Source organism: Rana temporaria, chromosome 2 (genome assembly GCF_905171775.1).
Source record: "Rana temporaria chromosome 2, aRanTem1.1, whole genome shotgun sequence".
NCBI classification, from domain to species: Eukaryota; Metazoa; Chordata; class Amphibia; order Anura; family Ranidae; genus Rana; species Rana temporaria.
The window spans coordinates 518,330,495-518,394,577 of record NC_053490.1 but is presented as its reverse complement, the minus strand read 5'-3'; the positions used below and the strand labels follow the sequence as shown (position 1 = coordinate 518,394,577).

At 47.4% G+C, this 64,083-nt stretch overlaps 1 protein-coding gene across 1 annotated transcript; it reads left to right on the top strand.

The window, feature by feature from the left end:
• Positions 1 to 4,103: 4,103 nt before the first annotated feature.
• ACP6 (acid phosphatase 6, lysophosphatidic) lies at positions 4,104 to 59,060 on the top strand. The gene is made up of 11 exons (XM_040339050.1): positions 4,104 to 4,313; positions 9,802 to 10,008; positions 16,966 to 17,094; positions 18,900 to 19,030; positions 21,786 to 21,865; positions 28,325 to 28,412; positions 35,637 to 35,769; positions 40,733 to 40,833; positions 46,661 to 46,756; positions 49,509 to 49,674; positions 58,590 to 59,060. Exons 2-11 carry the CDS (start codon positions 9,811 to 9,813, stop codon positions 58,737 to 58,739), a joined length of 1,272 nt encoding a protein of 423 aa, XP_040194984.1. The 5' UTR covers positions 4,104 to 4,313; positions 9,802 to 9,810; the 3' UTR covers positions 58,740 to 59,060.
• The last annotated feature ends 5,023 nt before the right edge of the window (positions 59,061 to 64,083 follow it).

Genomic DNA, 64,083 nt, shown 5'->3' with positions numbered 1-64,083 from the left:
CTGCTTGTAAGCAGGTTAAAATAGCCAGTTAGGTACTGCTCTGGCAGGGAAGGTAAGAGTTAATGCCTTTACCGCTAACTTGGTCTTTTGGTGGGTTCTTCTCTGGGTCCGGTCCATTAATCCTGAGATTTATAATAATGGGACAGTGGTCCGGTGCAGGAGGTTCTCCCCAAGAAGCAGCCCTTGGAGGAGAGGTTCCCCCTTCCTGAGAGGTCCCCCCCACCCGAAAAGCAGCCTTTGGAGGAGAGGTTCCCCCTTCCTGAGAGGTTTACCCCCCCCCCCCGATAAGCAGCCCTTGGAGGAGAGGTTCCTCCTTCCTGAGAGATTTCCCCCCCGAGAAGCTTCCCCCGGAGAAGATGTACGCCCCTGAGATCGACTGAAGAGGCTACAAGAAGTCCTGAGTAAAGAGCAGAGAGATTCAGGGCCCACATCAGGTCTGATGCCCATAAGGGGATGAGATGGAGAACAAAACCCGCAGGATGCGACTGGTGCTCAAATTTTTGGGGGGGGCGCAAACAAGCTTAAAAAAAACATCAATTGCAGCCACTGTGCCCATCAAACGCAGCTACTGTGCCCATCAATCACAGCCCCTGTGCCCATCAAACGCAGCCACTGTGCCATCAATTGCTGCCACTGTGCCCATCAAACGCAGCCACTGTACCCATAAATTGCCACCATTGTGCCATCAAACGCAACTACTGTACCCATCAATTTCCTGCCAGTGTGCCCATCAATTGCCGCTACTGTGCCTATCCATTGCTGCTAGTGTGCCCATATATTGCTGCCACTGTGCCCATCAATTGCGGCCAGTGTGCCCATCAATTGCCGCTACTGTTCCCATCAATTGATGCCAGTTTTCCCATCAATTTCTGCGTGTGCCCATCAATTGCCATTACTGTTCCCATCAAATTCTGCCAGTGTGCATCCCCCGCCTGCCCGGCACTTACCTGTGTCAGTGGGGCAGCAGGTTACGGTGGCGGTGTCCTCCACGCTCCCCAATGTCTTCTCCCGTCCTCTCTTCCAGTCCTCTGCTTTGATTGGATGCCTAATAGGTGTTCAATTTACAGCGCCTGTTGTTTCAGCCAATCAGATGACAGGTAACAGACCCGAGCACCTGATTGGCGGAGAGGTGGTTCAGTGTTAGGAAAGCGAATATTCCTTCGCTTTCCTAACACACAGCTGAATGAACTGCGAGTGCCCAGCATGGTGCTCGCTATTTAAAATTTGTAACGTCTATTAGAGCCTACGGCTTTAATCAGGAGCTTCAAAAAATTACCCTGCCGCTGTAAATCAGGCTCCCGGCGCCCCGAAAGGGGGCCGGGCGCCTGAATTTATGCAATGCATAAATCTATCTATTGGTGATAGAGCGGTGGCAGGAGAGAGAGGGGGTGGCGCCCGTGCGCCCCTTATGGACGCACCGCCAGTGCTCACTACTTTACATTGTAGCAAAGTGTAATTTCTCCAGTGTTGTTACATGAAAAGATAGAATAAAATATTTTAAAAATGTGAGGGGTGTACTAATTTCTGTGAGATACTGTAATATATATATATATACACACATCAGAAATTCTCTTTTAATTGTTGATGCAATGTAGCGTCTGAGTGAGTTTCAGGAAAGTTCTAGAGAAGTCCCGGCTCCATCCTGACATGTGGCTGTCTATTTCTGTGCATTGTGCAATAATCCCTTGCAGATAAGAATGGCCTACACACCCACAGATAAGTCCTGACTTAGCGGGACATGATCTTTACATCTGCTGCATTTTACAGGGTCTTGACCCCCTAGGACATCACCCCAGACTCTGCAAATATGAATGTAATGCCTCTTCCTGCCCTGTGCAGGCCTCCTGCATCTCTGTAAATAACACGCATACAACAGCTGCAGCAATAAAGCCATAGCTCCCAACTGTCCCTGATATCGAGGGACTGTCCCTGATTTGGAGCAATGCCCCCCTGTCCCTCATAACTCCTCATTTGTCCCTCATTTTGGTCTGATCTATATTGTTGTATATAAAATGCACTTTTTATCTTTCAAAAAGTGTTTCCCAGTGCTAAACCTTTCATCCATGGGCGTCCGCTCCATAGAGCAAGGGGGGTTGTTTGCCCCCCCCCCCCTGGAATCACCAGGGAGAGCCAGGAGCAGGGCCAAACTGGCCCTGGGGCCGATTTAAGCGGTGACTGCAGCGCTCCCCTCCCCTCTAGTTGTCCCTTATTTACAGTGCCTGTCCCTCTTCTGGAATCAAATCAATTTGTCCCTCATTCCAAAAGGTTCCTTTTTTAGACCTGAAATAAATATACTCTCAATATAGTGTAGTGTAAAGAGGTCCAGTGATGCAGGGTACTGTGTAATGTAAAGGGGTCCAGTGGTGCAGGGGGCTGTGTAATGTAAAGGGGTCCAGTGATGCAGGGTGCTGTGTACTGTAAAGGGGGCCAGTGATGCAGGGTGCTGTGTAATGTAAAGGGGTCCAGTGGTGCAGGGTGCTGTGTAATGTAAAGGGGTCCAGTGGTGCAGGGTGCTGTGTACTGTAAAGGGGGCCAGTGGTGCAGGGGGCTGTGTAATGTAAAGGGGGCCAGTGATGCAGGGTGCTGTGTAATGTAAAGGGGTCCAGTGGTGCAGGGTGCTGTGTACTGTAAAGGGGGCCAGTGGTGCAGGGGGCTGTGTAATGTAAAGGGGGCCAGTGATGCAGGGTGCTGTGTAATGTAAAGGGGTCCAGTGGTGCAGGGTGCTGTGTAATGTAAAGGGGTCCAGTGGTGCAGGGTGCTGTGTACTGTAAAGGGGGGCAGTGGTGCAGGGGCTGTGTAATGTAAAGGGGGCCAGTGATGCAGGGTGCTGTGTAATGTAAAGGGGTCCAGTGGTGCAGGGTGCTGTGTAATGTAAAGGGGTCCAGAGGTGCAGGGGGCTGTGTAATATAAAAGGGTCCAGTGATGCAGGGTGCTGTGTAATGTAAAGGGGTCCAGAGCGGTGGGGTGCTGTGTAATGTAAAGGGGTCCAGAGGTGCAGTTGTGGAGAGGGGTACACAGTAGTGACAAAGAGATATTGAAAGATGCACAGGTATGCAGGGGGCACAGTGGGGTGTTTTTACATTTTAACGTGGGGGGGGGGCGCTTTTAACCCCCGCTAGGGTAAAATGCAACTGTGTATCGCCGCTGCCGAAGCGCCCCCCTCTGAAAAAAATTCAGCGGACGCCCATGCTTTCATCCAATTTCTAAATTGCTGCATTTGTAAATTTTAAAAGGCAAAATAAAGGAATAGTAGTGGTAAAAAAAAAGTCCTTGTGGATTTAAAGCGGAGTTCCACCCAAAAATTGAACTTCTGCTTTTTGGAACCCCCCCCCCTCTGATGTCCCATTTGGCACCTTTCAGGGGGGAGCAGATATCTGTGTAATACAGGTATTTGCTCCCACTTCCGGGCATAGATACCTGAGCTACCTGTGGGTATCTACACCACTTCCTTCGAGAAGTAGAACCACCCTGCGGCCGTATATAGTCGCACGGCCGCCGGGAAGTGGTTAAAAGACGAGGACGTCATATGACGTCCTGTCAGAACAACTGAGCTACTATGCCGCCGTCAATTGATGGCAGCTGGTAGATAAGTGGTTAATTAACCTTTTTTGGGGGTTAATTCTCCTTTAAGAGGAGAATAAAACTCATGTGCTTAAATACCACCAAAATAATTCTCTTTGTGTCTCAGAAAAATGATTAAAGTTTCGTTTGGGTACAGTTTTGCATGACCGCGCAATTGTCATTCAAAGTGCGACAGCGCTGAAAACGGGCCTGGGCAGGAAGGGGCTAAAAGTGCCCAGTAATGAAGTGGCTAAACCAGCATCCCTGAGGAAATTTAACGTTTATTGTTTTGGTAATCATGGAGATTTCCAGGCTCAACCAACTCCTGCAAGAATCCTCCCTGGGCCGAGTATCCTGTGTAACCAGGACCTGCATACACTGTATGTAAAATCTCCATAGTGATATGCAGTGTCACCCATCAAAGTTGGCTCACAGAAAATGGCAGCGCCGTAGACCGCTCTGGGCCAAAAAACAAAAACGAGTCGCAGGCTCTAGCGACCAGACCGCGGCGCACGCGCCGTAGGAGAGCGAGTGTACGCGGTGCATTGTGGGGGATACAGTGCGCCTGGTAGAAACGAGTCCCTTCAGAGGCGCTGTGCTGAGCCGCTCGCGGGACTACACTACCCACAATGCCCCGAGAGTCGCCTCCAGCTGTCAGAGTCCACCGATTGGTACAGTGTGGTGGTGTTTGTGCAGTGTGAGGATTCGGAGATCACCCGGCGGAAGCTCCCTACGCAGGCTGGACTCCGGATGTAGGTTTGGGAGAGGATTCCTTCTATTCATTCCCTTCCTGTGTTATGGCAGCACCGTGCTCCGCTTGTCCCTTCCCTTCTCTCTGTCCTGCTGTCTGGATTGAGGTTTTCAGAGTGTTTGTCACTTCCCTTCTTACTATTTTAGCTGGCCTGTGTCCCACTGGGGAGATTCCTCTTCACTTCCTGTTCTGGAGACACAACAGGAAGTCGGTCATGGTGACATGTCCCCGAATCTTCTGTCTTGGTGACACAGCATTTTAGATGGTCCACGATCCCTTTGGCCCCACGCTCCCTTTGGCCCCACGCTCCCTTTGGTCCTCCCGATCCCTTTGGCCCCGATCCCTTTGGCCCACGCTTCCCTTTGCGTCCCGATCCCTTTGGCCCACGCTTCCCTTTGCGTCCCGATCCCTTTGGCCCACGCTTCCCTTTGCGTCCCGATCCCTTTGGCCCACGCTTCCCTTTGCGTCCCGATCCCTTTGGCCCACGCTCCCTTTGCGTCCCGATCCCTTTGGCCCACGCTCCCTTTGCGTCCCGATCCCTTTGGCCCACGTTCCCTTTGCGTCCCGATCCCTTTGGCCCACGCTCCCTTTGCGTCCCGATCCCTTTGGCCCACGCTCCCTTTGCGTCCCGATCCCTTTGGCCCACGTTCCCTTTGTGTCCCGATCCCTTTGGCCCACGCTCCCTTTGCGTCCCGATCCCTTTGGCCCACGCTCCCTTTGCGTCCCGATCCCTTTGGCCCACGCTCCCTTTGCGTCCCGATCCCTTTGGCCCACGCTCCCTTTGCGTCCCGATCCCTTTGGCCCACGCTCCCTTTGCGTCCCACGTTCCCTTTGCGTCCCGATCCCTTTGGCCCACGTTCCCTTTGCGTCCCGATCCCTTTGGCCCACGTTCCCTTTGCGTCCCGATCCCTTTGGCCCACGTTCCCTTTGGCCCCGATCCCTTTGGCCCACGCTCCCTTTGGTCCTCCCGATCCCTTTGGCCCCGATCCCTTTGGCCCACGCTCCCTTTGCGTCCCGATCCCTTTGGCCCCGATCCCTTTGGCCCACGCTCCCTTTGCGTCCCGATCCCTTTGGCCCACGCTCCCTTTGCGTCCCACGTTCCCTTTGCGTCCCGATCCCTTTGGCCCACGTTCCCTTTGCGTCCCGATCCCTTTGGCCCACGTTCCCTTTGCGTCCCGATCCCTTTGGCCCACGTTCCCTTTGCGTCCCGATCCCTTTGGCCCACGTTCCCTTTGCGTCCCGATCCCTTTGGCCCGCGCTCCCTTTGCGTCCCGATCCCTTTGGTCCCGCTCCCTTTGGTCCCAATTGACCAGTCATCAAATACCGGGAGCCTTCCTAGTGGGGACATCAGTAAACACCCATTGGGGAGATTTATCGCTCTCTATTTGCCCTGTTAGTTGTTATCACTGAGAGTGAACGGAGAAAAAATCCCAAATTGTGGGTTGTCACCATAACAGGAAGAGAGGGGGAAATCTTCCAATGGGGACACCAGTCCAGACCTTCCCTCGCTTTTGGCGTTATTTCCTCTCACTTCCTGTTTTTGGCTAGGGGACAGGAAGTGAAGGGAAATCTCTGCAGCAGGACACGGATGTAAAAAGAAAAAACCTACAGGAGTTGTAACCGTCCCCTAATCTATCTAAAATGGGGATGTAGCCTATGGGCCGGATTCAGATACCTGAGCGTATCTGTCCGGCCGGCGTAACGTATCTCCGATACGTTACGCCGCTCTAACTTTGGGCGCAAGTTCTTTATTCAGAAAGAACTTGCGCCCTTAGTTACGGCGGCTTAACGTATGTGTTGCGGCGTAAGGCTGCGTAATTCAAATGGGGATGTAGGGGGCGTGTTTTATTTAAATTATGCTTGACCCCGCGTATTTGACTTTTTTTTTGGAACGGCGCATGCGCAGTTCGTGAAAACATCCCAGTGCGCATGCTCGAAAATCCGCTGCAAAACGTCATTGCTTTCGACGTGAACGTAAATTACGTCCAGCCGTATTCGCGAACGACTTACGCAAACGACGTAAAATTTCAAAACTACGCCTCATATAGCAGGGGTAACTATACGCCGGAAAAAGCCGAACGCAAACGACGTAAAAAAAAAAGTGTCGGACGGTCGTTCGTTTCTGAATCGGCGTAAATCCGAATTTGCATATTCCTCGCGTAAAACATACGGAAGCGCCACCTAGCGGCCAGCCAGAAAATGCAGCCTAAGATCCGACAGTGTAAGTCACTTACACCTGTCGGATCTTAGGGATATCTATGCGTAACTGATTCTCTGAATCAGCCGCATAGATACGACCGAGCGCACTCAGAGATACCACGGCGTATCAGGAGATACGCCGTCGTATCTTCTTTCTGAATCCGGCCCTATAGTTCTACTTTAAAGGAGTTGATGTATTCCCGGAGCGGCACCTCGCCCCCGATGTTTGCCGGTCGGTCCGGCACTTGCCCCATCTAGGCGGGTGGCAGCTCTGTGTCCTCTCCTCCATCTACGGCTTCCAGTGTGCGGCTCCTCCTCCTAGGCCTCCAATAGGATCGCCCTGTCCTTTCAGCCAATTGGGTGACGGGTCTCAAATCCCGCTTTCTGATTGGCCCGGGAGGAGGATCAGTGTTACAATAGTGCATATTCGTTCGCTGTTGTAACACACGTGGGTGAACTTCATTCGCATTCTCTGCGCCCGAGCCCACCCTAATTTGAAGCTTATTAGAGCCCCCCGCCCCATTGAAATTCCTGCATCCAGCATCCTGCAAGGGGTCGGGTTCATGGCTTTGGGGGGGAGGGGGGCGGAGCCTGTGTGCCCTTAAAGGGTTTGTAAACCCTCATTTTTGTTATTTAAAAAAAAAAAAAAAAAAAAAATTATACTTGCCTCCGCTGTGCAGTACGTTTTGCACAGTGTGGCCCCGATCCTCCTCTTCTGCGGTCCCCTGGCAGTGCTCGCGGCTCCTCACATTGGTAAACCCCCTAGGACAGTGATGGCATACCTTGACACCCCAGATGTTTTGGAACTACATATCCCATGATGCTTAGCTACACTGCATGAGCATCATGGGAAATGTAGTTCCAAAACATCTGGGGTGCCAAGGTTCGCCATCACTGCCCTAGGAGAAGAGCTCTCCCTGGGGGAGGGGGTTACCTTTGCGGCGCACTCCCAGAGTCCAGCATTTGCATCTATAGACACAGAATGCCGCACTCGACCCCGCCCCCTGGTGCCGCGTCATTGGATTTGGTTGACAGCAGCGGGAGCCAATGGCTTCGCTGCTATCAATCTATACAATCAAGAGCAGAGAACCCCCGGGCAGAGAGGAAGAGCGCGTCTCCGATAAGTTAAAGGTATGGACTCAGGTGAGTAAAACGGGGTGGGCTGGGGGGCTGGTCAGTGTCAGAAGTTTTTTTTCACCTTAATGCATAGGAAGCATTAGGGGGGAGGACACAAATGTTTACAACCCCTTTCATGGACGGGCCGCCCCCCTTTCATGGACGGGCCGCCCCCCTTTCATGGACGGGCCGCCCCCCTTTCATGGACGGGCCGCCTCCCTTTCATGGACGGGCCGCCTCTGGGATATAGAGAAAGTGATGTCATATGAACACATGGAAATTGTTTATCACACAGTATCTCACAAAAGTAAGTACATCCCTCACATTTTTGTAAATATTTTCTTCTATCTTTTCATGTGACAACACTGAAGAAATGACACTTTGCTACAATGTTGTGTAGTGAGTGTACAGCTTGTATAACAGTGTAAATTTGCTGTCCCCTCAAAATAACTCAACACACAGCCATTAATGTCTAAACCGCTGGCAACAAAAGGGAGTACATCCCCTAAGTGAAAATGTCCAAATTGGGACCACTTAGCCATTTTCCCTCCCTGGTGTCATGTGACTCGTTGGTGTTACAAGGTCTCAGGTGTGAATGGGGAGCAGGTGTGTTAAATTTGGTGTTATCGCTCTCACTCTCTCATACTGGTCACTGGAAGTTCAACATGGCAAACTCTCTGAGGATCTGAAAAAAGATTTGTTGCTCTACATAAAGATGGTCTAGGGCAGGGATATGCAATTAGCGGACCTCCAGCTGTTGCAAAACTACAAGTCCCATCATGCCTCTGCGTCTGGGTGTCATGCTTGTGGCTGTCAGAGTTTTGCAATGCCTCATGGGACTTGTAGTCCTGCAACAGCTGAAGGTCCGCTAATTGCATATCCCTGGTCTAGGCTATAAGAAGATTGCAGCGCGGTGGCCAAGACCATACAGCGATATAACAGGACAGGTTCCCCTCAGAACAGGCCTCACCATGGTCCACCAAAGAAGTTGAGGTCACGTGCTCAGCGTCATATCCAGAGGTTGTCTTTGGGAAACGGACATACGAGTGCTGCCAGCATTGCTGCAGAGGTTGAAGGGGTGGGGGGGGGGGTCAGCCTGTTAGTGCTCAGACCATACGCCGCACACTGCATCAAATTGGTCCCAGAAGGAAGCCTCTTCTAAAGATGAAGCACAAGAAAGACCGCAAACAGTTTGCTGAAGACAAGCAGACCAAGGACATGGATTACTGGAACCATGTCCTGTGGTCTGATGAGACCAAGATAAACTTATTTGGTGTCAGATGGTGTCAGGCGTGTGTGGCGGCAACCAAGTGAGGAGCACAAAGACAAGTGTGTCTTGCCTTTGGTGGTGGGAGTGTCGTGGTCTGGGGCTGCATGAGTGCTGCCGGCACTGGGGAGCTACAGATCATTGAGGGAACCATGAATGCCAACATGTACTGTGACATAGTGAAGCAGAGCATGATCCCCTCCCTTCAGAGACTGGGCCGCAGGGCAGTATTCCAACATGATAATGACCCCAAACACACCTCCAAGATGACCACTGCCTTGCTAAAGAAGCTGAGGGTAAAGCTGGACTGGCCAAGTATGTCTCCAGACCTAAACCCTATTGATCATCTGTGGGACATCCTCAAACGGAAGGTGGAGGAGCGCAAGATCTCTAACACCCACCAGCTCTGTGATGTCATCATGGAGGAGGGGACGAGGACTCCAGTGGCAACCTGTGAAGCTCTGGTGACCTCCATGCCCAAGAGGGTTAAGGCAGTGCTGGAAAATAATGGTGGCCACACAACATAATGACGCTTTGGGCCCAATTTGGACATTTTCACTTAGGGGTGTACTCACTTTTGTTGCCAGTGGTTTAGACATTAATGGCTGTGTGTTGAGTTATTTTGAGGGGACAGCAAATTTACACTGTTATACAAGCTGTACACTCACTACACAACATTGTAGCAAAGTGTCATTTCTTCAGTGTTGTCACATGAAAAGATAGAAGAAAATATTTACAGAAATGTGAGAGGTGTACTTACTTTTGCTAGATACTGTACCTAAATAAATGTCATCCAGTATATACAGACATTGGGTATTGGGCCCCCCCCCCCCCCCAGGGTCTCTGTGATTGGTGAAGATTTGTGTTTTGCTGCTAACAGTCTTTTCTTTCCTTTGCTGCCCCCTAGAGGCACAGGATGAGTGTGTGGGTTCGTGCTGGACTCCTGGGATCCACCATGTATTGTATGCACAGGAAGCGGAGCGCGTTAGCCGAGGTGACGAAGGATGTCGCACAGCTGAGCGGAGTGAGCTCGGATTATGAGCTGAAACTGGTGCAAGTGGTGTTTCGGCACGGGGCCCGGACCCCTCTCAAGCCCATTCCTCACATTCAGCAGGTAAGGAGTGGAGCCTCAGGATATAAATACAGAACCCGCCCTGGCTGAGGTCAGAGTGATGTCATCCTAACTGTTTTGTTCTTATTGCTGAAGCATTAACCACCGGAAGGTTTTACTCCCCCCTCCATGACCAGGCCATTGTTTGCGATTCATCACTGCGTTACTTTAACTGGTAATTGCACAGTCATGCAGCTCTGTACCCAAATGACATTTACAGTATATACTCGAGTATAAGCCGAGTTTTTCAGCTGAAAATGTCCCCCTCGGCTTATACTCACCTTTTTGCGCCTGATCTCCCGGACTTTGGGGACCAAATCTTCCTCTACAAGTGTGCAAAATTTGCTGTCCGGGGACCTACGGCCGGGGAGCACCGATTTTTCAAATTTGGGCACCCCTTCCATAGACTCCCATGGAAAAGAGGAGTTCCACCTAAAAATGGAACTTCCTCTTAACCCACTCCTCGCCCCCTTAAATACCATTTTTTGGGGGGGGGGAGTGGGGGCTTCAGGAGAAGGGGACTTCCTGTCCCACTTCCTCCTTCCGCCGAGGGGCTGGAAAGGCGATTAGCTTAATCGCCTTTTCACAGCCCCTCCCTGTAGGCGAGCGCCTGTCCAATCGGATGGCGCCGCTCGCGCATGCGCACTGCCGCTCGCGCATGCGCAGTGGGTGCCCGGCCGTGAAGCCGAAAGCTGTCACTGCCGGGTGCCCACACTAAGAATGAAGACGCCGGCCAGCGAGGGGGGGGGGGGAGGAGCGGAGCCCCGGCCAGCGTGTCGCTGGAGCCGTGGAGCAGGTAAGTGTCAGTTTATTAAAAGCCAGCAGCTACACTTTTTGTAGCTGCTGACTTTTAATAAACTTAAAAAAAAAGGTGGAAAACCCCTTTAAACTGCAATTTTGGGTACTGGCCGGCCGCATGTGCCCTGGACCCAAAACTTGGAACACATTTAGCCCCACGCTTCCTCTACAAGTGTGCAAAGTTTGCTGTCTGGGGGACACCGATTTTTCAAAGCCGGACACCCCTTCCATAGACTCCCATGTTAAATGTAAGTCTAGTCATGGGCACAGTGAGGCATACAGATGGACACCCTAGGCTTATACTTGAGTCAATAAGTCCCCCCTCCCCCCTTCTTTTTTTTTTTTTTTTTTTTTTTTTTTAATATTTGGTAAAATGAGGTGCCTCGACTTATACTCAAGTATATACCGTACATCATTCTTTTCATACAAATAGAGCTTTATTTTGGGCGTACCGTATTTATCGGCGTATACTGTGCACTTTTTCCCCCGCTGTCTCTGTGTCTCTGAGCCTAGAGCCGAGCCGAGTGTACTGCGCACTCGGCTAGGCTCGGCCATGCCCGCAGCCGAACACACAGGAAATCTGGCTCCTCTCGGCGCCAAATCCAAAAAAAAACACAGCTCTCAACTTATAACAAGTGAAAGATTTAACACCAACATGTCAGAAAAAGATTCAAAAACAGAATCGCTGAGTTGGAAAAAGGATCCCCCCCCCCTCCTTATGTCGGTATTTTGTGGAAGGGAGCATGTTATACGAGTAGTTAGGCTTTGCCTGAAATTCGACTGTCCTACATTTCCACGGCCATGTGGATAGCTTGCTGCAATCAGAGGCCTTTACAGGTGGGAAAATAATTATTTGATCCCCTGCAGATGTTGTAAGTTTGTCCACTTACAAAGAAATGCAATCATAGGTGTATTTTAAATGATAGAGACAGAATATCAACCAAAAATCCAGAAAAACACACACATGATACAAATGTTATAAATTGAGTTGCAGCTCAGTGAGTAAAATAAGTATTTGATCCCCAAGAAAAACATGACTTAGTACTTGGTGGGGAAACCCTTGTTGGGAATCACAGAGGAAAGATGTTTCTTGTAGGTGGTGATCAGGTTTCCACATCTCAGGAGGGATTTTGGTCCACTCTTCTTTACAGATCTTCTCTAAATACTTAAGGTTTCTTGGCTGTCACTTCAAAGTTTCATCTCCCTCCATACATTGTCTATAGGATTAAGGTCTGGAGACTGGCTAGGCCACTCCATAATTTTATTGTGCTTCTTCTTGAGCCACTCCTCAAGGCATTACCTCAATTACCCCACTCCTCCTGAAGCCCCCCAGCCCCCCCTCCAAAAAAATGACATGCCAGACGTGGCATGTAAGGGGGCAAGGAGTGGATTAAGCGAAAGTTCCACTTTTGGGTGGAACTCCGCTTTAATGTCCATTTAATGAGCACAGCTGTGGTTTTATAGCACCATCTAGTGGTTTATAGAGGAGATATTTATTTATTTATTTTTCAGCAAAAAGTCTGAGCCCCAGTTCACACTGCCGTGACTTGTCATGCGACTTGAGAGGTCAAAGTTGCATGACCAGTCGCACCCTATTAACTGCAATGAAACTCTTTTAATCAGTTCAGCTCAAGTTGCTCCGACTTAGAAATGGGTTCCTGCACTAATTTAGGTGCCACTTTCATACGACTTGCAGTGACTTCTGTTAAAGATGTTGTATGCAAACCACAAAGAAGTCGCACAGGGATCTCTGAGATGTCAAAGTCACGGCAATGTGAACCCAGGCTGAAAAAATGATAGAAGGTAGTAGGATTTTCTTGTAACAGACCTAAGGCCCCATTTACACTAGGCATAGCGGGAACGCATGTTTCCACCCACATGGGGTTTTATTTTTTTATCTTTTTTTTTTATGTACAACACATTAGGGCCGAAACAACTAATCGATTATGAAATTAATCGATTACAATTTTCATAATCGATTAATCGGCCAGTAACCTAATGGGGTTAAAAAAAGCTAAAATTGGCCCTTTTATAGTACAAAAAAGCTACTGTAAATATTACTTTCACTGTCCCACAGTACAAAAATGAACCCCTTACAGTAGCGAATATATATATATATATATATATATATATATATAGATAGATAGATAGATAGATAGATAGATAGATAGATAGATAGATAGATAGATAGATAGATAAATAAGTACAAAAAAAAAATTATATATATATATATATATATATATATATATATATATATATATATATTTTTTTTTTTGTACTTATTTATTTATCTATATATATATAAAAAAATGTTGGTTCAATATATTTCAATGGAGAAGCTGCAGAAAAGCATGTAATGTGTTTTTGCGGCAATTTGTGTTTTGTAATCTGCCCAACAACAAATTGGGGCAGAAATTTAAATTATCATTTTTTTTTTTTTTTTTTAAGACTATTATCCGATTAATCAAAACGATAATCGGCCAACTAATCGATTATGAAAATAATCTTTGGTTGCAGCCCTACAACACACATAGGGCAGCCCATTCACCTTTTTTTGGGGGGTGAGCTTTACATGTTCTTTTCACTGCGCGTTTTGATGTTTTTGTCACTGGCCGCTTTTGGGATGCCATTAAAAGAGGAGTATGTCTCTTTGTTTTTTGTTTTTTTAAGAACCATACTTGCCTTGGGGGATGCAGCTGAGAACTGAGCGATCAAACACCGCCGATCACTCGGTTCCTAGGGCTCCCTGAGCAGAGAGTTGGTGACTGTCAGTCACTGCTGTCTGCTCCCAAACCCCCCCCCCCCACGTGGAGGGGGCGGGAACAGCCGGCTCAGGCTCTCAGTGGCTTGCTGACAAAGGCTTAGCCGGTCCAGTCATGTGGGCAGATCCCAACTTCATTGTTGCGATCTTTGCTGAACCTGGACCAGCTCTGTGACGGCAGCTGACAGTGGGCTTTAGCCCACTTATGCCTCTGTCTGATGACCAGCATCATCCAACCCACTTCCCCTGAGCCCAGCTCATTGTAGACCTGCCCAGCCTGTGACTAGACAGTGAAAAGAGAAGCAGCACAGTGATGAACGCTGTCACCCTGCTCTCTTCTTTTATCAGCATGCTCCTCGTATGCACCTGAACTGATTGGCTCCTCCTGCTGCTTCTTCCTCTCTCACTCCAGCTCGGCTGTACAGGGTCTACAAGAGGCTGATACCGAGTCAGAATCAATCATACTGCTTACATTAGAGTTGTAAAGGAAAAAAATTTTTTGCCTAAAATTAATGTCTGCAAGGTAGACAGACAGAATAGTGTAATGATTCTGTTAAAAAACAAGTAAATATCTATTAAATTCCTTCATCTATATCACCTCCGGCGTTCTAGTTTCTGTTCTCTCATTCACTTCCTGGTTTGCATCGCTCGTTCATGTAAGAACTACATTTCCCAGTATGCATTGCGGCACGCCCAGTAATTCACACCTCCTTGAGGTCTCTAACACGTAGAGAGCGTCCTGCCGCACAGATGTAGTTCCCAGGAGGGCGTGAGCACGTCACTGACCACCGCAGTAAACCCTCCCATCACGGTGGTCAGTAAAATCAGACAAGCAGGAAGTGAACAGAGAAGAAATAGAGCAACTTCTGAGCAAATGAGGAAGTGAAAAGAGGAATGTCTGCAGGTAAAGGATGCTTATTATGAGAAAAAAAAATTTCCTTTACAACCCCTTTAAGTTAAAAAAGGGAATGGAGGAGTATGGGATTATTGCGGTGCCAACAAATGGGAACCAAACACAGCAGATATATAAAAAAGGTTTATTAAGTTACACAAGAATAAAAAATCAGTTCAAACATATGGGCAATACATTAGTAGTGTGGGAGCAGAACATTAAGATACAGGCCAGTGGTCAGGTCTTCCCGACTAGTTTCGCCAATCCTTTGGCTTCATCAGGGGATTTATGACACGACCATCACAATGAGTTGCTCTGAAGAGATGAAACAAAAGTTGTTTATCAATTTCTTCATTAAATACATCAATATAACATTTTTCATGGTTTTTAATATAAAGAGTTTGGCTAGGAAATATGGGGGAGCAATGAAAGCCAAGGTACCAAAATACAGTCCACAGTGAATCCCGAACCCTCGTAAAAAAACCCACATAGTGCAATCAAGCACTAAAAACCCCTTTTAACCACTTCCTTACTGGGCACTTAAACCCCTTCCTGACCAGAGGACTTTTTGCGATTCGGCACTGCGTCGCTTTAACTGACAATTGCGCGGTCGTGCGACGTGGCTCGAAAACAAAATTAACGTCCTTTTTTCCCCACAAATAGAGCTTTCTTTTGGTGGTATTTGATCACCTCTGCGGTTTTTATTTTTTGCGCTATAAACAAAAATAGAGCGACAATTTTGAAAAAAAAAAAAATATTTTTACTTGTTGCTATAATAAATAGCTCAATTTTTTTTTTTTTTACGTTTTTTTTTTATCCTCAGTCTAGGCCGATACGTATTTTACATATTTTTAGTAAAAAAAAAAAAAAAAATCGCAATAAGCGACTGGTTTGCGCAAAAGTTATAGCGCCTACAAAATAAGGGACAGAATTATTATTATTATTTTTTTTTTTTACTAGAAATGGCGGCGATCTGCGATTTTTATTGGGACTGCGACGTTATGGCGGACACATCGGACACTTTTGACACGTTTGTGGCGCCATTCACATTTATACTGCAATCAGTGCTATAAATATGCACTAATTACTGTATAAAATTTTTTTTTACTAGAAATGGCGGCGATCTGCGATTTTTATTGGGACTGCAACGTTATGGCGGACACATCGGACACTTTTGACACATTTTTGGCGCCATTCACATTTATACTGCAATCAGTGCTATAAATATGCACTAATTACTGTATAAAATTATTTTTTTACTAGAAATGGCGGCGATCTGCGATTTTTTTATTGGGACTGCGACGTTATGGCGGACACATCGGACACTTTTGACACATTTTTGGCGCCATTCACATTTATACTGCAATCAGTGCTATAAATATGCACTAATTACTGTATAAATGTGACTGGCAGGGAAGGGGTTAACACTAGGGGGTGAGGAAGGGGTTAAATGTGTATCCTAATTAGTGTTCTAACTGTGGGGGAAGGGGGGTGACTGGGGGGGTGACCGATCTGTGTCTCTATGTACAAGAGACACAGATCCGTCTCCTCTCTCCCTGACAGCACCGCTGTCTGCGAGAGCCGGGAATGAGAGATGATCTCATATGTAAACATATGAGATCACCTCTCATTGGCCGCACAGATCGCCTAGCAAACGGCCGCTCCGATTGGCCGTTCACGGCGATCTGTGACTGGCTGTGTCCAAGGGACACGGCCAGCACAGCAGTTCCCCGCTGCGCGCTCGGGAGCGCGCGCGGGGAACGCGAAAAGGGGCGGCCGTAAAAACACGGCCTCCCAGAGAAGTAGAGCCACCCGGCGGCCGTATATAGTCGTACGGCCGTCGGGAAGTGGTTAAGTAAAAATTTATAGTTACAGAACTGCAATAATAATAATAATAATAATAATAATAATAATATTATTATTATGTGTATTTTCTACCTGTTTGGAGTTCAACTTTCGTCTTTATCAACAAACACCCGACATCTCTTACTAAAACGATGAATTTCTGTGGCCGGTGCCAAAGCCGGCATTTGACTGAAAGAGGCTTTTCTTAAAGAGGAACTGCATTCAGCTCACGTGATTTGTATTAAAAACATCTTTGCCATTCTGAAGCTTCCCTCCAACCAGTTTGCATATTATTTTATATATACTGTGATTCTGTACTTGCCAAATATGCTGCAGAAATCTCCCCCCACTGAGTCTGGCTGCAGCCATTTTAACTGTGGGCACCTGTTCACTTCCTGAATTTGCACAGAGGCACACCTCCAGATCTCATTGGCCCTCTTATGACTCACCACCCCTCCTGGCAAACTCTCACTAGAGTGAGAGAGATAGCTGTGTATGATGTCATAAGCCTAGACTAATGACCAGACGAGAATCAGGAAGTGGGTTGTATAAGATATTTACGGGCAGAAAAAAATGTTTTGCTATCCAAAGTTAAAACAAGAAGAAGATTTAATAGATGGAAAGATGAAAAAATGACTGAAATGCTTTAATGTTCTCTTCCCAGGTGGAGTGGTCTCCGACTCTTCTCGAGGCTCCCGAACACACGCAGTTTAATTACACAGTCACAGATCTGGAAGGGGGACCCAGACCTCCTTCACCGTTCGAAGAGCGATACCGATCGCACAAGCTCAAGGTAAAGCAATGCTGGGATTTGTAGTTCAAAGACCGCTTCAACTTTTTAAAGCCTTAGAATAGAGTAGGACGAGCCCCCAGACACCCCAAAAAGTGAGAGGACATCTCTCCCAAGGGATGGAATGTCACTGCGACAAGTGTCTCTATTAATAGATTCCCCTCTATATTTAGACATTCGATCTCCAGACGATTTACCCCCCCCCCTTCATGATCAGGCCATTTTTTGCGATACTGCACTGCGTTACTTTCTTTCAATAGATTTTTATTTTTCAAATGCAAGACAGAACACTGCGTTACTTTAACTGACAATTGCGCGGTCGTGCGACGCTGTACCCAAATAAAATTTGTACCCTTTTTTTCCCCCCCACAAATGGTTTTCTTTTGGTGGTATTTGATCACTTCTGCGATTTAATTTATTATTTATTTTTATTGGGCTATAAACAAAAAAAGATCGACAATTTAAAAAAAAAAATAATAATAATTTTGTTTTTACTTTCTGCTATAAAACACATCCAAATTTCTTCATTAATTTAGGCCAATATTGTATTCCACTACATATTTTTGGTAAAAAAAAAAAAAAAATCCCAATAAGCGCATATTGATTTGGTTTGTGCAAAAGTTATAGGCCCAGATTCACAAAGAGCCAAGGCGCACATTACGCTGCTGTAGAGTAACCACCGTACGCTACGCCAGCACAGCGCAGAGAGGCAAGCATTGCATTCAGCAAGCCAGTGCTCCCAACGCTGCGCCAGCGTAGCGTGGATTTTGAGGGCGCACGTCGGCGTAGGTGGAAGTGGGGGTGAACCCATGCAAATGAGGCGTGACCCCATGCAAATGATGGGCCGAGTACCAGACAGGTACGTATCGCGAACTGTGCATGTGCCGTGGCGTGGACGCAAGCCTCACAACCACGCCGGCACAACTGCCTAAGCTACGCCGGATAACTGCGTACGCCGTGAACGCAACGTACGCCCAGCCACACACACACGTCCAACGCACAATACGCCGGCTTGTGTTCCCTGGTGCAGACCTGTGCATGTCTGTTGCCGGGTTGCACCCCCTTTATGGGGAATAACTTTACGCTGGACATACAACTTGCGCGCAGCATGCGCCGGGCACACGCACGTTCGTGAATCGCCGTATTTCTCTCATTTGCATGTTTGAATGGCTAATCAATGGGAGCGGCACCATGCACCCAGCCTAAATGTGCGCCCACTCTACGCCGGTGTGAGCAAGCTACGTTGGCGGGGTGTAGCCTGGTTTTAGGCGCATCTGTTTGTGGGTCTGGCGCACAGATACGACGGTGCACATTTGCACTTAGGTTGGCGTAACTTGTTATAGCGTCTACAAGCTATGGGATATTTTTATTTATTTACTAGTAATTGTGGCGATCAGCGACTTATAGCGGGACTGTGATATTGCGGCGAACATTCTAAAACTTTATGGGAACCAGTGACGGTGATCAGTGCTAAAAATATGCACGGTCACTGTACTAATGACACTGGCTGGGATGGGGTTAACATCAGTGGCAATCAAAGGGGTTAACTGTGTGCCTAACCAGTGTGTTACTATACTGTGGGAGGTGCTTTTACTAGGGGAAGAGGTAGAATTTATTCAAAAATGTGAGGGGTGTACTCACTTTTGTGAGATACTGTGTGTGTGTGTTAGCAGGGTAAAGTGGTGCATGAAGGAGCAGAGGTTAGTCGTTATTATTCTGGGATTGATATCGGCGATCAATGTCCCCCCCCCCCCCCCAACAACCAATAATTATTGATGTTACACATCTGTATCTTGTCTCCATCACAGGGTGGCACATTCCCAGGACAGCTCACCACAATAGGGATGCAGCAGATGTTCAGCCTTGGCGTCCGGCTCCGTAAAACCTACATGGAAGAGCAAAGTTTCCTGTCACCAGTGTTTAATCCATCAGAGGTCTAGTGAGTGCTTAAAGTGATTGTAAAGTTTTTTATCATTTTTATAGGACATTTTTTTTATTTATTTTTATTTACTTGCCTCCTCTGTTGCAGTGGATCTGCACAGAGCAGGCCCGGATCCTCCTCTTCTTGGGTCCCTCTTCTGTGATCCTGGCCCCTCCCTCCTGTTCAGTATCCCCACAGCAAGCAGCTTGCTATGGGGGCACCTGAGCTGAGTCACAGCTCCCTGTGTCCATTCAGACACAGAGCCCTGCCCCCTTTCTCTCCTGATTGGCTAGCTGACTTTGACAGCAGTGGGTGCCACTGCTGTGTCTCAGCCAATCAGGAAGAAGAATCTCACAGAATTTTTGCTTGCACATGATTGGATGCGTTTCGCCCCACCCATTGGTAGAACCTCTATGGGGTGACGCACGCCAGGGGTGTGATTTGAGAAGAAGCGTAGGCTGAGGCCACTCCTCCGTCTTCTTTTTTTTTTTTTTTTTTTTTCTATGCTACATTGTTTAAATGTGTGTCACTTTTTTCAGATGAGCACATTAAGATGCCGGCAGCCCGTCTCCTGAGTGATAAGGAAGAGTCTCCTCTTCAGTTTAGTGCGGTGCTTATGCTGAATGTTCCCCACTGCTGTCAGTCAAGAGGCTGCGAAATTTCTACTCAACTATGCTTTCTAACCATAAATGTCACTACTTGTAATACTATATAGCATGGGTGGTATAGCTGGAGGGTCACAGGTGGAGCACTCATGCTATATAGTGTAGTAATGTGTGTTGTATTAAACCCTGTGTAAAATGATCTACTTGGGCACCGATAGGGGGTACCACTGGGCCTCCTGTAGAGGGCTCGGGCCCACAGGAGGGACCAGACAGCAGGGGAATCAGTAGGGCGGGGATGAATACAGAACACTGTACTTTGCCTGTGTGTCTCTCTAGCAGCTAATAGCCGGTTCCCCCCCCCCCCCCCCCCTCTCTTAGCTGCTGAAGGGATAGACACAGTGCATTGTCCTGTATTTGTCCCCCTCAGTGTACTGCCCACATGTGATTACTCCCAATGTGCCCGGGCACCCCTTGTCCGCCCCACAGTGCTGCCGGTGACTTGTCGTTAAGGTTCCCCTATCGAGATGGTTCCTGTAAGGAACCTTGCCGACGGAATTCTCCGAACCTCAGACGGCATCCAGGCTCATTCCTTAACATCCCCGTGGATTGGAGGATGTTAAAGAGCCAGGAGGCCGAGCGAAGCCACTGATGTTAACCTCATTCCAGCCACTTAGGTCAAATTCCACGTCGCCCTGGATGCCGGCCGAGGTTCGGAGATTCCCGTCGGCAAGGATTTCGTCTGCGCAGTCCTTACAGGAACCATCTCGATAGCCGGAACCATATAGTCGGATCACCGGCTTCCCCCTCCCACCGACAGCTGTGGGTACACGGGATTAAAGAGTGGGGGTAGGGCCCCTTCCCATTGTGAATTGGACACAGTGAGCGATTGGTACCATTCGCTCCTGTGTCCGTTCAAAACTGAAGCAATAAACTGTGTTAAAACCTGCTTCAGTTTATAATTGGACAGGAGCCTCTGTCTCCTGTTCATTAATTTTTAATGCTGAGGCTACAGATAAGGGAATTCCTCTCTCTGTGTCTCAAAGGTGCGATGTCAGGGGTGTTTATATGCCGCGGCCGCAATGCTTCGCATACACAGCGAACTGATACCTGACTTGTAGCAATTGATGGGTGGAAAGCCCACCAAACACTACACATACAAGTTAATGGAGAAGCTCCACAAACGGCCCGCAACCACAGGCAATGCACATAATTGTGACGTGTCTGTAGGCAAAAATGCACATCTAAATCTCGCCTTATACTTCGATCAGTGACTTTGATTATGCTGGGATAATGTCATCGGTCTGCTGCAGGCAGGAGAAAGCTTTTCCTCAGTCTCAATCCTGTGCTGAGTAGGGTAGGGTAGGAGAGGGGCCGCCGCCGCGTTGTTCAAACCGCGGGGAACATTACAGCTTTCAGATCAATAGCTCCCGCCGCCGCCGCCGCGAGCGTCATATACAACCCCTCCCCCTTGCCCGGGAAACGTTGATAGACAGATCACCCATCCAATCCTGGGATGGGTGATCTGTCTATGGAAAAAAGTGCCCGGAAAAGGGGGAGGCGCTGTATATGACACGGGCAGCGGGGAACACAGCTATTTAATTGAAAGCTGTAATGTTCCCTGCGCTATTAACAAACAGGCGGCGACAGCAGCAGCGGCGACGCGACTCTCCTCTCCTTGCTCGCCCCCCCTGCTCCCAGGCAGCCCACACTCGCCAGCCCTCAAAATTGACTCGCAAAATGCGAGCAGGCGAGTGAAATTTTGAGGGCTGCATTACATGCAGGGTGGCCATCAGAAATTTTGGGGCCCCTCACACAGCTTCAGGCATGGGCCCTCTGGAGCAGAGAAAGGGAGGGGGTGCTGCAAATTGAGAACGGGGGGGCACTCGCTCACCTCTTCATCCAGCTGCAAACTGAGAGGGTGAGGGGGGGACTACAGAAATGAAAGTTTTCTCTTCTCCTCTCAGCCGCGAGCTGAGAAGGGGGGTGACCGGGCCCCTGGGAACATTCGGGCCCCTTATAGGTGTAATGCCTGTACCCACCTGATGGCAGCCCTAATTACATGTAATAAATAATATATGCAGCCCTTTGGAGACTTTGGGGGCTGCATTTGAGGCCCCCTTTCCCTTGCAAGTTGTTGACCACAAAACTATTTTCTCCTTCTGTTTCAGTGTCCGGTCCACCAATATAGTGCGGAATCTGGAGTCCACGCGGTGTTTACTAGCCGGCCTCTACCAGCAAAAGCAGGAAGGTCAGTACTTTATCGCTAGTAGTAGTTATTTGCATTCAGCTGGAATTTTTTCTGTAGAGTTCAAAATATTTCACAGCTTCTTCAAATCTACTTATTCAGTTCTAAAGAATGTCAGGAAGATGTACCAACATAGGTAGCAGCTACCCTGTTTCCCCTAAAATAAGACCTACCCTGAAAATAAGACCTAGCATTTTTTTCCAGGAGGGCTGCAATATAAGCCCTACCCCGAAAATAAGCCCTAGTTAAAAATACTTGTAAAATCCACTCTATTACAGGAGTATATAATGTACAATCTGTGTGTTTCTGTAATATAAAAGCAGGGAAAAGAGCTCCGGCGGGTCACAGAAGCGCAGAATGGCGCTATAACAAAGGTATTTGGCACAATTATATTACAGAAACACACATTGTACATTATATAATACTGTAATAGAGTGGATTGTAGGATTTTACAAGCAATTTAACTCCGTTCACACTGGGGATTACTGACAGGCAGGGAGGGAGAGGGGAGAGAAGATAGTACATTACATGGTAAGACCTACCCCAAAAATAAGCCCTACTGTGTCTTTTGTTGGCATAATTAATAGAACACCCGGGATTATTTTCAGGGAAACACGGTATTACCATAGGATGTGTCAAGGCAGATGTTGATTGTATAAACCAGGATGAGAGGTGTGAAAATGTTGGAACCGTCTCCGTTCTAGTTACATAATCCCAGGCTTGGTGTCAGGAAGTTTTCATATGTGTTAATAGGATGGAAAAGGACCTGGGGGGTCCTAGTAGATGACAGGCTCAGCAATGGCATGCAATGCCAAGCTGCTGCAAGCAAAGCAAATTGAATATTGGCATGCATTAAAAAGGGTATCAACTCCAGAGATAAAGCGATAATTTTCCCGCTCTACAAGACTCTGGTCCGGCTGCACCTGGAGTATGCTGTCCAGTTCTGGACACCATGGGAACAAAAAGTGACGCGATACAAATGGATGTAAATAATCCAAACACTCAAGTGATAAACAAAAGTGAAAACACTAACAAACAATGGTGATAAACGTGTCGGTAAACAATTGAATGACCTTGACATGAAAAATCTAAATCAAAAGGACACTGTTTATGTGAAAGTTTAAAACTTCACGTTGACATCAAGCACAGGAACAAACGGTGAAAATAACCAAATGTTGAAGTGAGGAAATCGCCACCGACAGGTAGAAGGCTTACCGGAGCGTTTGAACCCAAGAGAACAAACGTTCGATGGGTCAAACAAACTTTGTATAGTAGGGCCACTGATGGAACTGGACACTTGTGTGTGAACTCCAAATAGCTGGACCGGGGTTGACCAGGTATCAACGGGATAGAGATATCCACAGAATAGGGGTGTCCCTACAGTGTGATCTCATGAGGGATGGTGGTCCGGGAAATCCCAGAGGTGGTATGGATGGATATGGGAGAAAGAAGGGGCCACATAGCGTGATTCCGTATTTAAGTATAAAAAAGAACTTTAACCACTTGAGAGCCACGCTATAGACGAAAGACGACCACAGTGCGGCTCTCAACTGCCGTCCCTGGACGTGCTTTTATGTGCATTCCCCGCGCCGCTGGGGGCGCGCAGTGGAGAAACACTCTGCCTGGAGAAATCGCTGAGGTGCCGATGCGCGTGCCTGGCGGCCGCGATGTCCGCCAGGTACCCGCGATCGGCGGTGACAGCAGGGACGTGGAGCTCCACGTCCTGTCGGGGAGAGAGGAGACCGATGCTGTGTCGCTTGTACATAGGGACACAGCATCGGTCACCTCCCCCAGTCACCCCCCCTCCACACACAGTTAGAACACACCCAGGGGATACATTTAACCCCTTCCTCACCCCCTAGTGTTAACCCCTTCACTGCCAGTCACATTTATACAGTAATTAGTGCATAACTATAGCACTGATCACAGGGGGCGTGGCCTGGCAAACGATGGAGTAAGACGCGGGTTGAAGGAGCTCCTCTTGCTATAGATCCTGCGGAACCATCCGGGTTTAATTTTACCCTAAAACCTGTGGGAAGACTCCGGGATCAGAGTGGACCATGTCGCCGAAATCGTCCGCAGCGGCAGATAAATTGACTATAGCACTGATCGCTGTATAAATGTGAATGGTCCCAAAATTGTGTCAAAAGTGTCCGATACGTAAGCCGCAATATCGCAGGCCTGACAAAAAAAATTGCAGATCGCCGCCATTACTAGTAAAAAATAAAAATAAAATCATAAATCTATCCCCTATTTTGTAGACGCTATAACTTTTGTGCAAACCAATCGATATACGCTTATTGCGATTTTTTTTTTTTTTCTAACAAAAATATGTAGAAGAATACATATCGGCCTAAACTGAGGAACTTTTTTTTTAATTGGGATATTATTATAACAAAAAGTTAAAAATATTGTGTGTTTTTTTTTTTTTTTTTCACATTTTCTGTCTTTATTTTTATTTTATTTTTGTTTGTAGCACAAAACATAAAAAGCGCAGAGAAATACCACCAAAAGAAAGCTCTATCTGTGGGAAAAAAATGATAAAAATATAATTTGGGTACAGTGTTGTATGACCGCGCAATTGTCATTCAAAATGCGTCAGCGCTGAAAATTGGTCTGGGCAGGAAGGGGGTTTAAGTGCCCAGTAATGAAGTGGTTAATGTAGTAGAAACACTAACATTTAAAGAGGAGTTCCACCCAAATTTGGAACTTCCTCTTAACCCACTCCTCTCCCCCTTACATGCCACATTTGGCATGTAATTTTTTTGGGGGGGAGTGGGGGCTTCAGCACGAGTGGGACTTCCTGTCCCACTTCCTCCTTCCTGTAGGCGACTAAGCTTAGTCGCCTTCAGGAAGTGGCTGCTGTAGGCGATCGCCTAGGACACGTCACAGGTCCTAGGCGATCTCCTGGCCAATTACACGGCGCCGGGCCGCGCCGCATGCGCAGTGCCGCGCCGCTCGCGCATGCGCAGTGGGTGCCCGGCCGTGAAGCCGAAAGCTGTCACGGCCGGGTGCCCACACTGAAGATGAAGACGCCGGCCGGGGAGGGGGGGAGAGGAGCGGAGCCCCGGCCGGCGCGTCGCTGGAGCAGGTAAGTGCCTGTTTATTAAAAGCCAGCAGCTACACTTTTTGTTGCTGCTGACTTTTAATAAACATACAAATGGCTGGAACTCCCCTTTAAGAAGATGAACAAGCACTTAAAAAGTACATATGGCAACAGTGGAGTCCCCCCGAGGCGTTTCGTCTCTTAGGACATCGTCTGGGGTCACCCTGTAACCATGAGATCACCCTGTAACGCCAACCCCATTCTGTGGATATCTCTATCCTGTCGGGTCAGCCCCGGTCCAGCTAGTTGGTCCATATGAAAGCTGACAGTTGGCTTTACTGAAGTAAAAACACTCCCACCCGCTATACAGTGTGTAAAACACATCTGCAGATCAGTTAACCACTTTAGCCCCGGACTATTTTGCTGGTCAATGACCGGGCCACTTTTTGCGATTCGGCACTGCATCGCTTTAACGGACAATTGCGCGGTCGTGCGACGTGGCTCCCAAACAAAATTGACGTCCTTTTTTTCTCCCCACAAATAGAGCTTTCTTTTGGTGGTATTTGATCACCTCTGCGGTTTTTATTTTTTGCGCTATAAACAGAAAGAAAGCAAATTAAAAAAATATATATATTTTTTGCTGTAATAAATATACCCCAAAAATATATTAAAAAAAAACGTTGTTTTTCCTCAGTTTAGGCCGATACATATTCTTCTACATATTTTTCGTTAAAAAAAAAAAATCGCAATAAGCGCAAAAGTTATAGCGTCTACAAACTTTTATTAATATAATATTTTTTTCTTTTACTAGTAATGGCGGCGTATCCTTTTTTTTTTTTTTTTTTTAATCCGTACTGCGATCTTATGGCGGACACTTTTGACACATTTTTGGGACCATTGCCATTTTTATAGCGATCAGTGCTATAAAAATGCATTGATTATTGTAAAAATGTCACTGGCAGGGAAGGGGTTAACACTGGGGGGCGAGGAAGGGGTTAATTATGTTCCCTAGGTGTGTTCTAACTGTAGGGGGGGGGTGGACTGACTTGGGGAAATGACCGATCGCTGTTCATACATTTTATGAACAGACGAACAGTCATTTCTCTCAGGACGGGGAGCTGTGTGTTTACACACACATTTCCTGGGCAATCGCATCGGCACCAGGGGCGAGCAGGGGGCCGCAATGCAAAATCACGTTATATTACGTGATTTTGCGCAGCCGAGCCGACCTGCCGCCGTAAAACTACGGTGGGTGGTCGGCAAGCGCTTAAAGATCTGAATCCACAAGTGGCTGGGGTTTCAGATTTTAGTTTCCTACCCCATGCTGGCTCCCTAAGGTGACTGCCTGAGCCGCTGGTGGTTATGCCGGTCCTGATCACACCCCCTGTCCAGGGAGACTGTTACATTTTAACCACTTGCCGACCAGTATCATCATACTGCGGCAGGTTGGCTCGTTCCCACGAATCTCCGTAGCTGTACGTGGGTCTGTTTTACAGCAAGGCAGGCGCTATAACCAGTTTTTCCTCTCTTTCCAAAATGTGCACCTCACTGTCCTTGTAATAATGTGTCTTTTGTGTCCTGACCTGGTAGAATTTTTCCCTTCTATGTTGGTCTATTTGCTTCTTGAGAGGTTGTCCTTTCTGTACAACGTGCAGATATCTCCATTCCTCATTACACTGCGCAAAACAATCTCCACATAAACGAGTGTAGGCCCACAGGATCTCAGGGACTTTCTTCTACCTTTTAACAACTTTAGTATCGGCGTGTGTGTGTATATATAGATATGGATCAAGAGAGATATTGGGCCAGATTCACAAAGGATTTACGTTGTCGTAAGTCCGAATGTGAGGCGTCTGATTCAAAGAATCAGATACGCCAGAATTTGTCCAAGATACGACTGACGTAAGTCTCCTACGCCGTCGTATCTTAGGTGCATATTTACGCTGGCCGCTAGGGGCGCTTCCATATATTTCCGTGTTGAATATGCAAATGAGCTAGATACGCCAATTCACGAACGTACTTGCGCCCGGCGTATTTAAATACGCTGTTTACGTAAGGCGTACGACCTGCGTAACTTTACCCCTCACAAAGCAGGGGTAAGTCATGTTAAGGTATGGACGTCGGAACAGTGTCGTATTTTACGTCGTCTGTGTAAGTCATACATGAATGGGGATGGGCGTAGGTTACGTTCACGTCGACAAAGCATTGAGCCGGCGTAATTTCCGGAGAAAATTCGACGTGATACTGAGCATGCACGCGCATGCGCCGTTCGTTAGGCGCGTCATTTACGTGGGGTCACGATTCATTTCCATACAACACGCCCCCTACCAGCCTACTTTGAATTAGGCGGGCTTACGCCGGCCTATTTACGCTACGCCGCCGCAACTTATGGAGCAAGTGCTTTGTGAATACTGCACTTGCCTGTCTAAGTTGCGGCGTAGCGTAAATAGGATATGCTACGCCCAACTAAAGATACACCATAACTGAAGCAGTTTTACCAGGATCATGGCAGAAGCTACAACCATGATCACGGTATTGTGTGTGTGTGTGTGTGTGTGTGTTTGTGTTTGTTTTTTATATTACTGCAGCAAATTCTGCTTGTAGTATAAGTAATGCAAGTGACTATGCAGCTGATGGATTACTTTTACAGACTCCAGAAGAGGGTAACATTTCTCCACCTTTACGGACCTCTCCCATCTAGTCAGGGAGCCTGGGAAGGAGGCGACCGGTGGCATTGGCTTCTGGGCACACGGTGAGAGAGGTCAGAAACAGGAAGCGACAAGGATTTTGTCACTTCTGTTTTTTGTTTGTTTACAGGCCATTGCCGTCTTGTGAAGCTGCTGATCAAACCGATCTTGGTCTGATCTGCTGCTTCGGAGGTCATAGGAGATATCTGGGGTATAATATACTCCAGATCTCTTCATAAAGAGGGTCTGTCATGGACCATGCTATAACAAGGGATAGAAAGAAAGGAAACTGCCGCTCCAGGTGAGTACACTCAGCAATCGGTGTCCTCTCAGAAGCGTGAAATTCTTAAAATGTTGCCTTTAATAGTAACAAATGGAAACGGCACTACAAGTCACAGCAGACAGTGGGGTGGATGTCCACCCCCTAGTCCAGTCTTTTTCTCCAGTCTATAACAAGGGATGTTATTCCCTTAGAACCAGTTTCCAAGGGAATAACGGGGAAAATGGATGTTCCTACAAGGACAGTGAGACCGAGCACAACTGGTTTGCAAGAGTCATAAAAGAGGCTGTCTATGCCAAATGGCACAAGCAGTGCCAAGTGTTCAGACTGCAGGAAAGACCTTGGTGAGGTTGAAGCCTTGCCCATCAACAATACAAGTTCTTGCTGATAACTGTGCATAGTTATTTGTGGTAGAGTTGGCTTGTAAACATATGTTACTTTTTGCACAGGACCCGTCACAATTGTCACGGATGAGGCCAGCAGCGAAATCCTCTACCCCAATTACCAAGGCTGCCATGAGCTCAAACATCATACAAGGTGCGTTTTGGACAATTTCTTTATTAGCAGGGGAGACCGTATTGGAAGAACTGCAGGCAAAATGTACCAACGTTTATTCAGTTTGTATTTATTGAGAAATTCCACGTCTTTCCAAAGTGTTCTAGGTTTATTATCTGCAACCCATATGTTCTATTCCATTCCTACAGCTGTGCTGAAAGCTTCAACGGTCTAGACCAGGGGTGCCCAACCTTTTGAAGAGCGAGAGCCACTTAAGCAACTTGGTAACCAGTCGGGGGCCACAATGAGTGTAGCGGGTGGAAGACAGGTCACGGTTACTCTATAGGCCCTCCGATCCGCCCAGATGAAAGGGGACGCACTCCCTTCTGTTTTTTGGATTGGTGGTAGGTGGGCGTAAACGGACATCTGTTGCTCTATAGAGGTGAATTGAGGGTCCCATTTGGTCGGGCTGATCGTGTGAAAAGGGCCCAAGACTGCTTTCACACTGATGTTCTGTGGTTTATCCACAACCCGGGTGCAGCATAGTGCACCTGTGTCTATCCTGCGGGTTAGCTGAACTTTGCCATAGACCCTGCCTGTCTAAAAGCTGTCGCTGTAGAGGAAGCATCGGCTTATGGGGCCCTGCTCCACAGCTGCTTTCTTCCTCTACCACCAGATTCAATCACAACACTAATGCTGTGGTATGGCGGGTCGGCGACTTGGGCTTGCCAACCCACCTTTTCAGAGCAGGAGGTCGCGGGCCACATCAGAGGGCTCTGCGGGCCACTGGTTGGCCACCCCTGGTATAAACGGAGGATCTAGACAATTAAAGGTTCAGTCCACATAAAAATTATAAATTGGTTATAGGTGGTGTCTAGTAGGCTGAGATACCTGCCAGTTTTTATAATTCTTGGCAACCACAGTGGCGTTCCCTAAAGTGCAACTTCGGCTTATCGAATCCCCCCCCCCCTCCGGTGCCACAATTTGCACCTTTGGGGGGGGGGGGGACAGGATACCTGTCAAACAGGTATCCTTTCCCACTTCCGGGAGTCCAGCCGCGGCGGTGATGTCACTGCTGGGCTCGAGCAGTAGGTTTCTCAGGCCCCGTACACACGGCCGAGGAACTCGACGTGCAAAGCACGTCGAGTTCCTCGTCGAGTTTTGGGATGAAGCCGCCGAGGAGCTCGGCGGGCCGCCTTCTCCCATAGAACAACGAGAAAATAGAGAACATGTTTTCTATTTTCTCGTCGAGCTCCTCGGCGGCTCCATCGAGCCAAAACTGTACAGACGACAGAGTTTCTCGGCAGAATCCTGGTTTTGACCGAGTTTCTCAGTGAATTCTGCCGAGAAACTCTGTCGTGTGTACGGGGCCTCAGATTTCTCACTACTCACTGGAGATTGACAGCAGCTGCTGCCTCGATTACAACCACTGAGGAGAGAGAGGGGGTTGGTTTATGTGAAGCTTTAACCACTTGCCGACCGCGCTATAGCCTAATGACAGCTACAGTGCGGTCGTCCAGTTCTGGGAGGGCGTTGATTGATGTCTTCCCGGAACCATGCCCGCTGTTTCGCAACACCCAGTGTTCTCTGTGATCGCTGTGTCCCTTTCAACACAGCTGATCGCAGATTGGGGTAAAGGGCTGTAATGACACCCCATGTATGAAAGGGGTTAAAGTCGTTTAGGACATTCTATTCCCGAACCCAAAGACAGATACCAAAACTCTAAACAGCCGAAGAAGAAACCCATACGAATAATTCTCCCCCAAATACGAGACGAAGCTTCATGTTTGAGGTTCAAGCAGGATTCACAAACTTTATTGAAAGAGGAGGTTCTTACATTCTGCTCATATTACTCTGAAAATACACCTGTGACCAGACCTAATTAACATGAGCTAATTACCTAATCCCTTTAAGCAGCCTGGTGACTCATGGGCTACAATACACATTAACACAAAACTCCCTCATACAATTGCAGAGTTAATTAGCACAAGCCACAATGAAAGAGAAGTTATCCTAGATTAATTTACATTGTAACAGACAGGTGGTTGGAGTTGACCTCATCAGCCTCGTTAAGCAATAGACGGTCGGTCTGTTACCTTGAGCTTCCTGGAATGCCCATATTAGGCGTTCTACTTCCTGGGCATAGACCTCACAGCACTCAGGGGATAACATCTTCATATTTCTTGATAGATATTGTTATTGAATATTACTGTCCCATTTGAAGTAGTCCAAGATATATTTTCTTAGTCACCCTATGCCCAAAAGTGGCTTCCGTCACAAGGGCCAATCACAGCATCCCTTTACCACGTGATCAGCTGTGTCTAATCACAGGTGATCACAATGTAAACACACTTGCCAGTTAACGCCATTCCTTTCCTCACGATAGTGTGAGAAGAGGAAAGCCGGTAACCGGCAAGTGTGTAAGGGGACATGTACACTGATAATCGGGGCACTGATCATCAGTGCAGCCTCATCCGCGCCCAGCAGTGAAGGAAAAAAATTACCTCTTTGCAAAATTTTGTAACGGAAACAAAAAAGTTTATATATTTTTTAAATTTTTGGTCCTTTTTGTTTAACAAAAAAAAAACCCTACTCAAAAATACCACCAAAAGAAAGCTCTATTTGTGTAAAAATGTCATTTGGGTACAGTGTTGCATAACCGTGCAATTGTCATTCAAAATGCGACAGCGCTGAAAGCTGAAAATTGTCCTGGGCAGGAAGGGGGTGAAAGTGCCCGGTAGGCAAGTGGTTAATCAGCGTAATCCGCTCTAGAACCTTGATTAACCTCCCTGGCGGTAATCCAGAGTGTGGCTTGGGGTTAATTTTTTAGTATCAAAAGTGATAACCCCAATTAACACTGTCCAGACAGAGGTTCAGGGATCATGCAGCCTCATAGGACAGTCAGGGGAGAATCAAAGCTCCTTCTAAAGGTTTAACCAGACACTGATAAAAGTCACAAGACTTCTATATACTGCTGGTGAGAAAAGGTATTTAGCAGTTTATATTTACTAAATATGTGTGTGTGTTTGTTTTTCCCCCATGCAGTTGGGCTGTGTGACTCGGGGGTAAAAGTAAAGCTGATTTCCAGGTATGGCAATATTTACATTGGTCCAGCTTGGAGCAATGTCAAAATCCAACTCTGGGTAAAAAATGTTTTTTTTCCCCATGCAGTGGACTTCATGGGTTAGCTGCTCGTTTTTGTTTAGGGGATTAAAAAGCCGAGATCTACCCACCTAATCCTCTGATCCTCCCAGTGCAAGACCAGTCCCTGCAGCTCCTGACCCCCCTGCGGTCTAGCATTCTTGTGCGGCGGACTGTTCCTGAGGTCATCGCGCCCATCGATTGGCTCTGGTGGTGAAGACCTCAGGAACAGTCCACCGATGAACGAGAAGGAGCGCCATTTTCTGACGGATCAGGTGAGTATAGGTTCACTTCTAGACAAAATAAGCATTTAGCCCGCTACAGCCCCACTGCATGGGAATTTTTTTTTATTTCATTTTTTGACCCAGAGTTTGGTTTTGATATTACTCCTAGCTGGATCAATGTAACTTTGTAAAAATTGCCCTACCTGGAAATCGGCTTTACTTTTAGCCCTGGTTCACACAGTTCTAAATCGCATAACAAGTTGCACCCCATTGTCCCAGCGACTTTGAAAAAGGTTCCTGCACTGCTACTTTTTTTTTTATTATTATTATTATTATTATTACGACTTGCATTGACTTCTGTTAAATGAAGTTGCAAGCCGCAATGAAATCGGATATCGAAATCGCACTGAAGTAGCGTGATTTCAAAGCCTCACTGGTGTGAACCAGGGCAAACCAGTGAAGGATATCACTAAGGCTGCATTCACACCTGAGCGTTTTGTCGCCTAAAGTGCGACGCTCAAATACGCTAGAGGGGAAAAAATACATTATCCCCTATGGAGATGGTTCACATCTGCACGCCTGACGCCGAACGCCTGAAGCTCAAACAAGTTCCGTACCCTTTTTTGTCGTGCGTATCGGGCGTATTTGAGCGTTTCCATTTCCCATAGAAAGTAATGGAAACGCTCGATTCAAGCGACTAGCGCGACAACGAGCGTTTGCTTACGGGCGTTTCGTCGCTTTAATCAATATAACTTTTCACCCAGGCAGAAGATTAAAAATATCTACCAACATATCAACAAGTGATGAAAAGATGATCATTTTTCCTATTGGCTAAAATAAAAAACGTTGAACTTCAAAAACGTCGGACGACGCTGTATGCAAACGCGCAAGTAAGCATGAATACGCGCCAAAATGCCGGAAAAAAACGACCGAACGACCGGCCTTAAACTCCACATTTTCTTCACACTACACACTCATTCATCATGTCTGATCTTTGGCCCTCTGTGCAGATAGTGGAGGAGGAAAAAGCTGTATAGCTGGACTCAGACTGTGGTGAAGGGTGTGATATAGATAGGATGTGGTTATTACAGTAATAAGTATAACCGCAGGCCTGTATACAGGGATGTCAAACTGGCGGCCCTCCAGCTGTTGCGAAACTACCCATCCCATCATGCCTCTGCCTGTAGGAGCCATGCTTGTAACTGTCAGCCTTGCAATGCATCATGGAACTTGTAGTTCTGCAACAGCTGTAAGGCCACTGGTTTGACGCCTGTGGTTTAGAAGATGAAACCACAAGAATACCTCTTCTTCTGTGCACTTGCTGAGGATGAAGATTGGCCAGACTGGACGGGGCTCACGATGTCTGTACTACAACACAAGCCCCTTTCATTTTCAGATCAATAAGAAGGAAGCATCGGCTTATACAGTTCCTGCTTCCTCTGCTGTCACAGCCGGTTCCATGCACTCTGGGATGGCAGGTCTGCAACCCATCGATCGTGATTTGGGCTTGCCGAACCTGCCATTCCAGAGCATGGGCATGCTTTTCCCTGGTTTGAGGTTGCAGGCCACATCAGTGGGCCATGGGTTATTTATTATTATTACTATTATTATTTTTATAATAGAGGAAGTCCCCTAGTTACAAACATCCAACTTACAAACGACTCCTACTTACAAATGGGGGGAGGCAATAGGAAGCGAGAGGAGACCTACCCCTAGGAAAGTAAATTCACTCCTGTAATGCGCCGTACACACAATCGGATTTTCCGTCGGAAAAACCTTGGATGGTTTTTCCAATGAAATTCCGTTCAAGCTTGGCTTGCATACATACTAGGGGTGCCACGGATCAAAAAACTCACGGATCGGATCGATCCTCGGATCAGGAGTCACGGATCGGATCATTTTCGGATCAGCAAAAAAAAAAAAAAAAAACGACAAATCGTGTTACACCCACCAGAGTTTTATATTTCATAGTTATTTTCAACACGAAATGGAGCTTATGTGCTTAAATACAGTATATGTAAATCCGACGGACTGTTTACATGGTACATTTTAAAAGCCGCAGCAAACCTGCTGACCTTGCATGCTTGCTAATGTGACAGAACACCTCTGATTTTCACATTTAACTAAATGTTAAATGTGAAAATCAGAGGTGTTCTGTCACATTAGCAAGCATGCAAGGTTTGCTGTTGCTTTTAAAACTAAACAGTCCGTTGGATTTCTAAATACTGTATTTAAGCACATAAGCTCAGTTTTGTATTGAAAATAACTATGAAATATATGATCTGACACACACAGCAGGGCTCTTCCTCCACCTGTCAGTGATTATTGTGGGGTATGATGGTGTCCCCATAGTGTGTGTGTGAGTGTGTGATCACAGGGAACACGGTGTGGAGGGGAGGGATGTGTCAGGCTCATACAATGTATTCACTACCGTATGTGTTCTGCTCTCTGATGGTCTCCTCGTCCAGTGCTGGGGATGCCGAATAACATCCTCCCCCGTCCAGGAATACAATCACAAACACTCGGCCTCCCCCTCCTCCCCCCCGGGCTCCGCAGCACATCTCCTTTTCCCTTCACACACAGCTCCGGCCAAAACACACACACACGCTGCCTTGCTTGTAACGCGCCCGCTGATTGGTTTGGAGGCAGGGCAGCTCTGGGTCATCGCTTCTGTTAAGCATCCTGATTGGCCGAGTGCTAGTGTTTCGTTTCCCGCCTCCTCCTTTCCTGTCAGTCAGTGTACTGCAGTGAGAGGAGGCTGAGGGAGCTCACAATCTACGGATCATACGGATCACATGTGTGCCGATCCGAAAAGGTTGATCCGTGCGGATCACGGATCAATGACGATCCGTTACACCCCTAATACATACACAGCGCTTGTGCAGTATCAACTCAACTGAGCCTCTGAAAATAGCCGAAGATGTAGAGCTGAGAGTCTGCTCTACACGGCGCCTGCGCACTGACTATGACACACGCCGCACGCTTCCGATGCTAGAGCTACTCTGCAAGGGGCGGAGGTGATTTTAGCAATAAAGTGCACGTCTTAGCGGGGCGTGTTAAAACAAATGAAGGGTGGGTTTTGCAATGTGCCACGCTAAGATGTATACTTTCTTGCTAAAATCACCCCCGCCCCTTGCAGAGTAGCACTAGCATTGGAAGCGTGCGGCATGTGTCCTAGTCGGTGCGCAGGCGCCGTGTAGAGCCGACTCTCAGCTCTACCTCTTCGGCTATTTTCAGAGGCTCAGTTGAGTTTGTGCGGCGCGCCGGCGCAGTACAGGGGGGTCCATATCTGCCAGGGGACCTTTTTCGGCAGGACACTGGGAAGCCGCCCGCCATGTCCTTAACAACCGATGACGCGTAAGTGGGCTTCCCTGCTGAGAGCTGAAACGTTAACGAATGTAAAAGAATGCTGGGAATAGAAAATTCAGAAAACAAACAGCGTGGAACTCCCCCCAAATCCATACCCGGCCTTTTGGGTCTGGTACTGATTTTAAGGTAAACCCAATGCCAGCATTAAAAAAAAATGGTGTGGGTCCCTCCCAAAATCTATACCAGACCCTTATCTGAGCATGCAGGCCAGGAAAGGGGAGGGGACCAAGTGAGTGTCACCCCCCCCCCCTCCTGAACCATACTAGGACACATGCTCTTAACACCTCAACATGGGAGGGGGGTGGGGGCCTCTTCCCCACAACCCTGGGCGGTGGTTGTGGGGGTCTGTGGGTAGAGGCTTATCGATATATGGGGTCCCTTAGGTCCCGGCCTCCCCCCCCCCCCCCACTATGTGAATGAGTATGGGGTACATAGTGCCCCTACCCATTCACCAAAAAAGTGTAAGCTGCGATGTATTACATTTTTGTTGTTGGGTTAGGATATTGTTTAGCTGACGTTTTTGATGTTTCAGTGGCCGGATGTCTGACGCCAACAACCAGCCGGGAATGAAAGACGAGCTGAAAAAGCTCCAGCGGGACCTGAATATTGATAACAAAGAGGAAGTGGATTTCTTCTTACTGCTTGACAACCTGCTGGCCGAACAGGTGAGAACGGAAGACCTCAGATTCTGATTGTGGACAAATATGCAGGTTGCTCGAACCAACTAATCGGATTACAGCTGCTGCTTTTTTTGGTACACAAGAAAAAAATGAAAGCAGGCTTCTGATTGGCTGTTGTGAGAAACCTCCCTCCCTCCCTCCCCTCCTTTCTCTCCTCCTCCTCCTCCTCCTCCTCCTCCTCCTCCTCCTCCTCCTCCTCCTCCTCCTCCCTCCCTCCTCCTCCTCCTCCTCCTCCTCCTCCTCCTCCTCCTCCTCCTCCTCCTCCCTTTCCTCCTCCTCCTCCTCCTCCTCCTCCTCCCTTTCCTCCTCCTCCCTCCCTTTCCTCCTCCCTCCCTTTTCTCCTCCCTCCCTTTTCTCCTCCCTCCCTTTTCTCCTCCCTCCCTTTTCTCCTCCCTCCCTTTTCTCCTCCCTCCCTTTTCTCCTCCCTCCCTTTTCTCCTCCCTCCCTTTTCTCCTCCCTCCCTTTTCTCCTCCCTCCCTTTTCTCCTCCCTCCCTTTTCTCCTCCCTCCCTTCTCTCCTTTTCTCCTCCCTCCCTTCCTCCCTTCTCTCATTTTCTCCTCCCTCCCTTCCTCCCTTCTCTTCTTTTCTCCTCCCTCCCTCCCTCCCTCCCTTCTCTCCTTTCTCCTCCCTCCCTCCCTCCCTCCCTTCTCTTCTTTTCTCCTCCCTCCCTCCCTCCCTTCTCTTCTTTTCTCCTCCCTCCCTCCCTCCCTCCCTCCCTCCCTTCTCTTCTTTTCTCCTCCCTCCCTCCCTCCCTTCTCTTCTTTTCTCCTCCCTCCCTCCCTCCCTCCCTCCCTCCCTCCCTTCTCTTCTTCTTTTCTCCTCCCTCCCTCCCTTCTCTTCTTTTCTCTTTTCTCCTCCCTCCCTTCTCTTTTCTCTTTTCTCCTCCCTCCCTTCTCTTTTCTCTTTTCTCCTCCCTCCCTCCCTTCTCTTCTTGTCTCCTACCTCCCTCTCTTCTTTTCTCCTCCCTCCCTCCCTTCTCTTCTTTTCTCCTCCCCTCCCTCCCTCCCTCCCTCCCTCCCTTCTCTCCTTCCCTTCTCTCCTTTTCTCCTCCCTCCCTTCTCTCCTTTTCTCCTCCCTCCCTCCCTTCTCTCCTTTTCTCCTCCCTCTCTTCTCTCCTTTTCTCCTCCCTCCCTCCCTTCTCTCCTTTTCTCCTCCCTCCTCGCCTCCCTCCCTCCTCGCCTTCCTCCCTTCCTCCCTTCTCTTCTTTTCTCCTCCCTCCCTTCTCTTCTTTTCTCTTTTCTCCTCCCTCCCTTCTCTTTTCTCTTTTCTCCTCCCTCCCTCCCTTCTCTTCTTTTCTCCTACCTCCCTCTCTTCTTTTCTCCTCCCTCCCTCCCTTCTCTTCTTTTCTCCTCCCCTCCCTCCCTCCCTCCCTTCTCTTCTTTTCTCCTCCCTCCCTTCTCTCCTTTTCTCCTCCCTCCCTCCCTTCTCTCCTTTTCTCCTCCCTCCCTCCCTTCTCTCCTTTTCTCCTCCCTCTCTTCTCTCCTTTTCTCCTCCCTCCCTCCCTCCCTCCCTTCCTTTTCTCCTCCCTCCCTCCCTCCCTTCTCTCCTTTTCTCCTCCCTCCTCGCCTCCCTCCCTCCTCGCCTCCCTCCCTCCTCGCCTCCCTCCCTTCTCGCCTCCCTCCCTTCTCGCCTCCCTCCCTTCTCTCCTTTTCTCCTCCCTCCCTCCCTCCCTTCTCTCCTTTTCTCCTCCCTCCCTCCCTCCCTTCTCCTCTCTCCCTCCCCTTCTTTTCTCCTCCCTCCCTCCCTCCCCTTCTTTTCTCCTCCCTCCCTCCCTTCTCTCCTTTTCTCCTCCCTCCCTCCCTTCTCTCCTTTTCTCCTCCCTCCCTTCTCTCCTTTTCTCCTCCCTCCCTCCCTTCTCTCCTTTTCGCCTCCCTCCCTCCCTCCTCGCCTCCCTCCCTTCTCGCCTCCCTCCCTTCTCGCCTCCCTTCCTTCTCTCCTTTTCTCCTCCCTCCCTTCTCTCCTTTTCTCCTCCCTCCCTTCTCTCCTTTTCTCCTCCCTCCCTTCTCTCCTTTTCTCCTCCCTCCCTCCCTCCCTCCCTTCTCCTCCCTCCCTCCCTCCCTTCTCCTCCCTCCCTTCTCCCCCCTCCTCTCCTTTTCTCCTTCCTCTTCCTAAGACAAATAGCCAGTGTTTTTACGATTCTCTCCTCTCCACAATGGTGCATTCATTATGTGAGCATTCGCCAGGCCGGAGCAGAATCGTGTGCGGTAGGGGGAGGGTCCTTATCACTGTGTAAGCTCCAAGTAGATTACCTACCTTTTTTCTATTTCACCTCTCTAGTTATCCACTAGTTTTTATCTATTATGAAAATAAAAGCCACCATGATCACATGACAGGCTGGGTCCCGGGTCTTCTTTCCATCTGTAGAATGGAAGAGACTTTTTTTTGATGACATGAAATCCTGGAATTCTGCTTTAATTCTCCATCTCTGAGTATAATACTAAATCCTATGAACCTCATTCCTTCTATAATCCTTCAGCTTCATATGTATTGGTGCTGTATGTGAAAGTGCAATCAAAACCCAGATGGTTCAGCTTTCCAACAATCGGATCATTTAGGACAGATATGCAATTAGCGGACCTCCAGCTGTTGCAAAACTACGTCATTCCCATCATTCCTCTGGGTGTCATGCTTGTGGCTGTCAGTCTTGCTATGCCTCATGGGACTTGTAGTTCTGCAACAGCTGGAGGTCCGCTAATTGCATTTCCCTGATTTAGGAGAACATTATTAGGCTTTTTTCACAGAGGGCGCAAAAAACAGGTGGTTGATACACGCAAATAAAAGAAAGAAAAACTATTTGGGAGAGAAGAAGCACTCCCCCAAATTTAGGGATTGTAATGTGAGAGGTGTCAATTGCTATAAAAAGGTAAACACAGGGGCCCAGATTCTCGTACGAGTTACGACGGCGTATCTCCAGATACTGAGTTTGAGGCGTTGTATCTATGCGCCTGATTCTTAGAATCAGTTACGCATAGATTTGTATTAGATCCGACCGGCGTAAGTCTCTTACGCCGTCGTATCTAAGTTGCATATTTACGCTGGCCGCTAGGTGGCGCTTCCGTCTATTTACGTGGCGAATATGGTAATGAGTAAGATACGCCGATTCTCAAACGTACGTGCGGCCGGCGCATTTTTTTTACGTCGTTTGCGTAAGGCTTTTTTCGACGTATAGTTACCCAAGCTCTATGAGGCGTACCAATGTTAGGTATGGACGTCAGAACAGCGTCGAATTTTTCACGTTTTACGTCGTTTGCGTAAGTCGTCCGTGAATGGGGCTGGACGTAAGTTACGTTCACGTCGACTAGGCATTGAGCGGGCGCAATTTAATTTGAAAATTCGACGTGATACTGAGCATGCGCCTTTCGATAAAAGCGTAATTTACGTGGGGTCACAATAAATTTACATAAAACACGCCCACATCTTCCACATTTGAATTAGGCGGGCTTACGCCGGCCAATTGACGCTACGCCGCCGCAACTTATGGAGCAAGTGCTTTGTGAATACTGCACTTGCCTGTCAAAGTTGCGGAGGCGTAGCGTAAATACAATACGCCCGCACACAAATACGCGCTCCCTACGAGAATCTGGGCCAGGTTGTTTTATGAAAAAATATCAAAATGTAATAATTGTTAAAAACAGATTCCAACGGTTGTTATGGACCACAATAGTTGTATGACAGTGTGCAGGTAGCCAACAAGTTTCGCACAGATGTGCTTCGTCAGGGCCTTGCAACTTTTCTTTTGAATAGTGTGGTCTGTGTATGACATAAGAATACGCCATTAATATACAACATATAATATTACATAGTACATTACATATTTATATCAGTAGATAAAGAATTACTGTGTGCTCACCAATTCTGCTAAATACTGAGTCAGATGTACCAGAACGCAACCCAGAAGTCCTATTGGCGAGACGGACAGAATGCCGAGACACTGACCAGTGGTAATCGGATACATGTTTCTACCACCCTCAGACCGCCCATCTAAAACATAACATGCACATAACATAACAAGCCCAGGAGGTGGCGCTCAGAGTTTCCATTTCAAGTCTATGGGCCAGATTCTTAAACGAGATACGACGGCGTATCTCCAGATACGACTGCGTATCTCCAGATACGCCGTCGTATCTCTATGTTGCGCGGTCGTATCTATGCGCCTGATTCTTAGAATCAGTTGCGCATAGATTTCCCGTAGATCCGACTAGCGTAACTGTGTTACACCGTCGTATCGTAACTGCATATTTACGCTGGCCGCTAGGTGGCGCTTCCGTCTAATTCCACGTCGAGTGTGCAAATTAGCTAGATACGCGAATTACCGAACATACGCCGGCCGACGCAGTAAAGTTACGCCGTTTACGTTGGGCTTTTCCCGGCGTATAGTTACCCCTGCTATATGGTGGCGTAAGTGCGGCATACCGATGTTAAGTATGGCCGTCGTTCCCGCGTCGAAATTTGAAAAAGTTACGTCGTTTGCGTAAGTCGTCCGTGAATGGGGCTGGACGTTATTTACGTTCACGTCGAAACCAATACGTCCTTGCGGCGTACTTTGAAGCAATGCACACTGGGAAATTCCACGGACGGCGCATGCGCCGTTCAGGAAAAACGTCAATCACGTCGGGTCACAGTACATTTACATAAAACACGCCCCTCTGATCCAAATTTGAATTAGGCGGGCTGCCAGCAGCCAATTTACGCTACGCCGCCGCAACTTACGGAGCAAGTGCTTTGAGAATACAGCACTTGCCCGTCTAAGTTGCGGAGGCGTAACGTAAATCGGATACGTTACGCCCGCACAAAGATACGCGCTCCTACGAGAATCTGGCCCTTTGTGTGTGTGTGTGTGTGTGTGTGTGACTTTATAGTGTATGTAGAATGGATACAGTCCTCCTCCAGTGTGGAACTCGGGTACATTTATTGTGCAATCATTTTTTTAACTGTTTTCTCTCTTTAGGTGCATGGATTTCCCTTCTCTGTGAAATATAAAAGCCATCTGCAGAAAACGGAGCAAAGAGCCCTCAACATTGTCTCCTATATGGTGGGGCCTAATAACAGGTGAGATCAACTTTGTTCATAGATGTTGGGGGAATTGTTGCTTTGGTAATGCAGATAAATGATTAGGTCGTGTGAGTTTGTTGTGCAGAGTAACAGCGCCTTGAAAAAGTATTCATACCCCTTGACATTTTCCACATTTTGTCGTGTTACAACCAAAAACATAAATGTATTTTATTGGGATTTTATGTGATAGACCAACACAAAGTGGCACATAATTGCGAAGTGGAAGGGAAATTTAGAAATGGTTTTGCCTTTTATTAAATCAACCCCTATGTCTTTTTTACTTTTATTTTTTTTTAACCACTTAAGCCCCGGACCATTTTGCAGCTAAATGCCCAGGCCAGGTTTTGCGATTCGGCACTGCGTCGCTTTAACAGACAATTGCGCGGTTGTGCGACGTGGCTCCCAAACAAAATTGGCGTCCTTTCTTCCCCACAAATAGAGCTTTCTTTTGGTGGTATTTGATCACCTCTGCGGTTTTTATTTTTTGCGCTATAAACAAAAATAGAGCGACAATTTTGAAAAAAATGCAATATTTTTTACTTTTTGCTATAATAAATATCACCCAAAAATATATATATAATTTTTTTTCTCTCAGTTTAGGCCGATACGTATTCTTCTACCTATTTTTGGTAAAAAAAAATCGCAATAAGCGTTTATCGATTGGTTTGCGCAAAATGTATAGCGTTTACAAAATAGGGGATAGTTTTATTGCATTTTTATAAATTTTTTTTTTTTTTTTTACTACTATTGGCGGCGATCAGCGATTTTTTTCGTGACTGTGACATTATGGCGGACACTTCGGACAATTTTGACAAATTTTTGGGACCATTGTAATTTTCACAGAAAAAAATGCATTTAAATTGCATTGTTTATTGTGAAAATGACAGTTGCAGTTTGGGAGTTAACCACAGGGGGCGCTGTAGGAGTTAGGGTTCACCTAGTGTGTGTTTACAACTGTAGGGGGGTGTGGCTGTAGGACTGACGTCATCGATCGAGTCTCCCTATAAAAGGGATGACTCGATCGATACGCCTCCACAGTGAAGCACGGGGAAGCCGTGTTTACATACGGCTCTCCCCGTGCTTCAGCCCTGGGGAGCGATCGCGACGGATCGGCTATAAACGAATAGCCGCGCCGTCGTACCGGATCGCTCCCCCGAGGGAATCCGCCCGCAGCGGAGGGGGTCCCAATCGGACCCCCCACCCGCTAGAAGGCAAGGACGTATATATATATATATATATATGTCCTTCTGCCTGTCCGTGCCATTCTGCGGACGTAAATAGTCGTGCGGCGGGCGTTAAGGGGTTAAACCGGATGTGGACCACCCCCCACGTACATTTACTGCGGCAGGGCAGCTGCTCTGGGCGGAATTGCGTGCCTGTACATGTATCTGCACTCCCAGGACACAGTGATGTCACTGCACGCCGTCCCAGACACGTTTCGTCATAAGTCTGACGTTTTCAATGGGGATGTGATCCCCATTGAAAACGTCAGACTTACGACGAAACGCGTCTGATACGGCGTGCAGTGACGTCACCACGTTTAACGCAAGGAGGAAGGGCTCCTATTGTGCCGGCCGGCATTTGTTTGTACATGCCTACAGTTCATGGATGTCTGTGAGAGTGATTGTATCTTTATTAAACCTGATTTTTAAACGTTATCACGCTATGGTCCGGTTTCCTTTTATTATGGTATGACCCACGGATTGGTCGTCTGACACGCATCTGAGTCTCCATACTCTGAGGATAATCCCACTGTGGTTCCGTTCACCCTGGTTTCATCTTGCTGTTGGATCATTATACACTGCTGTTGTTTAGCTGCAATCTGGTAAGCTGCTCTCCATGTGGTGGTGGTTTCCACGGATGTCAAGTGCACCTGGGTGTTGTCCGTCCTGATCTCCAATATCTGAGGCGTTTCTCCATCATTCAACCTCTATTTGGACTTTTGTTCATTTTGTTATATTTATACCTGCCTTGTTTGCTGAGTGTGTGTGTGTGTGTGTGTGTGTGTATATATATATATATATGTATATATGTATGTATGTGTGTGTGTGTGTGTGTATGTGTGTATGTATGTATGTATGTATATATATATGTATATATGTATATATGTATATATATATATATATATATATATATATATATATATATATATATATATATATATATATATATATATATATATAATGTGTATATACACACACACACACACACACACACACATAAGTTGGCGCAGTTTTCTTTTTTTCTACAATTAACCCTTTGATTGCCCCTGATAACCCCTTCCCTACCAGTGTCATTAGTACAGTGACGGTGAATTTTTTTTTTTTTAAGCACTGATCACTGTATTAGGCCTGGTTCACACCTATGCATTTTGCAGATTTGCACTGCAGTCCATTTAACATGGTTTCCTATGGAACATTTCTGTAAATGCATAGGTGTGTACTTGTACTCCCGCAAATGCCCCCGATGCCTCATCCAATACTCGCCCCCCCGCCGCCGCTTGGTTAATGCGGGCGGGGAACATTACAGCTTTCATTTGAATAGCTGTAGTGTTTCCCGCCGCGCCGCCTTGCTCGGGTGAACTGTCCAATCCCGAGCAAGGGGGAGTGTCTATACGCAGCGCAGCGCGAAACACTACAGCTATTCAAATGAAAGCTGTAATGTTCCCCGCCCGTATTAACCAAGCGTCGGCGCGGCAGCATGTAGGTAAGGGGGACATGGCTGCATGTAGGTAAGGGGGACATGGCTGCATGTAGGTAAGGGGGACATGGCTGCATGTAGGTAAGGGGGACATGGCTGCAAATATGGGGGGGGGACATGGCTGCATATATGGGGGGGACATGGCTGCATATATGGGGGGGATATGGCTGCATATATGGGGGGGGGTATGGCTGCATATATGGGGGGGACATGGCTGCATTTGGGGACACAAAGTACTTGAAAAAAAGTATCGGTACTTGTAGTCAGTCCTAAAAAAGTGGTATCCAGACAACCCTAATAAATACAAATTCCAAAAATCTATCCCATAGTTTGTAGACGCTATAACTTTTGCGCAAACCAATCAATAAAACGCTTATTGCGATTTTTTTTTTTTTTTTTTTTTTTACCAAGAATACGTATCGGCCTAAACTGAAGAAAAAATGTGTTTTTTTTTTAATATCTTTTTTGGGGATATTATTATTTATTATTATTTATTATTATTATTATAGCAAAAACTGAAAAATATTGAATCTTTTTCAAACTGGTCGCTCTATTTTTGATTATAGTGCAAAAAATTAAAACCACAGAGGAGATCAAATGCCACCAAAAGAAAGTCCTATTTGTGGGAAAAAAAAAACAAGGATGTCAATTCTGTTTGGGAGCCACGTCGCACGACCGCGCAATTGTCAGCTAAAGCGACACAGTGCCGAATCGCAAAAAGTGGCACTTTATTGGGATTTTTTTTACCAAAAATATGTAGCGGAATACATATTGGCCTAAATTGATGAGGAAATTTATATATATGTATTTTTTTTTTGTTTTTATTGGCAATGTTTTATAGCAGAAAGTTCCCCTATAACAAGCCGCTTGTGCATGCTAGCTCCTGAGTCCAGCTCTGTGTCCATTGACACACAGAGCACAGCTCGGCCTCGCCCCCACATCCCCCCCTCACTGGCTGTGATTTGATAGAAGCGGTAGCCAATGGCTCCCTCTGTTGTGCCTGAGCCAATGAGGAGGGAGAATGCTGAGAGCCGCTGCTCTTGTGCACATCCTGTATGGGCAAGTAGGCACCCATTGCAGTCTCAAGTCTTTCTGAGTATGATGCTACAAGCTCGGCACACCTATTTTTGAGGGATGTTCTCCCATTCATCTTTGCAGGACCTCTCAAGCTCCATCAGATTGGATGGGAAGCGTCGGCGTACAGCCATTTTCAGATCTTTCCAGAGATGTTCAAGTCTGGTCTCTGGCTGGGCCACTCGAGGACATTCACAGAGTTGGCCTGTAGCCACTCCTTTGTTATCTTGGCTGTGTGCTTAGGGTCGTCGTCCTGTTGGAAGATGAACCTTCTCCCCAGTCTGAGGTCCAGAGCACTCTGGAGCAGGTCTTCATCAAGGATGTCTCTGTACATTGCTGCATTTGTCTTTCCCTCGATCCTGACTAGTCTCACAGTTCCTGCCGCTGAAAAACATCCCCACAGCATTATGCTGCCACCACCATGCTTCACTGTAGGGATGGTATTGGCCAGGTGATTAGCGGTGCCTGGTTTCCTCCAAACATGACACTTGCCATTCAGGCCAGAGAGTTCAATATGTGTTTCATCAGACCAGAACATTTCGTTTCTCATGATCTGAGAGTCCTTCAGGTGCCATTTGGCAAACTCCAGACAGGCTGTCATGTGCTTTTTTTCTAAGGAGTGGCTTCCGTCTGGCCACTCCCCCATACAAGCCTGATTGGTGGAGAGCTGCAGAGATGGTGGTTCTTCTGGAAGATTCTCCTCTGTTAGTCAGGAGGTGAACGAGAACCCGATGATCACTCTAAGACCCTTCTCCTCCGATCGCTCACTTTGGCTGGGCTGACGCTCTAAGAAGAGTCCTGGTGTTTCCAGACTTCTTCCATTTACAGATGATGGAGGCCACTGTGCTCATTGGGACGTTCAATGCTGCAGAAATGTTTCTGTTCCCTTCCCTAGATCTGTGGCTCCATACAATCTTGTCTCGGAGGTCTACAGACAATTCCTTGGACTTCATGGCTTGGTTTGTGCTCTGACATGCACTGATAACTGTGGGACCTTTATATAGACAGGTGTGTGCCTTTCCAAATCATGTCCAATCAACTGAATGTACCACAGGTGGACTCCAATCAAGTTGTAAAAACATCTCAAGGATGATCAGTGGAAACAGGAGGCACCTGAGATCAATTCAGTGTCATGGCGAAGGCTGTGAATACTTATGTACATGGGATATTTTTATTTTTAATAAATTTGCAAAGAATTCAAACAAAGTTCTTTCACGTTGTCATTATGGGGTATTGTTTTTCGAATTTTAAAGGTAAATAATGAATTTAATCCAATTTGGAATAAGGCCGTAACATAACAAAATGTGGAAAAAGTGAAGCGCTGTGAATACTTTCCGGATGCACTGTATGTAACATGTTATGTAAGGTGAACTTATCCTTCAAATCTCATCAGCATGTTTCCAGGACCCCAGAGCTGGGTGGGTGTAGATCCAATGCATGTCGGGGCGGGTGGGTTTACAGAAGCACAACCCCCAACAGTTACCGTATTTATTGGGGTATAGCACGATCCCGCGTATAGCGCGCACCCCTAAAGTTGGGCAGAAATTCCTGTGGAAAAAAGGATTTTGTACTTACAGTTTTGGTGTCTCGCGCGGCGTCCATCGGCGGCCTCTTCGTCGGGTCCGGCGTTCTTCTGCGGCGTCCTCGCTTGTTTCCCGCTTTCCCGTGCCGAGTTTGAATACTGCGCCGGCATATACCGAGCGCAGTACTCTCGGGCAGGCTCGGCTACTGTCGCGCTCACGTCCTGTACGTCCAGGACGTGAGCGCGGAAGGAGCCAAGACTGCCCGACTATACACGAGTGTACTGCGCTCGGTATATGTCAGCGCAGTATTCAAACTTGGCGCGGGTATCGGCGTGTATCGTGCACCCACGATTTTGCCCTTATTTTCAGGGCAAAAAAGTGCGCGGTATACGCCGATAAATACGGTATAACAGTGTATAGACTAAAGGAATTTTCCATCCTGACATTTTGCCTCCTTTTTTTTTTTTTTCCACTGAACTCCAAATTTGTTGGTTGTGGAAAATGATGCCATTTGTTTTATATTCTAGGGAAGTGTTGAAGCTGATGGTGGGGCCGTTCCTGTACATCCTACAGAGGAACATGCTGGCAGTAACAAGGAATACGCCGCCTGCTACACCTTCCAGGTACATATTGATATTTAACCAGCAATGTCTGTATGGAACCTAAAACTGGTGCAAGTTGTTGTTCTTTTTGAAAACCATTTTCTTTTCCGTTCATGGACGGACACAGCAGTCTTTGACCTTAGGGTTATATCCGCTTCCTTCAGGAGAGTTTAGGCAGAAACAAAGCACTTTAAGTGTTAACAACACTTTCCTCAGTGCAGCTCCTCCCAGGGGGCGTGGTTCCCCGGGTATAACCCACACCCTGCTCTAGCATCTTCCAGTTTTTTTCTGCCTAAGGACAGGCACTCTAGAGGCCTGTACTCTGGAGATTTTTTTTCTTGCGATTTTCTCGCTTTTTATTATTTTGTTCCTGCATTTTTGCTGTGTTGTTTTTCCACCCCTCGAATTTTTTTGACACTGTTTGGGGGACGTCCCTAAGGTCAATGGCTGCTGTGTCCATCCATGAACGGAAGAGAAAATAGGATTTTTGTACTCACCGTAAAATCCATTTCTCTGAGTTCATGGACGGACACAGCACCCACCCCTCCTTTTGTTTGTACTGCTTGTTACGAACTGGAAGCTGCTAGAGCAGGGTGTGGGTTATATCCGGGGAACCACGCCCCCTGGGAGGGGCTGCACTGAAGAAAGTGTTGTTAACACTTAAAGTGCTTTGTTTCTGCCTAAACTCTCCTGAAGGAAGCGGATATAACCCTAAGGTCAAAGGCTGCTGTGTCCGTCCATGAACTCAGAGAAATGGATTTTACGATGAGTACAAAAATCCTATTTTTCTAGTGCAGTGATCCTAACTTATCCTTACTGATTTGCGATTGGCTGCCTTAGCCTTTGAACATTGATGGTCATACACCTAGCAAAGGATGTGTACATAGATGGCAAAATGGTCGCTACTTTTTTTTCAGCTCAGATTCTAATTTGTTACTCCCATGTATACATCTCTGCAAAATAACTATCACTCAGTACATCTCTCCAATACATGCACATTCCTCCTCCATGATGATCCATCCGGAAATCCGGTGAGCTCCTAACATCCTGTCCTCATGTTATAGAGAGGGGGAGGTGTTTGGAAATTCTAGCACACTTCCTGTCCTAAAATGACAATGATCCTCCTGTATACATATAATATGATGGGCGTTGTCACCCTAGGACATGAAGTGTGTTACTGGCAGGATCACCAGGTTAGCATTAAAGTGGATTTATTTTTTATTTTTTTATGTCACAGTGTAGAGTATAAGATTTCCTATCATCTGTGCCCAGTCTTGCCACACAGAGTTAATCCAGTTCTGAGCAATCCTCTTTTATTGTTCAGTGAAAATTAACAGACTTCCAGATAAAACCCTGTCTAAATAAAAAGTCTTTTCCTCTCTCCTTGCTTTGAGTGACGGGTTATTTACATATCTACCTCGGACATGTTTATCATATGTTATGTTATGTTTATCATAATATGAGGTGATCCACAGTATAAAAAGTGAGAAATCCACCCCTCCCCCACATAACACATCCTGGTAATATACAATGAACTGTGGATCACCTCATATTATGATAAACATAACATATGATAAACATGTCCAAGCTAGATATGTAAATAACCTGTAACACAAAGCAAGGAGAGAGGAAAGGACTTTTTATTTTTATCTGGAAGTCTGTTAATTTTCACTGAACAATAAAAGTGGATTGCTCAGAGCTGGATTAACTTAAAATGTGTTGGGTTTACATCCACTTTAAGGGGGAAAAAATGAAATAATTGCAGCCACTAAGGCCCAGATTCTCTAAAAAACGCGTATCTTTAGGCCGGCGTAGCGTATCTCAGATACACTATTAAAATTAAATTGCGCCCGCTCAATGCCTAGTCGACGTGAACGTAACTTACGTCCAGCCCCATTCACGGACCACTTACACAAACCACGTAAAACGTGAACAATTTGACGCTGTTCCGACGTCCATACCTAACATTGGTACGCCTCATAGAGCAGGGGTAACTATACGCCGAAAAAAGCCTCCTGCAAACTACGTAAAAAAATGCGCCGGCCGCACGTACGTTTGAGAATCGGCGTATCTAGCTCATTACCATATTCGACGTGTAAATCGACGGAAGCGCCACCTAGCGGCCAGCGTAAATATGCAACTTAGATACAACGGCGTAAGAGACTTACGCCGGTCGGATCTAAGACAAATCTATGCGTAACTGATTCTAAGAATCAGGCGCATAGATACGACGCCTCTAACGAGTTACGACGGCGTCTCTGGAGATACGCCGGCGTAACTCCTACGAGAATCTGGGCCCGAGACCCGGTTCACACTGGGGCGACACAGCCGCCTGACAAGTCGCGTCCCATTGTAGTGAATGGAATCGTTCTAATAGGAGCGACGCAAGTCACTCCGACTTAGAAAAAGGTTCCTGTACGACTTTGGGGGGCGATTCGGTGCGACTTGCATTGACTTCAATACTGAAGTCATTTTGCAAGTTGCCTCTCAAGACGCCTTGAGATCGCCTTGCCGAGTCGCCCCCAAAGTCGTGTCGCCTGTGTGTGAACCGGCTCTTAATGTACAGATCGGTAACTGCAATATGTTACATTTGTCTTCTTGGGTTTGGATACATTTTAAATAAAAAGCTCTAGGCTACTGTTCAGATATATAAAAGTTAGTTACATTTATGCTATAAAGATGGGCAATGAAAAAGGAACATTTTAATAAAATCCCATTGGTTGGCGCCATTCCTGACAGGTGCTCTTTAAAGGCTCTCCTTTTCCCTTTGCAGGAAGCTTTTCCTTTACGCTGCTCATGATGTGACTATAATTCCCCTCCTTATGGCTCTGGGGATCTTCGATCAGAAGTGGCCTCCATACGCTGCTGATCTGACACTGGAGCTCTACCAGCACCGATCGTCCAAGGCGTGGTTTGCCCGACTCAACTACAATGGGCAGGTAGGTTATGGACTCTCTTCTCTCCCCTAAATATTGCAGCTACAGGTGTGATTCTCTTTTTCATGATTACTTTAACTGACAGACGTTGTACCCAAACAAAATGTATGTCCTGTTAACATCAGGGGCAATCAAAGGGTTAACTGTGTTCCCTCACTGTGTGTTCTAACTGGATGGGGGATGGGCTCATTGGTACGAGCAATTTGCACAGCCGAGCCAACCCTTTGCAGTAAAACTGTGGCGACTGGTCAGCAAGCGGTTAAAATGCCTTGATGGGTGGGTGTCGGTCTGGAGGAGTGGGCATCCCTAAACGGGGCTAATCAGGCTGTATTTGCATGCATACATATTAACCGCTTAAGGACCGCCTCCTGCACATGTACGTCGGCAGAATGGCACGGCTGGGCACATGTACGTACAGGTACGTCCTCTTTAAGTGCCTAGCCGTGGGGCGCGGGCGCGCTCCCGCGACCCGGTCCGAAGCTCTGTGATCGTGACCCGATCGCTAATGGAGTCCCGCGATCAGTCCCCGGAGCCTAAGAACGGGGAGAGCCGTGTGTAAACACAGCTTCCCCGTTCTTCACTGTGGCGCCGTCATCTATCGTGTGATCCCTGATATAGAGAAACCACAATCAATGACGTCAGACCTACAGCCACACACCCCCTACAGTTAGAAACACATATTAGGTCACACATAACCCCTTCAGCGCCCCCTTGTGGTTAACTCCCAAACGGCAACTGTCATTTTCACAATAAACAATGCATTTTAAAAGCATGTTTTGCTGTGAAAATGACAATGGTCCCAAAAATGTGTCAAAATTGTCCGAAGTGTCCGCCATAATGTCGCAGTCACGAAAAAAAACGCAGATGGCCGCCATTAGTAGTAAAAAAAAAAAAAACATAAAAATGCAATAAAACTATCCCCTATTTTGTAAACGCTAAACGCCTAAACTAAGGAGGAATTTTTTTTTATATATATATATTCTATCAAAAAGTAAAAAATATTGAATTTTTTTTCAAAATTGTCGCTCTATTTTTGTTTATAGCGCAAAAAAAATAAAAACCGCAGAGGTGATCAAATGCCACCAAAAGGAAGCTCTATTTGTGGGGAAAAAAGGACGTCAATTTTGTTTGGGAGCCACGTCGCACTCGCCACGCGCAATTGTCAGGGTTTCTTGTCTTGTGTTGTGTGTTGCTATATCCTTTTGCTATTTGATGCAGTGTCCTTCGGATAGATGTCACGTTTAACTACTACCTCCCATTGGGGAGTTATATTTATCCTTACACTGTATGCGGTGTCACTCGTTTGGTCCTCTGGTTCCCCACGGTCTTGGTAGGGACAATGCGCCCCCTTTTCTTTTCTTTTTGATGTGTATGTAGTCTCCTGACTATAGTGACACTACCTATACTATGTAAACTGACATTACTGTGTATCGCCATAAATCATGTTGGGCCCTTTTATGTTTCTTTTCCTTGGTTTGTATTTGCATGCAGACTTCCCTAGGTAGCTCTCGCATGTAATATGAAAGAACTAAAATCCAGTCAATGAAATGGACTAGATGATGCTGGATGTCCTCCAGCCAGAAAATGAGGCAGGCTCCCTCTGACTTGCTACAGCTCCTAATGCACACTATGAGAGGCGGTGGCGGTGCGTCCATAAGGGGAGCACGGGCGCCGCCCCCTCTCGTTCACCATAGATAGATCCATGCAATGCATGAATCCAACTATCTATGGTCGCCGCTGCCACCCCCTATTCAGGTGCCCGACCCTTTTTCGGACGCCAGGCACATGAATTACTGTGGCGGGGTATTTTTTTGGAAGCACCTGATTAGAGCCGAAGGCTCCAATAGGCATCCAAAAAGGTGAACAGCCTCTCAGCCAATCGGGTGCTCGGGTCTGTCACCTGATTAGCTGAAACGACAGGCGCTGTGATTGGACGCTGCCTATCGGGCGTCCAATCATAGCAGAGGATGGGAAGAGAGGACGGGAGAAGACATTGAGGAGCGTGGAGGACATCTCCGTGACCTGCTGCCCCAACGAGACAAGGTAAGTGCCAGGCAGGCAGTTGATGAGTACAGTATATGCGTTTGCTGGCGCAGTGGTGGCAATTGATGGGCACTCTGGCAGCTATTGAATACAGTATATGTGTTTGATGGGCACAGTGGCGGCAATTGATAGGCACAGTGGCTGCGTTTGATGGGCACACTGACAGCAATTTATGAGTACAGTATATGCATTTGCTGGCTCAGTGGTGGCAATTGATGGGCTCAGTGGTGGCAATTGATGGGCTCAGTGGTGGCAATTGATGGGCTCAGTGGTGGCAATTGATGGGGCTCAGTGGTGGCAATTGATGGGGCTCAGTGGTGGCAATTGATGGGGCTCAGTGGTGGCAATTGATGGGGCTCAGTGGTGGCAATTGATGGGCTCAGTGGTGGCAATTGATGGGCTCAGTGGTGGCAATTGATGGGCTCAGTGGTGGCAATTGATGGGCTCAGTGGTGGCAATTGATGGGCTCAGTGGTGGCAATTGATGGGCTCAGTGGTGGCAATTGATGGGCACAGTGGTGGCAATTGATGGGCACAGTGGTGGCAGTTGATGGGCACACTGGCAGCAATTGATGGGCACACTGGCAGCAATTGATGAGTACAGTATATGCATTTGCTGGCTCAGTGGTGGCAATTGATGGGCACAGTGGTGGCAATTGATGGGCACAGTGGTGGCAATTGATGGGCTCAGTGGTGGCAATTGATGGGCTCAGTGGTGGCAATTGATGGGCTCAGTGGTGGCAATTGATGGGCTCAGTGGTGGCAATTGATGGGCTCAGTGGTGGCAATTGATGGGGCTCAGTGGTGGCAATTGATGGGGCTCAGTGGTGGCAATTGATGGGGCTCAGTGGTGGCAATTGATGGGGCTCAGTGGTGGCAATTGATGGGGCTCAGTGGTGGCAATTGATGGGCTCAGTGGTGGCAATTGATGGGCTCAGTGGTGGCAATTGATGGGCTCAGTGGTGGCAATTGATGGGGCTCAGTGGTGGCAATTGATGGGCTCAGTGGTGGCAATTGATGGGCTCAGTGGTGGCAATTGATGGGCTCAGTGGTGGCAATTGATGGGCTCAGTGGTGGCAATTGATGGGCACAGTGGTGGCAATTGATGGGCACAGTGGTGGCAGTTGATGGGCACACTGGCAGCAATTGATGGGCACACTGGCAGCAATTGATGAGTACAGTATATGCATTTGCTGGCTCAGTGGTGGCAATTGATGGGCACAGTGGTGGCAATTGATGGGCACAGTGGTGGCAATTGATGGGCTCAGTGGTGGCAATTGATGGGCTCAGTGGTGGCAATTGATGGGCTCAGTGGTGGCAATTGATGGGCTCAGTGGTGGCAATTGATGGGCTCAGTGGTGGCAATTGATGGGCACAGTGGTGGCAATTGATGGGCACAGTGGTGGCAGTTGATGGGCACAGTGGCGGCAATTGATGGGCACACTGGCAGCAATTGATGGGCACACTGGCAGCAATTGATGAGTACAGTATATGCATTTGCTGGCTCAGTGGTGGCAATTGATGGGCACAGTGGTGGCAATTGATGGGCTCAGTGGTGGCAATTGATGGGCACAGTGGTGGCAATTGATGGGCACAGTGGTGGCAATTGATGGGCACAGTGGTGGCAATTGATGGGCACAGTGGTGGCAATTGATGGGCACAGTGGTGGCAATTAATGGGCACAGTGGTGGCAATTGATGGGCACAGTGGTGGCAATTGATGAGTACAGAATATGCGTTTGCTGGCACAGTGGTGGCAATTGATGGGCACACTGGCAGCAATTGATGGGCACACTGGCAGCAATTGATGGGCACACTGGCAGCAATTGATGGGCACAGTATATGCGTTTGGTGGCACAGTGTTGGCAATTGATGGGCACACTGGCAGCAATTGATGAGTACAGTATATGCATTTGCTGGCTCAGTGGTGGCAATTGATGGGCACAGTGGTGGCAATTGATGGGCACAGTGGTGGCAATTGATGGGCACAGTGGTGGCAATTGATGGGCACAGTGGTGGCAATTGATGGGCACAGTGGTGGCAATTGATGGGCACAGTGGTGGCAATTGATGGGCTCAGTGGTGGCAATTGATGGGTACAGTATATGCGCTTGATGGGCACAGTGGCGGCGTTTGGGCACAGTGGTGGCAATTGATGGGCACAGTGGCTGCAATTGATGGTGTTTTTTTCAGATTGTTTCACCCCCCCAAAGATTTGAGCACCAGCCGCCACTGATGAGAAGCTCACAGTGTGCGGGGAACTCGGAGTAAGCAAGACTGAAGGGAAAGCCGGAGTTGAGCTTTAAGGAACATCTGTGCGCCTCGCTCAGCCCGGATAAATTAACGGTTCCAGAGCAATCACAAAGTCTTTACTAACCATTAACCTCCTGCGATTATCGCCGTGGCTTCCGGCAGATTAATCTGTCAGCACTTGGCGAGCGCACCTTCTCATGTGTACATGAAATCCCATAATGAGTATTGCAGTTTCACGCCTTGCGTTTCCAGGATTGTATGAAATCCCGCGGTCAGTCTTGGGAGATCAGGGTAGTGATTAAACACAAGAACATCGCTTCTTTGCGTCTCTCGTTATTGATTTTTACATTGAATTAAACAGTCTGCCCTTCCCTGTGGCTTATTAGAACTCCTTGTACTGTTCCTCCTATAAATAAAGTCAGTGGCGCTTCCCAGCGACCCGCCGGGCCTCTGCTGACTGCATTATGGCCAGACACCCCGATCATTCACAGCAAATGAAGTCCACTCCTCTCTCCCACTACATGTTCTGCCATCCTCCGAGCCAGAAAAAGACCCCCCACAAATCTGAACTACGCAGGTTAAACAGACATGTTCGTAGCATACACTTACAAATACACAATATTGCCAAAAGTATTGGGACGCCTGCCTTTACACGCACCTGGGGCCAGATTCACAAAGAGATACGACGGTGTATCACCTGATACGCCGTCGTATCTCTGAGTTCCGTCGGTCGGATCTATTCGCCTGATTCATAGAATCAGGTTTTGCATAGATCTCCCTAAGATCCGACAGGTGTAAGTGACTTACACCGTCGGATCTTAGGCTGCAATCTCACGCTGTCCGCTAGGTGGCGCTTCCGTTTGTATACGCGAGGGATATGCAAATGAGGAGTTGCGCCGATTCAGAGACGAAAACGACCGCCCGGCGTTTTTTTTTTTTTACGTCGTTTGCGTTCGGCTTATTCCGGCGTATAGTTAGCCCTGGGTCTATGAGGCACAGCCAATGTTAAGTATGGTCGTCGTTCCCGCGACTAAATTTGATTTTTTTACGTCGTTTGCTTAAGTCGTTCGCGAATACGGATGGACGTAATTTGCGTAAACGTCAAAAGCAAGACGAGTTGCCGACGTAATTTGGAGCATGCGCACAGGGATTCATTTGCGGCCGGCGCATGCGCAGTTCGTTCGACGCGGGGACGCGCATCATTTAAATGATACACGCCCCCTACCCGCCGAATTTAATTTCCGCCGGGTAGTTTACGCTACGCCGCCGCAACTTTACAGGCAAGTGCTTTGTGAATACAGTACTTGCCTGAAAAACTTGCGGCGGCGTAACGTAAATGAGTTGCGTTACGCCAGCAGAAAGATCCGCTGATCTTTCTGAATCTGGCCCCTGATCTTTACTGGCATCCCAGTCTTAGTCTGTAGGGTCCAATATTGAGTTGGCCCGCCCTTTGCAGCTATAACGGCTTCAACTCTTCTGGGAAGGCCGTCCACAAGGTTTAGGAGTGTGTCTGTGGGAATGTCTGACCATTCTTCCAGAAGAGCATTTGTGAAGTCAGGCACTGATGTTGGACAGTAAAGTCCCTTTCACAAGGGGTAGATCAGTAATGATCCGCCTCCGTATGCTCAGCGGGGATCGCTCTGTGGATCCCCGCTGAGCCGGTGGATGACAGAGCGGTCTCCGCACACTGTGCAGGGACCGCCCTGTCTTTTCTCCGCTCTCCCCTATGCGGGGGATCGGATGTATGTCCGTGTTCATCCGATCCGCAAACAGAAGGAAAAATAGGGTTTTCTTCCATCTGCAGAATCGGATCATTGCGGAGGCAGACGAGATCGGGTGTCAGAGGATGTTCATCCGCTAACACCCGCAATCTCATAGGGACCAATGTATGTCCCTTTTTCATCCGCAAACGGATGGATGAAAAAGCAGACATGGAGTCCGCATGTGTGAAAGGGGCCTTAGTAAAAAATCTCCATGAGCGACGCTTTAAAAATAATAATAATTCTACTATCTAGAACTATTGCTCAGATGTTTTCGGCGACACCTCACATGTGTGGTGAGAACACCATTTACATATGTGGGCATGACCTACGTATACGCTCACTACTGTGCAGGAATGGGGCGATTTAAACTTTTTTTTTTTTATTACATTTCTTACACTGTCCCTTTTAAAAAAAACAATATAAAAAAAATTGGATTCCTTTTTATATATCTATAGTTGGATAGAGAGATAGATAGATAGAGATTATATATATATTATAGAGATATTATATATATATATATATATATATATATATATATATATATATATATATATATATATATATATATATATATATATATATATATATATATATATATATATACAGTGAGGAAAATAAGTATTTGAACACCCTGCTATTTTGCAAGTTCTCCCACTTGGAAATCATGGAGGGGTCTGAAATTGTCATCGTAGGTGCATGTCCACTGTGAGAGACATAATCAAAAAAATAATTCCAGAAATCACAATTTATGATTTTTTAACTATTTATTTGTATGATACAGCTGCAAATAAGTATTTGAACACCTGTCTATCAGCTAGAATTCTGACCCTCAAAGACCTGTTAAGTCTGCCTTTAAAATGTCCACCTCCACTCCATTTATTATCCTAAATTAGATGCACCTGTTTGAGGTCATTAGCTGCATAAAGACACCTGTCCACCCCATACAATCAGTAAGAATCCAACTACTAACATGGCCAAGACCAAAGAGCTGTCCAAAGACACTAGAGACAAAATTGTACACCTCCACAAGGCTGGAAAGGGCTACGGGGAAATTGCCAAGCAGCTTGGTGAAAAAAGGTCCACTGTTGGAGCAATCATTAGAAAATGGAAGAAGCTAAACATGACTGTCAATCTTCCTCGGACTGGGGCTCCATGCAAAATCTCACCTTGTGGGGTCTCAATGATCCTACGAAAGGTGAGAAATCAGCCCAGGACTACACGGGAGGAGCTGGTCAATGACCTGAAAAGAGCTGGGACCACCGTTTCCAAGGTTACTGTTGGTAATACACTAAGACGTCATGGTTTGAAATCATGCATGTCACGGAAGGTTCCCCTGCTTAAACCAGCACATGTCAAGGCCCGTCTTAAGTTTGCCAATGACCATTTGGATGATCCAGAGGAGTCATGGGAGAAAGTCATGTGGTCAGATGAGACCAAAATAGAACTTTTTGGTCATAATTCCACTAACCGTGTTTGGAGGAAGAAGAATGATGAGTACCATCCCAAGAACACCATCCCTACTGTGAAGCATGGGGGTGGTAGCATTATGCTTTGGGGGTGTTTTTCTGCACATGGGACAGGGCGACTGCACTGTATTAAGGAGAGGATGACCGGGGCCATGTATTGCGAGATTTTGGGCAACAACCTCCTTCCCTCAGTTAGAGCTTTGAAGATGGGTCGAGGCTGGGTCTTCCAACATGACAATGACCCGAAGCACACAGCCAGGATAACCAAGGAGTGGCTCTGTAAGAAGCATATCAAGGTTCTGGCGTGGCCTAGCCAGTCTCCAGACCTAAACCCAATAGAGAATCTTTGGAGGGAGCTCAAACTCCGTGTTTCTCAGCGACAGCCCAGAAACCTGACTGATCTAGAGAAGATCTGTGTGGACGAGTGGGCCAAAATCCCTCCTCCAGTGTGTGCAAACCTGGTGAAAAACTACAAGAAACGTTTGACCTCTGTAATTGCAAACAAAGGCTACTGTACCAAATATTAACATTGATTTTCTCAGGTGTTCAAATACTTATTTGCAGCTGTATCATACAAATAAATAGTTACAAAAAATCATACATTGTGATTTCTGGATTTTTTTTTTTTGATTATGTCTCTCACAGTGGACATGCACCTACGATAACAATTTCAGACCCCTCCATGATTTCCAAGTGGGAGAACTTGCAAAATAGCAGGGTGTTCAAATACTTATTTTCCTCACTGTATATATATATATATATATATATATATATATATTCTCTCTAATCTCATATCTCTCTCTCTCTCTCTCTCTCTATCTCTATCTCTATCTCTATCTCTATCTCTATCTCTATCTCTATCTCTATCTCTATCTCTATCTCTATCTCTATCTCTATCTCTATCTCTATCTCTATCTCTATCTCTCTCTCTCTCTCTCTCTCTCTCTCTCTCTCTCTCTCTCTCTCTCTCTATCTCTATCTCTATCTCTCTCTCTCTCTCTCTCTCTCTCTCTCTCTCTCTCTCTCTCTCTCTCTCTCTTTATTTATTAAAGTGTATTAAAAAAAAATCTGCTGCGCAAAAAACGTGTGACATAAAAAATAGCAGCGACCGCCATTTTATTCTCTAAGGCAGGTATATGCAGTTAGCGGACCTCCAGCTGTTGCAGAACTACAAGTCCCATGAGGCATAGCAAGACTGACAGCCACAAGCCTGACACCCAGATGCAGAAGCATGATGGGACTTGTAGTTTTGCAACAGCTGGAGGTCCGCTAATTGCCTATCCCTGCTTAAGGTCTCTGCTGAAATGAAGTATATCGTGTTTGGGGGATGTGGATAATGTATTCTATAAATGCCGCGGAATCCACCCGTTAATGTGACCCTTCTCTTCGTTTGCAGGAACAGGTGGTAAAAGGTTGTAGGGCCGGCCTGTGCCCGCTGGAGGACTTCCTGAACGCGTTTTCTACGTACGCTATGAGTCCAGAAGACTACAAGGGGCTCTGCTGCCTAAAGGAATCCGGGGAGAAAGGGAGTAGGACCAAGAAATAGCTGAATATCTCCCCAGGACACAGGAAAACGAATGGACTGACCTAAACTGGACCTAAAGCTTCAATGCACCCCAACCTGTTTTACCCCCCCCCCCCCCCCCCCCGGTCTGGAGTTTTAGGCACTGTGATTTGGCACTAGTACTCCTTTGGTGTTTTGTGCATTAGAAAAGCATCATTCTCAGTATAGAGGATGGTGCAGGTGGGGTGACCTAGTTTGAAGAGACCCTGTCACCAACCTGCAGGGAAAAGCACAGAGAAATCAAGTATTTTAACTGTTTACTGGCAGCATTTTCCATATAAAAAGAAAAATCATGTGATTGCAGTCACTTGCAATGTGCCTTTTGAACTTGCTAGAAAATTTGACTCTAGCACACCCCCTTCCCGCATAGCCCTCTCCTTTCTGAGAGTATCTGTACTGACCCAGCTCCTCTGCCCCTCCCCTTATCTCCCTATGTAATCTTCTTTTATGTAGCTGCAGGGAAGGAGTGAAGGGGAGCATATAGAGCGTCACTGCTAGAACGTCTGCTGGAGCGGCCGACATCACATCCAAGATGGCAGCATCAGTCTCCTTAACCACTTCGGCCCCGGAGGATTTGGCTGCCCAATGACCGGGCCACTTTTTGCGATTCGGCACTGCGTCGCTTTAGCTGACGATTGCGCGGTCGTGCGACGTGGCTCCCAAACAGAATTGACATCCTTGTTTTTTTTTCCCCACAAATAGAGCTTTCTTTTGGTTTGCATATGATCTTTTATGCGGTTTTATTTTTTTGCGCTATAAACAAAAATAGAGCGACCATTTTGAAAAAAAATTCAATATTTTTCACTTTTTGCTATAATAAATATCCCCAAAAAAGATATAAAAAAACAATTTTTTTCTTCAGTTTAGGCCGATACGTATTCTTGGGAAAAAAAATCGCAATAAGCGTTTTATTGATTGGTTTGCGCAAAAGTTATAGCGTCTACAAAATGGGGGATAGTTTTATGGCATTTTTATTATACATTTTTTATTTACTAGTAATGGAGGCGATCTGCGATTTTTATCGTAAAAGCGACATTATGGCGGACAGATCGGACACTTTTGACGCTTTTTTTGGACCATTGTCATTTATACAGCAATCAGTGCTATAAAAATGCACTTATTACTGTGTAAACACTGGCAGTGCAGCGGTTAAACACTAGGGGGCGAGGAAGGAGTCAAGTGTGTCCTAGAGAGTGATACTAACTTTGGGGGATGGGCTACCTGTGATGCGTCATTGATCGCTGCTCCCGATGACAGGGATCAGACACTCGCTGTCCTGTCGCTAGGCAGAACAGTGAGATGCCTTGTTTACATAGGCATCCCCCCGTTCTGCCTCTGCGTGACACCATCACCGTGTTTGCGGGGCCCACAGGCACTTTCACGGCTTCTTAAATGGGACGTACGTGTATGTCCATTTGCCTACCGCTGCCATTCTGCCGACGTATATCGGCGTGCAGCAGTCGCCAAGTGGTTGAAGGAGAAGTACAGCCAAAGCTTGTTTTGGCTGTACTTCTCCTGTGGATCACAGAGATGCCGTTCGTTCTGCAACCCGTTTTCAGCAGACAGTAGGCTGACGTCACCGAGTCGGTCCAGGCTCCGGAAGGATTATGACCATATGGTCGGGATCCACCCACAAGCCTGGACCTGCACCTGGCTCAGACTCTCAGAGAGCTGCTGGAAGCCTGAGACAGACCGCTCCCACCCCCTCCACAGCCCAGCGCTCCAGTGAGGGGGAGGGGGGCAGAGCAGAGAGCTGGTCACTGACAGTCACCAGCTCTCTGCTCAGGGAGTTCTGAGAGCCGAGTGATCGGTGGTGTTTGATCGCTCAGTTCTCGGTGTTGGAGCCGGCGGGGGACCGGTGCTGCATCCACCTAGCTAAGTATGAATCTGAAAAAAAAAAAAAGTGGCACCCCTGCACCCTTAATGGATGGGCCACCCCTGAGTTAGAACCCCTGTCAGGTTATCATTGCTGTCTACATCCCTGCTGGGTAGCTCCACCCCTATCTTTGTGACCAGGACTGAGACTGAGGCAGACATGATGGCCGCTGTGGATGTTTTGGAAGGGGGGGGGCCCAAAATGAGCAGGAACTGCGACCTATGATAGTAAAGTAGTTCACAGCTCATGGGGGGTGGGGCACACTTTGGCCTTTTCACCTGGTGACAACTAAGAGAGGTTGTTCCCCCACTTTTGGAGAGATTTTCTCTCACTTCCTGTTATGACAGGAAATTAAGAGTTTGGGACACAAATTGCAAAAAAAAAAAAACCTAACAGAAGTTTAATTATTCCTTTATACAAAATGAAAAAAAAAATTGCTTTGGAGACACTTTATGCTTTAGATTACCTTTCTAAGATTTATGATAATGATGGCCAAAGGGCGGAGACTAGTAACAGCCAATCACATTTTAGTTACTGCAGTCAGATGACTGATTAATTACTGCAGTTTTCTCTTTGCCTTGGTTAGTAATCCTGATCCTTCAGAAGCTTGTCAGAACACCATGGGGCATGTTGACATGGGTGGGCCAGTCATTGCTTTCATGGGGTGGCAGTGACGTGGGTGGGCCATTGGCTTCTCTCATGGCGTTGAGCTGACTTTGGTGGGTCATGAGCTGGAGATAACATGGGCGGCTCAGTAGATGTGCTCATGGGGGCAGAGTTAAGATGGATGGGTCGGCAGCTGCTCTCATGGGACAGAGTTGACGTGGGTGGGTCAGTAGTTGCTCTCATGGGGTTGAGGTGACGTGGGTGGGTCAGTCGTTGCTCTCATGGGACAGAGTTGACATGGGTGGGTCAGTAGTTGCTCTCATGGGGTTGAGGTGACGTGGGTGGGTCCGTCATTGCTCTCATGGGGTGGAGGTGACGTGGGTGGGTCAGTCGTTGCTCTCATGGGACAGAGTTGACATGGGTGGGTCAGTAGTTGCTCTCATGGGGTTGAGGTGACGTGGGTGGGTCCGTCATTGCTCTCATGGGGTGGAGGTGACGTGGGTGGGTCAGTCGTTGCTCTCATGGGACAGAGTTGACATGGGTGGGTCAGTAGTTGCTCTCATGGGGTTGAGGTGACGTGGGTGGGTCCGTCATTGCTCTCATGGGGTGGAGGTGACGTGGGTGGGTCAGTCGTTGCTCTCATGGGGTGGAGGTGACGTGGGTGGGTCAGTCGTTGCTCTCATGGGGTGGAGGTGACGTGGGTGGGTCAGTCGTTGCTCTCATGGGGTTGAGGTGATGTGGGTGGTTCAGTCGTGGCTCTCATGGGGTGGAGGTGACGTGGGTGGGTCAGTCGTTGCTCTCATGGGGTGGAGGTGACGTGGGTGGGCCATTAGCTGCTCACATGGCATTGAGTTGACTTTGGGTCAGTAGCTGCTCTCATGAGCTGGAGATAACATGGGCTGCTCGGTAGATGTACTCATGGGGGCAGAGCTGACATGGGTAAGTCGGTAGCTGCTCTCATGGGGCAGAGTTTTTCATGGGCGGGTCGGGAGCTGCTGTCATGCTGTGGAGTTGGCACGGGTGGGTCGTTTAGCAGCCCTCAATTGGTGGAGTTGGCATGGGCCGGTCCGTAGCGGCTTTAATGGTGCAGCGTTGACATTGGCGGGTTGGTAGCTGCTCTCATGGAATGGAGTTGTTATAGGCGGGTCTGTAGCTGCTCTCATTGGGCAACATTGACATAGGCGGGTCCGTAGCTGCTCTCATGGAATGGAGTTGTTATAGGCGGGTCTGTAGCTGCTCTCATTGGGCAGCATTGACATGGGTGGGTCAGTAGCTGCTCTCATGGGGTGGAGTTGTTATAGGAAGGTCAGTAGCTGCTCTCATTGGGTGGAGTTGGCATTGGCGGGGCCATATCGGCTTTAATGGGGCAGCGTTGACAAGGGCGGGTTGGTAGCTGCTCTCATAGGGTGGAGTTGACAAGGGCGGGTTGGTAGCTGCTCTCATAGGGTGGAGTTGACATAGGCGGGTCTGTAGCTGCTCTCATTGGGCAGCATTGACATGGGCGGGTCAGTAGCTACTCTCATGGGGGTGGGGCTTGTAGATGTAAGTAGCAACACAACTGCCAGTGCTGTGAGGACCTAATTATTTTTTTTCTTATAGTTGTTGTCATATTGTCTCTTGTCTCATTGATTTACTACACATTTCTGCTGTTTTAGTTATGTAATTCATAAGCCACCAAAGTGTACCTGTCACTTGTGTGTAATGGAGATCACCATCTTGTGGGTCCATCTTAGTGCAGCCTATTAACTTTCTAGAAACCTGTGACATCACCTTAAATCATAACTCAAAAACAGTCGGGATTTAAAATAAATAAATAATAGCTCGTATTGCAAACCGCTCGTTACTCGCAATGCAAGATATTACTAGTAATATATACAGCCCATTAGGGGCTGCTGTTGAGGCCTCCTATACCCAGTGTCAGGACAAGGAGTGACCAGGATGGGAAGCTGCCCCTGGGTGAAGAGAAGCAGGGGGAGGGGCAACAAATAGATGCAGGGTGGCACACCCATTATACAGCAGGTGGCGCAATTCTAGATCCTTGCCCTGGGCACTGGATGACCCTGTCCCAGTACCGCCTATACCTCACAAGTTGACAACCACTGCCTTTAGAGCCTCTGACTTTGCTATGTGGCCATAGTAAAACATAATTGTCTTGCTGGAGTTTTTCCTTATTATTCTGGCCCCAGACAGGATGTGATGGTGACAGGTACTCTTTGAAGCATAAGACTGTGCAGCCTCCAATACTACAGCTGTGCCGGGAGCATTATGGCCGCCAACGTTCGTTCAGCCGTAATTGTCAGGCTTGGTATTGGACAGTCCTGCACTGGAACCTCAGGTAAGCCTGCCCATTGGCAGAGCCAGTGAGCTTTCTTATTGCTACTGTATATTTTTGTCTATAGGAACACACAGGGAAAGCCAAGAACAGCTTTATTTAAACCAACGTTGTATAAGATTTTATGGCTGCCCCTTTTTTCTTTTTTTTTTTTTTTTATGAAAGTGAATAAAATTCCTCTGTCTTCCTATTTGTGTGTATTTGTGTCACTGGCACCTGGAAATGTTGATTGCTGATTGTGATAGAGCAGTGATGGCGAACCTTGGCACCCCAGATGTTTTGGAACTACATTTCCCATGGTGCTCCACTACACTGCAGAGTGCATGAGCATCATGGGAAATGTAGTTCCAAAACATCTGGGGTGCCAAGGTTCGCCATCACTGTGATAGAGGATATAGGGGGGTTATTTACTAAAGGCAAATCCACTTTGCACTACAAGTGCATTTTTTTTCACACTTTCAAAAAAGCTATAAATAAGTACTTTTGAAAGTGTGAAACGCGTCAGTTCCCGA

Bases quoted from the DNA above. Each gene is read 5' to 3' on its own strand.
- ACP6 (XM_040339050.1), top strand. From the start codon at position 9,811: ATGAGTGTGTGGGTTCGTGCTGGACTCCTGGGATCCACCATGTATTGT. The intron at 17,095-18,899 runs GTAAAGCAATGC...TCTCCATCACAG, and splicing joins ACCGATCGCACAAGCTCAAG to GGTGGCACATTCCCAGGACA. The intron at 19,031-21,785 runs GTGAGTGCTTAA...CTTCTGTTTCAG, and splicing joins TTTAATCCATCAGAGGTCTA to TGTCCGGTCCACCAATATAG.